At 54.5% G+C, this 68,422-nt stretch overlaps 1 protein-coding gene across 2 annotated transcripts; it reads right to left on the reverse strand.

Moving 5' to 3' along the window:
• Positions 1-16,025: 16,025 nt before the first annotated feature.
• LMO1 (LIM domain only 1) lies at positions 16,026-56,239 on the reverse strand. Of its 2 annotated transcripts, XM_048217450.2 has the most exons (5): positions 56,113-56,239; positions 51,414-51,673; positions 20,474-20,687; positions 17,840-17,965; positions 16,026-16,380 (listed from the first exon to the last, which is right to left on the reverse strand). In XM_048217450.2, exons 2-5 carry the CDS (start codon positions 51,436-51,438, stop codon positions 16,275-16,277), a joined length of 471 nt encoding a protein of 156 aa, XP_048073407.1. In that variant the 5' UTR covers positions 51,439-51,673; positions 56,113-56,239; the 3' UTR covers positions 16,026-16,274. The 2 variants fall into 2 exon arrangements, with proteins under 2 accessions (XP_048073407.1, XP_048073408.1); XM_048217451.2 differs by lacking the exon at positions 51,414-51,673.
• Positions 56,240-68,422: the final 12,183 nt, after the last annotated feature.

Here is a 68,422-nt window from a genome sequence, read left to right on the forward strand (position 1 = left end):
TGGGTCTGGAGTGCTCTGGGGGAACAGAACCCCAGCTTTGTCCACGTCAGCTGCTCTTTAATGAGTCCTTGCTCCAAATTCCACGCCGGGGCTGCCCGACTCCCTGGAGCCGGCGTCCGCCCATAATAAGTTGACCCGGAAGGTCCCACAGGCAAGTGGCTGATTGAATCAAACCCATTCCTCAGCAGAGGGTCTGGCGTGGGGGCGGGGTGCGTGCGCTGGGGTGGGGCTGGCGCAGGCAGCTCGGCAATATTGTCAGGCAGCATTTGGGAGCCCCCTTGGACCTCTCGGCCCCTTCAGCATTGTTAATGAAGCCAGGGGCAGGCAGAGGCTCCAGGAATATTAGTCGGGGCCCCCGGGTGGGCGTGTCTAAGGAAGGCTTGTGCCCAGGACCTGCCCCTGGCCACCAGGGGCTGCAGAGCTTTATTGGGATTTTTTATTAAGCCACCTCTTCGTGCCCTCATCCCTGTCCCTATCCTGCTGCTTGTGCTCAGAAAGAGGAGTTCTGAGGGCTTTTCTGGGCAGAGAGATGAATTAGGAAGGAGCCCTTGCATCCTCCCCCGTAGACACTGGCTGGGACCACACCATCTGCCCGTGTCCTTTGCTCTGGACTGGAATAAAAACCCCGTGGCCAGACTGACAGACCGTCCTGGGCATCCCCACCAGGAACAAAAGTGGAAGGGACACCAAAAGTCTGGCTAAGAGCTGGAGGTGGCCCTTGGAGTTGGGGCCGGGGGTCAGTCAGCCTCTGTCTGGACACCTCGAGGGGCGGGCAGCTCACAGCCACTGTGGCAGCTTTCATAACGAGAGGGGTCATCCTTATTGTGGGGTCTGCGGGCTCCTCTCCCCGACCCCCACCCTGAGTCTCCCTCTCCCCAGAAGAGCCACTCAGTTAATAACAGCAATAACCGTAATAGTATCAAAGAGGAGCTGAACTGCTCTGTGCCGCACACAGTACGAGGCCCCTGTCACACATCACCTCACTGAGTGATCCTGCTCTCCCTGTGAGGTACGTGCGAGTCTGAGGCCAGACACAGGACGTAACCGAAGCAAGGTCACCGGTGAGAGCAGCAGCACGAGACACGAAACCCCACTTTGCCAGACCTGAGCCCTTGCTCTTGACCTCTCTGCTCCACAGCCGGAAAACCGCGGCCCCGAGGCTGCTCTCCTGCGGGGGGAGACCCGCTCAGTGGCAACAGCGGCTCCTGGTCGCACGAGGTCTCTCTTCTCTCTCCCATTCTGAACCTTCCTCCTGAAGTCAAAGCCCAGCGGTGGTCTGGCCAGGGGAGAGCAGCGTGAGTCTGTCCCGTTCCATACTCTCTGAAGCCAGCCTGGCCGGCAATAGGGTCGTCAGCAAGGGGTCACCGCCTTCTCCACAACACTTCCTGTCCACCAAGGTTCACACTCACTGTTTTGAAAAGGAGCTGAAAAGATCACCTTCTCCAGTTATCTGAATTTTAGAAAAATTTGGTGTGATCTTCCCCAAGCAGGTTTCCTACAGCCCTGGAATCTGCTTAGGGACCCCTTTCCTGGGCTGCAGCCTGTCCTCAGGGAGTTAGAGGGATGTGAGTTGGAGGCCTCCAGCCTGGAGGCCAGTGGGGCTGCATAGACTGGCTGTACCCTTCTAGACCATTTGAACCGTGTTCTATTACTGTGACCTTGGCAGGACCCGCAGCACTGGCAACATCCCTTGCTGGGTGCCGCAGGACTGCAAGCCACATTGGACCCTTTTGGGAAATTTCTTCTAGTGTCTTCTTTTGTAAAGAGGAGTAGGGAGGAGACCTGCCCAAGGTCACCCAGCCACCCTGGGGGCAAGACCATGTCCTGTTCTCCTCTGCCCCTAGGGAAGGGCCACTGAATATTTGGGAATGGATCTGGGAGCCGAAGGTCACACTTGGCCCAGAGGACTAAGGTCACCTCCTGTCAGGAGTTTGATTCTGAGGCAGCGTCCACTGGCCCACTGGTCACCTTGGTCAGGTTGCCTGGGACCCTGCCCTCATTTCCATGTCCATGTTCTGGGAGTCAGTCTTGCTTAAAGCCCAGCCCTCAGCCCCCCGACCGTCTCTAACATGATGTTATCAAGCTCTCAACAGGAATCCTTTCCCCAGATGGGACAACTCAGGCTCCAGGGAGCAAATATCCCCCTGGAGCTGCAGGGTGCTGGCAGGGGTCTCACATTTCTGACTCACCACTCAGGCTCAGTGGCCTTGGGCAAATCACATTTCTCGGAACATCAGTTTCTTAGCTGTCAAGTACCAAAAATAGTAAGGCCAGTCCTCATTTCCTGAAGTTGCTGGGAGGATGGGCAAGAAGAGGCTCTGTGCTGCTCCGTCCGCAGTGCCCAGCACGATGCTGAGGCTTGTGAATGCCCCAGGACAAGTATGGGCTCCCACAAATAGTGGGTGCACTACAGAGAAAGGAATTTAAAACATGTATTTGGAAAAGCATCTATTACGGGCTGGCGGACTAGAGGCGACCTTTCAGCGGCAGTGACTGGAAGGGGGACTAGGGTTCCTAGGGTGCTGATGATATTCCTTTTCTTTGGGTTCTGCTGACATAGGTGTGCTTCTTTTGAAAAACCACGGGGCTAAGCATTAATGATTTGAGCTCTTTTGTTCACATTTCAATAAAAAGTGCACTCTAAAAAGGCCATGTTATGGACTAGAATTATGAAGATGTGTGTGAACTTTTGTGTGTGATGAAACATGAGGCTTAGACACAATTTGTGCCAACAGCAGAGCACACCCCTCCACGGCTCCTTCCTTCTGATAACCAGGGCCCTTCGGAGAGAAGGTGCGAGGCTCACACATGGTGTCACTTGGTGCATGGACAGGGGCTCCCAATGGCTAGACTAATAATGATGGTTTTAGGCTCCAGGCGGATGGGCTGGGGGTTATTCTAGGGCCTGGGCGAGCCTCCCAGTTGACACAGATAGGCTTTCATTTCTCCTGTAGGCAGGATGACCTGTGAGCCTCCGAGTAGCAAAAGACTCATGTCCTTTCTAAGAATGGAGAATGGGGGATGGGCAGCCTCAGGCTGGGGCCAGCAAAGGCCCTGTGGCAGCCTCTCCACTACGCCCAACTGTCTTACACAGGGTGACTTAGATCTTACTTGAGAAAAAGTATTTTAGCTACATAGATCCTGGGAGGGAGGGTGGGAGAGAGAGGGAGAGAGTCAAAAAGAGACAGAGAACAAACGAAGGAAAGAGAGAGAGGGAGAGACAAAGAGGAGACAGGGCAAGAGTCACAGGGGAGAGACAGAGAGCACTGACAGGGAAAGGTCTTTTCAGTGGATAAGGCTGGATATCAAAGCAACCAGCATGGGGCATCAGAACCCCTTTCATGTTTCCAAGGCAGGGGAGGGGAGCGAGAACAGCTTTGAAGGTTCCCCCTGCAGTCCCAGCCAGGCCATGCCTTGGAGCTAGGGCAGGATGCACTGCAGACACTACCTTCAAGAGCTTTCCAGAGCCCATCCTAGCTGATAACGTCAGCCTGAGGGAATGAGAACAGCAGCTTCCAGCTTTGTCTGCCTGCCAGTTGACCCCTTGGGACTCTGCCCTCGGACTTCTGCTAGGCTCTAGCCCATGCGCAGTGGATTCCCCATTGCTACTGGCCTGTGCATGGCTCCTCCCCTCGAGCAACAGCGTCAGGGAGGCGGTGAAAGGGGGGACTTGATGGGATTGAAAATACTGCTGCATATGGAGAGAATAGCCACCCCCACTCGCAGTTCAAGGCCCTCCTTTCTGGCCCTCGGGTGAAGGAAGTGCATGGGTCTGATGATATTCTCTTGAGAGGAAAATCAGGAAATTGGCCCTTGGACCCTCAGGCCTTGGGGAGCTGTCCATGTCCCCAAAGCCTTTCTGGGCAGTGATACCCAAAGGCAGGGCCAGCGCCCCATCTGAGGACAAAGGAGAAGGTCCTGCCTCTTCTCTGAGTGTCTTCTCCAGATCTAACACAGAGGATGGGGGTGTAAGCAGTTCTTCTATCGAGGGGTTCAGTTGAGCACCTGAAACCAATATGGGAAGCGGGAAGATGGTGGCATGAGATTTTATGCAACCCAAAAGTACCTTGTACCACACCAAGGAGGTACAAGCCTTCACCTTTGGAGTCCTTTGGAGAGGGTATTAGTAAAGATGCTTTGAGCTGCAAGTAACAGAAAGTTACTGCAAGTCCCAACTTAAAGGGGCTTGAAGAATAGGGACATCGGAAGTATGGCGGGCCCCAAGGATCAGCTACCAGCAGCGTAATGAAGCTGTCAAGGACATAGGAGTTTCCCATTCCTCCATTCTGTCTCTTCGGTGTCATTCTGCCTTCCTGGTCTCCTTTGTGGTCATAAGATGCTTCCGGTGACAAACAGGGCTATCTGTGTTCCTTATTCACATTTGAAAAGAAAGACAGAAAACCTCTCATCCAATCATAAATATAAGTCCTTAGTCTGATCAGGACAACTTGGATACCTCCTCATCCTGGACCAATAATGGTGCGGAGTGTACACACCCTTTCCAGCTAGACTGATCATCTGCAGAATGGAGGCTGGGACTTCACCAAATGCCCACCACAAAGGGTGTCTCAGGGAGATGCTCCCTCGTCTACATGAGAGAGATGTTCATGCTTTGACTCTATCTAGTTCAGTCTCTCAACCAGACATGCATTGCTTCCTCCTGGTGAGAGCTGAGAGAAATTCACCACTGCAGCAGGCTGACTCTCACCAGAGGAATGCATATGCCTCCCAGGACCCTGATTTTTATTTCTCTCCAATAATTATGATCCAGAATTATGGTGCTAAGGACGTGTTTGACTCATTTCCACCCCTGCTTTCACAGGACCCTTCATTCACAGAAAATGCCCCCCACCCACCCCAAATCATTTGGGACATTTGGCACCATTCTCAATTCCTCTCTCTATGAGCCCCAAATGTCTTCCCTGGTAATGGGGGATTGAGGAGGTGGCCACAGTCCATCTCAAATCATAAGACAGTCTTTGGCGATGTGTACACTTTTCCTTCGGCCATTATTCTCTGTGCCGGAAGAAGCCCTAGGAGCAGATCATGGGTGAAGGTCCTTGGAGGGGATCTGGGTTTTCTGAAAAGGGAAACAGCAGACCTTGGAAGCTATGGCAGGATGGCGCATTTCACCTCTGCATCCCCAGGACGGTTCTAGTATATGTTTTTGAGTGGATACAAAAATAATTTTAAAAAAAGCCCAGCAGGGACTCATGAAGAGGAAGTCATGCAAAACTCATTTCTCACCTGGGCAATTGGAACTGCAGGTGTCCCCACTTGGGTGTCTGCTCCCTCTGATTCCCCCTTTATATCACCCCAGAGTGATCTTTCAAAGAGTGCAGATCTGATCATTCCTTGTTCTACTTACAAAGCTCTGACATTTTCCTGTTCCTCAAGGATAAATGCCCATCTCCTCAGGCCGGCAGGAGAGCCCCCACCTGGACCCTGCTGCTCTCCTCCAGGACCTCTGCATCTATGTGAGGGCACACGGAACTTGGGGCCACGCTTCACCCAAGCTCCACCCTCTCCTGCTTCTGGGCCTTCCCCCACAGCACTGTCTGCTGTGCTCATTCTCCCTTGTTTGATGTTCAAGTGTCCTTCCCCAGAAACTTCCCCACCTCCTCTGCCTTCTTTCTGAAGCTGGTAGGACACCGATCACACTGACTTAAGGCTTTTTCACAGGCTGGCTCTTGACTCTCCTCCTTTCCGTGAGAGGTTTTTTAGGGCAGGGACTTTGCTTCATTTCTTTTGTGCCTCCCTGGCCTTACCCTGCATTAGACACTCAACATACAATGGATAGATAGAAAGGTGGGCGGAAGGAGGAACAGAAGGAGGTAAGGAGGGATGGTGGGAGGGAGGGATGAATGGAACCAATCCTACTTTTTTTCTGCTTAGGGCACCAGACAGCTATCAGGGATGCTTTGTGGTGTCCAGACTTTTGATAAATTCTTTCATAACCTCATCCATGCCTGTGATACTACTCAGCTGTTTGAAGAACCGCCCCCAAAGAGCACTAAACAACAGTAATCCGATGGGAGGTACCTAGTGACCAGCCACAGGGCTCTGCTTGGGCCATGTCACGCTCAATTTCTAGCCGACAGAGTGGTCATCTCTGCTTTGAATCCGCATTATTGGTAGAGATGGCATCGAAAAACGCTACTCCATGTGCTGAACTCCACCACCTGCAGAACCTTTCTGGTCTATCGGGCCTCGAGTTCTCCCCCCAAAAAGGGCACCCCTACCTCAATTATGTGCCCGATTCCCAAGACAGAGACCATCCAGTGTATCCATGCACTGAGCGACAAGCAAAGGAGCAGCACAGCTGGCCACCTGCTGCACCCAGAGCTCCCCGAGTACTGTCCCGCCCCTGGGCCTTTGCACTTGCTTTTTGTCTCGGCCAGAAGTATCCTTTCTCTGTGTCTCCACCCAGATGAATCCGAGGCCCAGCTCAAATAATTCTGCTTCCTGGGACCACCAAAAGCCTTTTTCCTTGGTACTCTTTCTTCACTGCAGGCTGTAACTGCCCTTACCAAGATAGAGCTTTGATAAATGGTGGCCAGTGAGGTTTCCTCAGTGCCTGCAGGAAAGGACATATTAAAAAGGGCCCAAGAGTTGGAAAATAGAGGACTCGTGTGCCACGTCCTGCTTGAGAACCTAGAAAAACTCTTTGTGTCGCACGTCAAGGCTTCACCTCTTCTGTTCAGCTTCCCATTTCCTGTCCCCCAGCTCAACTCCAAAGCCACTCCACTGCCAGTGTCCCCTCTCGTGTTCCAACCAGTCAAGATTCCAGACCTCCCCCTATACCTGTAAGGCCTCCCTCATCCCTCCAGCTATTCTCTCTGCAAGAAACAACCCAGTCTCTGCTTCCTCTCAGGTATTTTGTGCCACACGGGCTGCCCCTTCTTCAGAGTTCTCACAACATGCGATGCATCCATTCGTTCTCGCTACGTGCTGCTGTGTTGGCGTGGGTGCCTGAGCTACCGCAGAGCATCTCCCTGTCCCAAGATGTGGGACAGCTGACCTCAGTTCTCCATACCACCTACCTACACCACGATGTGTTTTATTTCCTCCCCTGTAAACTCTGTGCTCCCAGGGACACCGTGAAACACAATACAGCAAAGGAGGTGACGTGGATTTAATAAGCAGAAACATTTTCCAGTATGGGGAGTTGTCATTGGCCCTGTTGGGGTTAAGTTCCCAGAGGGTACAGACCTATGAGCTCAGGAATTTAGACTGTCCACAGGGAGCAAGGAGCCCTTGATAGCCTCCCTCTAGAGCCTCTTGAGGCCCAAGGGCATTATTTTGCTACTGATGAGCCGCAGGGGTAGGTGGAAACGTGAGTGTTCCCCTAGGGAATAAAGGCAACCAGAAGTATAATGGGGATCTGGTCATCACCCAGATGCGTTCAGGAGCCTGCAACCTACATCTACTGTGGGACTCTGGAATCTGTGCTTCTTCCTCTGTGTGGAGTTTTTATTCTTGCCTGTTTCCCTGCAAAAGATCAGAAGGCAAAGCTTGAAGGTGCACGGGACTGGTAGAGTGCAGGAAGTGGGGAGAGGAAGATGGTGCCTCATACTTCAAAGTGCTGCTGGTGCTGAGGGCCATCAGAGACAAGGGCAGTGGCAGAGGGTAGAGGTTGAGTCCTGCTTGGCCTGAGGATGGCCTGAGACTTGCACTGCAGAGGCCTTGGGGTCCCTAAGAGGGCAGATCATGCTCCTTTTCCCCCTTATATTCATTCCCACTTTAACAGGTTCTGGCTCTGGGCTAAACATAGGTGTGCCTCCACTGCTGGTGGGGGTGGGAAGAGAGCAGGTAGTGACAGCCCACTGCTACATGTCCCTGGGGAGGGACTCATGGGCTCCCAGAATGTGGGAGGGGAAGTGACGTAGCAAAGCCCCCAATGAACAGAGCCAGATGAAGTCTGGAGCTCAAGTTAGAGGCCCTAAGTTAAAGAAAAAATGTTAGGGCATCCCCCTATGTGATTTAAAATAAATATAATGGCTAAATTGAAAAATAAAATTATATTCTTGAAATGAAACAAGGTTACGTATATGCTGAAATTAAGACCACCCCTTTGTAGATAGTCTTTTTTTTTTTTTTTTTTTTTAAGTTTGTAGGTCCTAGACAGGGGGCAGAGGGAAAGACAAGGGTCACAATTAAGGTCACTGTTGGCATCATTTCTTGGAGTCAGAGGGACCTGAGCAGGGGCCTCCCTTTATAAAATCGAGCTGCTTTAGGAGATGGGGAGCTCCTGTGTTGCAGTTGTAGCCCACATCATAATACTTGGAGGTGCTTTCCACCCCTTTCACTCTGTGCATCTGAATATGAGCCCAAGGGCTCAGGCTCAAAAACTCCAGGACCATGGAGAGCTCCAGAGAGCTCTGTGGCCCTGACCTGGTTCCCCCTCCCACAGGACATGTTCAAGTCTTAGATGTGGGCGGGGAGCTCTTCCAGCACTGAGGCCCCAGGGGGGCTGACGGCCAGGACTGGTTTTTCTCCCTGCTCCTTAACACCCTCTCCAGCCGACTCTCCAGCCTGAGCCCGTCCTGCCCAGTCTCCACCAGGCTCAGCCTGCCCCAGCTCACTGGGATGTCTGGCTGGAGGGCTTTTCCACCTCCTCCCTTCCCAGCAACCTGGAAAGGCTTCTGTGAGGAGCCACTGTCTGTGGAGGACAAGGAGCAGGGTCCCTCTTCAGATGGGAAGTGTATAGTAATTAGTTTTAATAGGGAGGGAAGGGTTGCCCATTTCATTGCAGGGAAATAGGATTTTTAAGTCATTTAAAGGCTGTGTCAGCTCTAAGATGGCCTGTGGTGGGGCCTCGGAGGGGCTGGTAATTAGCTCTCTTGTCTCTAATGAAAGCAGAGGGACAGGAGGAGGGGTCATTTAATGAATGCAGGGATTAGCTTCCAAATAGGCCTGAAATAAGTAGGCAGGTGCAGGGGAGGGGGTAAAGGACAGGCCTGGGCCAGCTGGGCCCCAGGCTGAAGGGCAGCCAGCCCGTGGGAACTTAGAGAAGGGGTCCAGGGTCTCCTGAGTTCCATGGAACCAGTGCCCACCCAACCCTATTTTGTGCAAAGTGCCTTCACTCCTTCCTTGTGAGAGGCTAGGAGTGGATGATGGCCTGGTGTCTCCAGCCTAGAAGCAAGGGGCTCTACTGTCAGCCACATTCTGGAAATCCACAGCCCTGCATGAAAGCCCAGGGTAAAGTAGGGAAGAATCACAGGAGCCAAACGAAACAACCCTCCGTCCAAGGGGGCACCTCATGCATGGTATGCACTGTTGGCAGCAGACAGGGGTCCCTGCACCTCAGCCCTGGGATGCACAGCCATGAGAAACCCACTTGCCTTGGCTTCCCTCGGGATCCCTGGAAGCAGGAAGGCCCAGTAGCAGGCCTGAGGCTGAGCCTAAGCCTGGAGTGCCTCTCCCCTCAGAACAGGCCAGCAGGCTGAAGGCAGTGAGTCTGGAGAAAGGGAAAGGAGGACTGGTGATGCCAACCCATTGTCCCCTGGCCCTCTGGGCATTGCCAATTCCTGCTTTTATAGCAAATCCTCTTTTTCCCTGGTGCATAATCAGGATGGAATCCCCAGAACCCACGGACCCAGCCAACATATCCCAAGTTAGTGGCATCTTGGGGCAGGGAGACTGGCGATGGCAGCCAAGAACCCAAGTCCAATGTCTTGGTATTTTAAGAAATAATATTTCTTATTAACCTGGAAAACAAAGGGAGAGAAGCACTGAGCAGACGTCAGGGCTGAGCAGCACTGCTGTCCTCTAAGCACTGTGCGTCCGAGCGGGACCCTAGGGGGAATGAAGTTCTCAGGATGCAGGAGACACAGGTCTGGGCCAGCCTTAGGGCCAGAAGTCAAGGTCCCAACCCAGGCTGGCCTCAATGTGCCCCTGTCTATCACTTCCTATCTGGACCTCAATTTCCCCAAAGTGAGCCTATTAGAGAAGAAGGTTACTCTAAAGGTGAGCAGGAAAAGATCATTCTTTCCCATTCTATCTAAAGCAGGCCTCTTTCCAGGCTCTCTGCACTGTCATTAGCTTGTTTTCAATCTGTTTGTCTACTGTCGGTCTCCCCGACTAGACTGTCAAGCCCACATGGAGAAGGACCCTGCCTGCCTCGTCCACCTGGATTTCCATTCCTCAGCACCCACCACCAGCGCCGCACGCAGCAGGCTGGCTTCCTGACAGACTGAATGGTGACGCGCTGGGGCCTGCCTCACTGCTAGAACTCCAGCCTGGGTTGTATCACCGCCCCGGCCCGCGTGTCCTCTGATGACATCATCTGGACCCGCTCATCCCATCCAGTACTCCACACAGGCCAGGCCCTGCCCACAGGCTCAGTCAGGGTGTGCAACAAGGGACAGAAGTGCCCGAGTCACTTACTCTTCCTCTCTTGTCTCTCCCTCCTTACCCAAGGACCATGTTCTCAGCTGGGGGATGGGCCGTAGAGAGAAACAGGGACAAGGGGGCGTGTCTGCGGGCTTTGACAGGGTGCCATCTACCTGTGCACAGGCCCGTCTAGGGGTCAGTTTCACGTGGGGATTCCCCGATTGCAATCTGGACTCAGACCAGGCCTGAGTTCAGATCCAGTTCTATTACTTACTAGAATGAGACCTGGAGCCTCAGTTTCTTCAGCTGTAAAATGGGGATGATGATAATCATCTCACCTCCCTAACCGAGTTACTGAGCAGCTGAAAGGGGCTGGGTGTGTTTTTATTTAGGAAAGCCTGCTCGGTGGTCTGCCGGGCTGATTTCCCCCACAGTTCCAGGGTGCAGTGCCCCTTCCAGGGAGCAGCCTGTGGGGGGGTGGGGTGGGGAAGGGAAGAGGCTGCCATGGGGAGCCCAGGCCTCCTGCAGGAGGGCCCTGGGCCTCAGAACCAGCAGACCTAGTGCCGGCTGGGTCAAGCCCGTGCTCCACCGTGAGCCTGCTGCCATTGTGGCAGGTGCCACCCACGTGATGACTCATCTAAGGCTTGGCTCAGGCAGTCTTAGGAGGCACTGCCCACACCCCCTTGTAAAGATGAGGACTTGCCTCCTCTATAAGATAGGAGTGAAGTGAGCTGCTGAAGGCCGGGCAGCTGCCACGCACAGGAGCTATGTTTCTGAACCCACGTAATCTGGCTCCTGGCCACATGCCACTACCATGGCACGTGGCCCTTTGCCACCATAGCTGCCCTCAGCCCACGCCTCCCCAGCAGTTAGATTCTTCCCAGACCTGTTGCCCGTTCTCTCTTCCTGCTCTCCTGCCCCATCTCATCTCTTCCCATCTGTCTCCCCTTGCCTTCCTTCCCCCTCTCTTACTCCCTCTCATCTCTCCCTCTCCGTCCCTCTGTCTCAGGCAAGCGTGCCATCTCGGATCCCTAACCCGTGCTGGCACATCAGGAGGGAGGCAGGAGGAGGGGGTCCTGGGTCATTCGGAAGAGCCCTCGGACCCCCTGTGGGGAGAGCCCCATATCCCCCAAGGGCAGAAGGAGACCTGTTACAAGAGGTGTGGCCCAGAAACTGCCTCTGTCCCTTCGCACCTTCAGACTCTGAAAGACAAAACTGTACTTGCTGGAAACGTAGGAGACGCCAGGTCACAAGGGGGCTCCCACTCTGCTCGCAGAGCAGACTCAGGAGGTGACAGTGTACATCAAGGCCCAGGCAGGACCCCCGGACTGGCTCCTCTCTGGAATGTAGTCATACCCAGAGAAGGCAGGGGGCCGAAGGAGGAGACCCAACCCGGTGCCAGCGGCAGCCAAAGGGCTCCTGAGCCGCCTGAGAAGGCCACGAGGTCTGCAACACCCAGTGCTAGTGGGGTAGTCTGGAAACTGGGCTGCTGTGTGGAGCTGGGAGCGTGTGAGCTCAGAGAATTGAGGTCCAGGCGGCCCCCATGGGAAGCCTTGTGTAGGTGTGCAGCCTGGGGGGTCTAGAGAGGGAGAAATTGGTATTTGGGGGAACCCGCAGCATAGAGGATTTTCACCATGTTTCATAAAGGGAAAGGCTGGTGCCCCAGAATAAAAACCATTCGGGAGAGTCCAAAATATTTGAATCCAACTGTTCTCCACAGGAAATACGCTTTAAAAGCTCATCTCTCTCTCGGCGCTGCAGGTTTCCTTCCTCCCTGAAACCTGGCCCCAGCCCGTTTCTCTCTTCCTGCTACGGCAGTTGCACAGTAAAGCACCCTTTGCTCCACCCCGCGCCCTGATGGATGTCCTGAGCAGGACCTGCATTCCCCTTCCTAGGTCTGGCCCTGAGCCCCTGGAAAGGGTCTGGAGACAAGCGCCAGCAAGGGAGGTCCCTGTTCCACGAAGTAGGTGCAGGGGGTGAAAAGGAGAAGCCACAGAAAGAAGTGTGATGTGAAAGTCGTGTAAGCACCAGCCCCAGCCCAGAGGGGAGGGGTGGTGAGTGCTGGAGACCACTGGAGCCTGGGGGGGGGGGGGGGGGGCGGAGCTTAGCGTGGCCACAGGAGCCAGCAGGAACTCAGAGGTGCTAAGCTGGGGGCAGACCAATTGGTAGGAGGGGCTATTGCTGGGCGACAAATATGGCAGCAACGGGGGGGGGGGGGAGCTAAGGAACAATCTACTTGTAGTCCACTTACTCTTGGGAGTCTGAGAGATCTGGGATACCCCTCAACCCTACATCGGGGGGCAAGAGACTCCCACCCTTGTTGAGACAAGGTAGTACGAAAGTCTGTCCCAGGCCCAGGGATGAGGTTTGTTCAGGAGCTTCTGACTTACTAACACTCTGGAGCTGTGTGTATTTGTGTGTGTGTGTGTTTTATCTGATTATTTTCTCATAATTAAACCAGGCTGGACCAAGTATTCTTCTGGACCAACTGATCTTCACGGCAGCCCATCTTTAGTCATTCATTTTTAGGTAATTATAGTTTTAGAGGTAATGCACAGTTGCACAAAGCAACTTTCCCGAATCTACCCTCACTTGGTGGCAGCGTCCCTAGATGGGTGGTGTTGGGGAGCACTCCATGCCAGACATAGTCAGTCAGGCTGTGATGATCACTGACAGCTTTAAGGGAGGAAAGCAATGGTCTCCGCACAGAGATGAGACTTTCTGGGCAGGAATTTCATGCGGGTTCTGCCTTGGCTCCTGTGTCTCACGATGTGGGCACAGTCTCTGGGGCGAGGCCCAGGAGACGAGACGGGTCATGCAGCACTGTCGAGACTGGAACCAAATTTCTTTCCAAACTGACTATGTGGTCCAGCTTCAGGCTAAGGAGTGGGACATAAGCAGGGGCCATATTCCGTGGGTTCCAGGCCCCTTGTTAGGGTATCTCTGACACAGGCCACCAAGGAACGCAGACAGGAAAGACAGGGTCCCATGGGCTAGCTGGAGGAAGAGGGGACCATGCACGGCTACCATACGATGTCTGTCCGCACTGCCACCACCCACACGGCCCCGGGCTGAGGCTCGAGCTGCTGCAGCCTCCAGCTATCCATGCTCGGTTCTTCCTGTCTCCCCCTACCCTTGTCTACATGGTGCTGCAGCCCCAAGGAGAACCGGGTCAGAGCCATTCATGCCCTGTACTTCACCAAGTTTCCTATATGCCACGTGGCTGGGCGGGGGGCGGAGGAGTCAGGCTTTTCTTGGGAGCCCCTGGGGAGCTCCCAAGGTGCATAATCCCTCGCCGCAAGTAGCCACTGCAGCCCTGCCCTGGCTGCCCTGCTACAGGAAGAGCCCCGTCTCCTTTCTGCTTCCCCTGCCCTGCCGTTGGTTCCACACCAGCCGCATGTCTGCAAGGCCTGTGTGGCCTCTTCTTGGTGGCAGCCGTGGACCGCTGTGGGACTTCTGGGCAAAGGGTGTCTCACTCAGCACGTCATGACGTCCAGCATGGTGACCCCAGCTGTCGTAAGCACAGCACTTCACGGTATAGATCTCCGGCTCATGGTTGCTGCGGGAAATAGGTCATTCCCATGTCCCGGATAGGGACGATGACACAGCCGTAAGTGGGGCCATGGTGCTGGATCTGGCACGTTCCACCGCATGTTGAACTGAGGAAGCCCCCTGGCAAGGTCTGCGGTGGGCAGAGCGGGGCTGGGGTCCTCCTAGAAGGCCAGCTCTGCTCTCGGGGGCTTTCAGGGGCCGGCTGCCTGATGTTGAGTCTATCTCATTGTGAGTGAATTAATTGTTGTGCAACCTAGAGCGGTGAGACAAGTTAATTACATAATTACTGCAAAACGACATGTTATTTCATGGCTGCAATATGGGAACTCTGTTGGAAACAATTGTAATTGCCCAGAAACTGCATTCGGGTGGCTCCGTTATCTCTCGATAACCATGTAATTAACTTGTGTTACAACTTCATCTGCAGTAAACTCTGAAGTTAGGGGTTGGGGGCCTAGGGGCAGGCACAGCCCTCCTTGGCCCGAGGGCCCAGGGAGGGTCCGGCATGGGGGGCTCTGCTGCCGTTCAGGGAACTGATTCCCTTTTCCAAGCTGAGAGAGAAAATTCCTCACGGCAGACTCCAGCCCTCCAATTTAGGGACTCGGACTCGGTCCCCGCCTCACACGGCAGCACCCACTCCACTCCCCAGTTCCGCAGGCACACCAGACACCTCACACACAAACCCCACTGCGGCCGGGCCACCTGGCTCCTTGCCCCTCTTCTCTGTCACTCAGGCAGGTGCGGCTCCATCACAGAAGGGGGAAGCCCCACGGGTGAGAACCCCTAGTCCGAGATCCTTGGCCCTAGTGATCCCTGCCCACGGAGCGGGCCACTGGCCACAAAACCACAATGTGGGGAGGCAGCCTGCTCCCTGGGCCCCAAGGGCCCGGCCATGCTCCCATTTCACTCCAAGTGGGGGAGCAGGCCCGGGTCAGGGTGACATGCAGGTCCCCTTCCAGGAGCAGGCAGGACCAGAGGCAGTGGGTGGGCTCCATCAGCCCTGCCTGGGCTCTGGGCTGAGGCCAGGGTGAGAACAGTCCCCGGAGAAGGAGGAGCAAGTGGCCTGATGGTGGGGGCAGCCTGTCCGTACAGCCTTCCCCATCAGGCTTGATCCAAGGAGTCCCTATTTTTAATACCATTCAGTGATACGTCCGCCGTTCCAGCTCCGTGCTTGGTCCTGTGGTGGCAGGTGAGAGCAAGACGGCCCTCCTGCTGCCCTGGGTGAGCCCGCCGAGCCTGTGCATGGAAAACGCCCTGGGCGTCTGTCTGGCTGGCTGTCCCCACCCACTTCTGCCTACACACCCGTCCGCTTGTGGGTTGGTGTCTCCTGCCTGCCAGCATGAGTATCCGTCTGACTGTGTGTCCACTGGACGGGCTGTCTCTGACTCTCCGCGGTCGTCGCCAGTGGTCGTGGTCTGAGGAAGAGAACCGGCCCATCCCAGGTCTCCCTGCGGGGTTCGTCCTCACTGTGCTGGGCTCCACTTGTTTTCCTGGCTTTCTCCCTCATCCTCAAGGGCAGGGACTGTGTCCGATCCATGATTCATCCGCATGTCTGGTGCTTGCAGCATGGGGCTGAGACAGAGTGGATTAAGGTTTGCTGAATGAATGAATGAATGAATGCATGAATGAATGAAAGCCTCAGGCCTGCGTGGGCTGAATACAGGCCAACAGGATTGTTCTCGCTCACCCAGAAGAGCAGAAAGGTGGGCCCCAGGTCAGGCCCAAGCTGCAGGGAGGAGACAGCAAACGCTGTCCATCACCCTGAAAGGGAAGAGGGGTTTAAGAATGGTATTCCCATGGTAGAAGGAGCAGGATTCAGGGTCTTACTGTGGGGGGAGGTCAAGGCTGGGTTCCTGGCTGGTGGTCTCAGTGGAGGGAGGTCACACAGGAACCCAGGGAAGGGAGGGTTTCATCTTGCCTCTGTTTATCTTGGGGGCCAGGGTATATATTCTGCCAAGGGGAGGGGAGGACACCCCCGTTCCCACATCTGGCTGTGGGATACATGGGCTTGTCCCCTTCCCTCCAGCTTCTACCCCCTAAAGCCCAGCTGGAGCCCCATGCCCTGCTCCACGCCCGGCTCTGGAGGGGCCCCAGGTCTGTGTCAGTCAGGTGATCAACGCACAGTAACCTCCCCGGAAACATTCATAAGTTTAATCCACGCCAGTAATAAAATCGCATTACATTTCTCATAAAATAAATGTTCCCATTTATATACAGAAGACAGACTGTACAGGCCCAGCCCGGCCCCAGGAGGGGTCACACACAGACGGGCGGCAAGGAAGGGCCGTCCCTCCCATCGAGGACGGACGAGTTCTAACCGGCAGGAGAATGGCCGGCCGGGCGGGCGGGCGGGCAGGCGGACGGGCCTGGAGGCCAGGCGCCGGGCGTTACTGGACCTGGGACTCAAAGGTGCCGTTGAGCTGCCCCTCCTCGTAGTCCATCTGACACAAAATCATGTTGTTCTTCAGGAAGAATCTGTCTCCCACACAAAATCTGGAAAATCCAAGCAGGAGAGAGAGGCCATGGAGGGGTCCTAGTGGACGGTGGGGGCTCCAGACAGGCCCCAGCCCAGCCCAGGAGGTGGACCTGTGAGAACGGAGGTCCTGGAGAATTTGTTCCTTCAACTTTCCAGAAGGGATCCCCAACGTCTCATAGCTAACCCGGTCAGTCACCCTCAGCCAGGCGCTATAGTCTGGGGTGTAGGACAGACAGACAGACGAGTCTGGGCCACAGTCAGGTCTTCCCTGGAGGGGTGGGGTTGGTGGGAAGGTGTAGGAATAACCCACCCCAGCCCCGGAGAGGGAGAAAGAAAGAGAAGGGCAAAGAAACAGAAAAAGACCGAGAGAGGAGAGAGACGGGGAGGTAGAAATGGGGAAGGAGGAAGGGGTAAAATGGTTGATTTTTCTATCCTTCTGTTCCTTTCTCCGACTGAGGAGGATGACTCAGTGAACCTCTTCCTTTGAACAGAATCTGTAGGCTTCCTGGAGCCTCCTTCCAAGAGGAGGTGACCCTGTGCCACCACCTTCCCTCCCACCCAAAGAAGGCCTTGCTTTGCTACCCCCACCCTTCCAGTCCTTCTAAAGTATTGGAGGATTCAGCCCTTTCCCCAAAGATGCTCCGGGGTGGCTAGGCCTTTAGCCAGACCCCAGGGTCATAGGCCCAGTCCCAGCAGATCCCGATCCAACCACCAGGTGGCACTGCAACTTCACGGAGCCCTCTTAATGGAGGTTCCGTCCAAGCCCCCAGCGATCCCCTTCGGTGTTCCCTGCAGGTCCCTCCGGACCTCATCCTCTGGGGACACTTGCGTGAGCTCCTTCCTGACAGGGGGGCTCCTGAGAAAAGGGCTCGTCCTCTACAGCTAGGTCCCCAGACAGGGCTGAGGGGTTCTGACTCTTTCGGTCCCCGGGGCCTCCCCACGGGGCTAGGACACTGTGTAGGGATCAGAAAGTAGCTGGGCTGGAACCAGAATCACAGGAGTGAGCAGCCGTTCCCAGAAGGGAATGGCCTTCCAGGCACAGGAACACCGTCTCACTTAAAACGTACATACATGCACACACGTATGGCCGACAGGCAAGGGCCCAGGGTGTGTGTACAGACCCCTTGTACACGCGTTTTTAACTGTGTCTGCACTCATCCTCATCCGTCATGCACACACAGCACACACGTACCTGCCTCGTTCGTGCACACTGAGAAATGCACACGTGTGCACGACACAACATACACATGCAGTGAGCTCGTGCACGCGTGACCCAGCACAGTCGCACAAATCCGCACACGACAGCGCCGGAGGGCACGCACTCGGCTACAGGCTCAGGCATACACGGAACACACGCACGTGCATGCTCAAGACAGTGTGCCACACGCGTGTACACGCAGATCCCGCCTGTGCACGTGCACCCCAGCGCGCAGCCCGGCAGGCACCCGCAGGGGTCGGCTACGGTGCGGCTCTCACCTCTGGTTGCAGAGCTGGCAGGCGAAGCAGTCGAGGTGATAGACGTTGTCCCGGGCCCGCATCACCATCTCGAAGGCTGGGATCAGCTTGCTACAGGCAGCGCAGTTTCCTGTGGTGCCGAACAGCCTGCCGAGGGAAGGGTGCGGAGGGCTCAGGGGCTGCCGCGACCCAGGGCCCCACGGGTCCCTCCTCCTGCGGGCTCAGCAGCTGGGCCTGGGCCGGGGGGAGGGGGGGCACACAGGGCAGCTTCGCGACTCTGCTAAGAGATCGGGCTTCAGAGAAATCAGCCCCGCCACCCCGGGAGGGGAGAGTGGGGGCTCAGGGGTTGGAGGACACTGCCCATCCCTGGGCTGGGCTGACAGGGCCCCCCTCCCAGGCTCCCACGGGGATCGGGCTACTGGAACCCAGGGCCACTGAAGAACACTGCCCTGGGCCACGAGCGAGGGCTGCAGTCACAGAAGCACGAACTCAGGGGCAGTCTGCCGGCCCTCAGGCTGGTCCAGGGTCTCTCTGAGCCTCGGGTATTTTCACTGTAAAACGGAGACCAGAGTGCATCCTTCGCAGGCTTGTGGTGGAAACTTCGGTAAACTCAGTCACAGACCCCTTCGTGCACGCCTCTACAGAGCGTGTTTGCCACACGCCGGGCACCGTTCTGAGGGCTGTACTAGGATCAACCCATTTAATTCTGACAACACCCCTATGGGGTGGTCTTTTTCTGTAACCAACTCACTGGGTGACTTGCCCAAATCCCTTTTTCCTTTTCCTGGATCTCAGTTGATCCTTTTCCAACAGAGGGTGCTGAACTAGGTGATCCTGCTCAAAGATGCTTCTAAAATAGGACCGATGCCCAGCGTTCCAAGACATTTGACACGAGGCCTCTTGCACGCAGGCATTCCCTCCTCCTAGCTGCTGGCGGCAGAGCTCCCAGGATGGGGCGCTCACGTTCTCCCCATGCAGGCCGATCTCGGGCTGGGTGTGCCAACGGTCTGAGCCAGCCAGGCTCCTCCTTGCTTCTTTTCTGCACCCTGGCTGAGCAGGCCCCAAGTGAGGCAAGGGGGGATGAAAGGCGGGCGAGAGACCCTCTAATCCCTGATTTGTCCTGCTCAAGCCCAGGCGCCTGCTTGGCTCCATTATTCATCAGCCTCAGCTGCCTGGTGGCTCAGATTAAGGCAGACAAAGACTGGGCCACGACATCTGCCTGCCAAGGGGGGGGGCCTCACTGCCCCCAGTCCACTGCCTCCAGTGGCTGCAGAGGGGGCAGGCTGGGGACGGAGCGGCCCAAGGAAGCCCCACCCCCACCCCAGCCCACTGACCTACCTGGCCCCAAAGTCACTCCTTGGCCTCTGCCAGAGCCCAGAAAAATACACCTTCATGCTCCAGTAGCTGGCAGGGCTCAGAAGGCTTGCGGGTGCTTTGACTCTGCTGACAAGCCCACCGGCACTGTGCCCCCCGCCCCCTCCAGGTCCTGGGGACTCATCTGTCGGTGTGCCAACTCTCCCTAACCTGGGAGGTTCAGCCCCCAGGGGATGTCTGAAACCTTCCGACTTGGAGGGGAGTGTGGGGGCTCAGGGGTTGGAGGGACCTTCCAGGTCATCGAGGGAGCAGTCCCCAGAAATAGTCTTCCTTGGCCCCGCCTCCTGACCTCAGCCCCCTCCTCCGGCCCAGCGAGGAGCACTGAGTCACAGATCCTGGATTATTGCGCCACTTAAAAAACTTCCGGCTGAAGGCAGATGTTGAAAGAGAAGGTGCAGGCAGGTAAACCTTAGGCTCTTCCAGAAAGTAGGGGAGCCTCTGCTGATAACACTGCCCCCTACCACGGCCCAGACCTGAGCAGAGGGAGGCCCCCACGAAGCCCTTGCCCGACCTATTAATTAATGCAATGGGCCTTCCTTCCTCACAAGGCCCAGCCACCACCACCCAGCCAAATGTAGATGCTGGGTCTCAGCCAAGGCCCCCACTTTGCGGCCTCCTTCCAGCCTTGCTGATGTCATAAACGGCCTAAGGGAGGGTTAATTGGGGAAGACAGCCCCAGGGAATAGGATCCAGGCTGTGGGGGAGGGTGGGTTGGCGCTCCAAGGAATGCGAGCTGGAGAAGCTTTAGTTCATACTACTCACGGAAGGACAAACTGTGGCTTGGAGAAGGTCAGAAGCCAGAGGGTTCAGAGCTAGTTCAAACCCAGGGCTTTAAGCTCTGACATCAGTGGTCCTTCTCCCAGGGTCTGGCTACTTGACGGACGCCCCAGGCACCCACGTTGTCTAACGCCAGGAGACTTCACCAGGCAGGAGGGGCCCAGGGAAGTCAGAGCTTCCCCACCTGCTCCTGGAAGGCCTCTGCAGTGTCCCCTCCCAGATTCCAGGGACAGGGTGGGTCAGAAGGACCTGGCAAAAACGGGCAGAGCCAGGCTGGTGCCCTTGGGAAACTTCTCTCAGGTGCCCAATGGTTGCAAAGGCCGGATCAGGCCCTGTGCGGGGCACTGAGCTGAGCAGCTGACAGCGTGGCTCTGTCTTCGGGGCTCTGCGATGTCTGGGGGAGCAGGGCCGGGCCAGGATAGCCAGGGATGAGTACCAGGGCCTGGGTCTAGAGGCAGGGGCAGAGCGGTGCCGGCCCAGGAGGGGGGCCGGCGGGAGGCGCACCTCAGGTAGTCGCGTCGGCACAGGATGAGGTTGGCCTTGGTGTAGAGGGTGGAGCCCACCTCGCCCAGGCGGCAGTCACAGCACGCGCACTTGAGGCAGTCCTCGTGCCAGTACTTGTCCAGCGCCTTCAGCAGGTAGCGGTCCTTGATCTTGCGGTTGCAGCCCGCGCAGCCCTTCTGCTTGCCTTTGGGCTGGACGGAGAGCATCGGCACACCTGTGGATGGACAGACAACACAGATGGACACGGGATGGACTCTGTGGCTCCGGGCCTCAGGGCCCATCCCACTGCTTCCCCCTGTTGCCCCCTCCGGGGTTGGGGTTCCTCCGCAGCTCCCCGCCTGGCCCCGGGGTCCTGTCCTTTGAGCTGCCTGACACAGTCTGTTCCCCCGGCCTGCGAAGGTCCCTCCAGAAGCTGTAGGCAGACTGTGGAGCCCCGCATCTGCTAGATGCACGGCACACACGGAGCCCCAAGGCCCAGCCCCCCTGAGCTGCCCCCCCCCCCCCCGGCCACTGCCTCCTGCGCGGTCTGCTCGACGGGAGGCCTGAAACTGTCCTCATGCAGCCACCATCTGACTGGCTCCTCGGTGGCCCTACCAACTGAATCTCACCACGGGCTGGGGTCCACTGGAACACCCAGAGTGAGACCTCCTGACAGTTCGTGCCTTGGACCATTTTACCCTCAAAAGTCAGGCTACAGCCTCTTGGCTTACTCATGTAGAACTGTGGCGGCATCAGGAAGAAAGTGGGACACCCCATGACACTCCCAGTGGGGAGCAGGCACTCTGGGTCTCCTGGCAGGAGCGCCAGGGAGGCTGCGGGGCCGGTCTCCTTGGGGCTCTCCTCAGGAATGCTTCTAGCTAGATTCAAACTTCCTACCTGCCCTGGCCTGAGGGTGGGGTGGTTCTGAATCTCTGAATCCTTGCTCCTCCCACCAGGATAAGAGTCTCGGAGCCATGGGCCCCCTCCCAGGGCCCATGCATGCTTCCTAACATACAAGAAAAAATACAAAGGGCAGGAATTTCAGCATGCAGTTTACTGGAAGGAGAGGTGACCTCCCATCAGGCACGTGTGTGCACACAGGCATAGCATGTGCCCCTCTAGCCCCCAGCCTTGGGGCTACACCGAGTGACCGCAGGGAGCAACAGTTGAGGAGGAGGTGGGGACAGAAGTCATCCTGAGTCTGGACTTCCTGTGTGGAGCCCTGAGGCCTGAATGTGCTGAAGGCTGCCTGGGAAGAAATGCAGGAAGTCTCAGAGTCCAGGCCCTGGGGGCAGCTGGGGGTGCCTGAGAACCCCTCATGAAGACAGTGGGGTGGGGATGTGCCCTCCCTGACCAAGGCTCATGTGCATGGGGAGTCCTCTCTGGAGGGGACAGCCCACCCCTTCCTGCCTCCCTGGCTCTCCACCAAGCCCGTGAAGTCTGCCCTCCTCCTGACCCCATCCTCTCCAGGGGACCCCAGCGCTCTCTAGGGCTCTGGGTTCAGTTCCCACTCCCTGGTATCCCTCCTATCCCTGCCTCCTCCCACTGCCCTCAGCCCAGAGTCTGAGCGGCTTCCGTCCCTTTCCCTCTTCCTGACGTCTGACCTTTCCTCAGACTTCAGAAGGGAATCAGCCTCCAAGGGGCCTCAGTCTCAGAATCCACAGATGTCAGGTCAGAAGGGCCCTCAGAGCTCTTCCAGGAAAATGCTCCAAGGCAGGATGGGGAAACTGAGGCACAGAAGCTCTGAAGATAAGGTCCAGAGTAAGCCACTCATCATCCAGCTGGCCCCGGGGGTCATCCCCCTTCCCGTGCCTTGCTGCCTCTTCAGATCTCTCTTGGGGAGGGGACCCTCTAGGGCTCAGGAGCAGCAGGACAGGTGACGGCAGAGGCCCGGCAGCACAGGCCAGCAGTGGACTCTCCTCCTTCCTCCTTTCTCCAGTCCCCGCAGGGCCTGTTAGCCGGGATGCTTGCTGCCTAATTTCCTTAATGCAGCTCTAAAGGTTAATTGGTCTGAGAGAGATGAGGCTGAAGGTGACTATGTCCTCAGGCCTGCCTGTGTCTCCTCCGGCAGGGTGCAGTCTGGTCACAGAGCTCTAAGGAGGCCATGGAAGCCAGCTGGGGAGCGGGCATCCCTGAGAGCTAAGGGGGCTCTGAAGGGTTCCTTCCAAGGCCGGGCCTACAGGGAGGAACCAGGTGTGGGCAAACAGGGGAGTGGTCAGGAGAGCTGGATGTGAGTCTGTGGGTCCCAGGGTGGGACTATCGTCCCTGGGTGCCATGGAGGGAGCACCCAGCCGGCACGGCTCCAGGTGCACACGCACAGCTTGGAAAACCTCAGGCCCGGCCTCTAGGATAGCCCCGCCAAGGCTGGTTTTCCCCTTGCGTACTGCGTACTGCGCGGGCCGCAGGCCTGAGCCCCCCATCCCCGCCCTCAGGGCTCTACCCTTGTGCTGTCACTAGCAGGAGGTGTGTGAGGAACTAGAATACCCACACGCCGGGGATGCACCCAGACCCACTAAGTTATACAACGAAGTGAGGAAGGGCCCCAGCGCTAGAAGTGTCTGTCCTGCTCCGTCTTCCGTCTGGTATGGCTTCTGGACAGGCTGGCCCTCTAAGCGCAGGCCCTGGCACGCCTAGCCGCCAAGCCCTCAGAGCTGTGATCTGTAGCACTAGCTGGAAGGGCCTGGAACCTACAGGACCCAGGGAGGCCGTGAGGAGCGCAGCCACACACTAGCCCAGGTCCCCTGCATCCTGCCTGTGTCCGGGCTGGCTCTGGCACACAGCCGGGCTCGGGAAGTCCTGGGAACTCTGCTTCCTGGGCCCCGGAGAACTCTTAAGAAGCCACAAGGCTTCTGCCAGTGTCTGATGTCCACAGAGGCACAGACCTCGGGGGCCAGCGTGGCTAAGGGGCTCCCGGAGCATACGGGGACCTCAGGTTTTCTCTGTCTGGAAAGGCTGAGGTCCTGGGAGAAGTCTGACTCACCCCTCCCTTCTTTACTGAGCACCCACGCTGTGTCTGCTCTCTCACTGGGCCCATTCAGGAGACCTGAAAACACTCCTGGAAAGGCAAGGTTTAAACGGGGCATCTCTGGTCTCCTGTTCCCCAGATGGAGTAAGACGATCCTCAGAGGGTCAGGGCTCGCCCTCCCCGCTGCCCTGCCTCCCCAGCCCCCACCCAGCCCGGCAGTCAGCCCCGCAGACACCTCTTCCCTCCCTCCCTCCCCTGCCTGGCTCTGGGAGCTGAGCCTCGGGCCGTGCACTTTCCATTAAGGAGATAGCATCCCTTTGCTGAAGTCCATTTGGGATCCATTTTAGTGTTATCTAAAAATCAAATCTACATGGTAATCCTTTTAATGTACTCCTGACTTTAGAAAAAAAACAGCTTTGCACTCCTTCAGGAAAGGTTTTAAAGCATTACCCAGTAATTACTACTCACCCATGAAAACACTGATACTTTACAACGGACGGTGTTTGAGCCTGCCGCACGCGTGGGCACACGCTCAGACACACATGGGACCCAGCAAAATAAACCGGTTCACGTAGCCTGTGTGTTCCCCCTCAAACTCGGTGTGGGGGGAGATGCCATTCGAGGGGAGAGAGGGCAAACCCCTAGCCCGCCTCTATGCCGGGCAGGCTGATGGGAGAAGCAGGCAGCCTCCCAGTCTGACTCATCTGGCTGCCAGACACTTGCTCTCAGCTCTGTAATCTGGGGAAAAGCCAGACAGTCCCAGTGACCGGGAGGGACTGCCAGAGGTCATTCAGCTCTTCCTGCTCCCACCCTCCAGCCAGGAGAGAAGCCCTCGTCTTCACTTGGACCCCACCCCCACCCCCCACCACAGGGGGTCTGCCAGGCCAGACTCAAGTCCTCAGCAATCCCTGCCCAGCTATCTCAGGCCAAGCTGCCCCCTATATCGGGCATGTGAACTTCCCCAAACTGCCAAGCCCACCGGCTCCCAGTCCCCCTGATGCCTCCCTCTGGCTTAGACAGCAGGCTGAGCCCAGCTGGGAAGCACTTCCGTTGTCTCCCAAAATCTCCTCCAAAGCCAGTCCTCCACCATAGAATGCCCACCTCACCCAGCCCCGGGTCACTCCAAGCTATGCCCTGCGCCACTGTGGCCACCACTGGCACCTCCAGCTGGCATCTGAGGGCCCCTCCCACATGCCAGCTTGTCCCGCTTGGCCCTGCGGGATCTGGTCCCTGCAGAATCCTGGAATAATTATCCCTCTCCGTCCTGCAAGTGGACCTGGTCTGCTTCCATCCCAGCACCTTCCCTCCACCACGGCTCCAGGAAGAAATGGCCTGTCCTACCCATCCCCCTCTCCACCCAAACTCAGAGTCAGCAGTGGGGGTGAGGCGCAGGGCATAGAGCTTGAACGGACAGAGCCTGCTTTCCAGCCTGAGCGCTGTCCCAAGGAGCTGGAGGACCTGAGCAAATCCCTCATCTTTCCGACTTGCTTCTGTGAAACGGGAGCCAAAAACGTCTTTTTCCACACAGATGACGGTAAGGACAGAACAAGGTCATGCATAGGAAGCCACAGCAGTCTGGCTTCCAGGGCGGACGGACGGACCCAGGAACTGGGGAATATTATTAATATGCATCCTGGGATGCCTTCCCCCTGTTCTGACCCTTGTTCCCTTTTTGCTTTAACTTTTTATCTTGACACAATTTCAAACCTTCAGAGAAGTTGCAAAATAGAAAGAATTCCTGTACACCTTTTGCCTAGATTCCCTAAATAGGACCATTTTACCATATTTGCTTTATCCTTCTCTGTACATCCACCTATAATTTTTTTCCTGACTCACTTGCGAGTTGGGTTCAGACATGAAGGCTTATGCTTCGAAACACTTTGCTGTGCATTTCCTAAAAGCAAGGGCATTCTCTCACAGAGCCACAGTACAACTAACAAAACCAGGAAACTAGCACCGAGCTAACACTCTTAGATAATGCTATTGTAATTGGTCAGATCTGACCGATTCCCCCAATCATATCTTGTATGGCAAAAGAACATTCTGGATCGTGCGTTGCGTTCACTTGTCAAGTTTAGTCTACTTAAATCTGGAAGAACTCCTAAGCCTCTCTTTGTGTTTCAAGATACTAGCATTTTCGAAGAATACAGGCCGTTTAGAGGGTATCCTTCAATTTGTGTTTGTGACACCTTTGACGGTGTGACTTTAATTCCTCTGTGCTTCAGCTTCCTTTGTTGTAAAACGAGTATGAAAACAGTGCACATCTCACAGGGTTGCCATGAGGAATAAGGGGTACATGTACGTGAAGTGCTTAGGACTGACGTGGGGCCCGGCAGTCAAAAGTCAGCTCTGAGTAGTGTCGCCCCACCCGGCATTAGTCGCAGCTCCATCTCAGGTCCCTCAAATGGTGACGACCACTTACGTTGAAGCAAATACATCATTTGAATGTGCCGCCCTGGTGAAAGTCACATAGGCACCGGCGAGGGTCCAGCGTTACCCAGAGGACAGTCCCGCGGTCGCAGCAGACATGCGTAGAAGGAAACAGCCCCGCCCGTCTGACGGGCAAGCAGGTGAGAAGGCATCACTGTGGCAGCTCACGGCAGGCTCCTCGGGGGCCACCGGCAGGTGTCACCTTGGCATTTCTCGCCATGTCTGTATGTGTCTCAGTAGTGCTTCAAAACCTGTCTCCACACACCACAGCACGGCCACCCAGGGCAGTTCTGGGGCTCCCCTGCCTCGCCAGGGGCACGCCTTCTCCTGGTGCCTCTGGAAGGGAAGCTGAGCTCGCCCGGGGCTAAGGGCAACTTGCCGGGAGACAAGGCTGACTGTGCTAGCGGGGCTCAGGTTCTCAGCGCTTGGCTCACAGCCGCCTCGTGAGATAGCTACCATTGTTATTCCCATTTTACGCATGGGACAACTGAGACCCAAGGAAGGTTCCGACCTGTCAGGGGTCACACCGTTAGTACGGGACAGAGCTGGGATTTGAATCCTGGCAGTCTGCCTTCGGGGCCCAAGCACTGGCTTCACCTGCCCTGCTGTCAGGCTGCGTGCTGTGGACCTCTGAGGTGCTCGCGGACCCAGAAGGGAGGCGTTACATGTCTGCAAGTATGCACAGCAGCACACGGATACTTGTGCGTGGACACGTGATCACACGCATGTACGCTGGCTCCACGAGAGGTGGGGCTGTGTTGATTCTCCCCACGGTGGTTTTATTCCACAGCCCAGCAACGCTGGCATCCAGCAGGTGCTCGGTATGTTCTGCGGAAACACACATGCATGCATCCGAGCACACGCATGATGGGCGTGCTCACGTATCCCACACACCCACGCACAAGCAGTCACGGGCACCTGTACTGCCTTTTACAAAACCTTTCCAAAAAGTAGATTGTAGCTCAAAATCGAGCTCTCGTTTGAGCAAAACCCACGAGTAAGAGGCCTGGTACCCTGTTCTCAAGGGCACCTTCCCAAGGAAATGGAGGAGCGAGAGCCCCTGGGTTTTACCCGCAGAGGAGCCACGGGAGCGCTGGTGATTCTCCAGAAAGGCAGTCCCGCACTTGGCACGCACCCTCTCGCCAGCTACCGGGGGAGTGGGGGTGGGGTGGGGTCTGCGGTCTTTGGGAATCTGGGTCACGGTCAACCTGCAAGGTGCTTGTGTGCCCACCTGGGCCCGGACCCGGGCCTAGAACGGTGGAGTAGGGTCCCAAACAGAGCCAGCCAGCGGCCCCCCCACGGCATCAATCCTGTTTAATAAGGAAATTTGAAAGTGTAATCTAATTCTGCTAGAATCTCCTTAAATCTCGTTTTCTCAGAAGTAACTTCATTTCGCACGGACACATCCAGCCTTGTGAGAAGGCCTCCATTTCACACCAGTTTTATCTCCACAATTTCTCGTCTCACTGCACTCCTATCCCAGAGCCTTGCCATGCGGCAGGCGAGGCCTGAACTAATAGCATTTCCTACTCATTTGGAATCAAAAGCCAACGAGAACAACTGTTGCAACGCGTGGCTACAGCCACCTACAGCACGCTCATTACCACCCCTCCGCGCACCCCTTTGCAGGTGGCGTGCTCATTGCGTGACATGAGGGAGAGGAGTCGGGCTCCCGTGGCCTCCAACTCCCCATGGGGCCAGGGGAGGGATGCTGGGGGTGGTGGCCGGCTCACTGGAGGACTGGCCCCTCTAGTTCCGGCATTGCCCCGCAAGGGGGTCTGGGAGAAGAGGCAGGCGGTGTAGACGCGAAGACTGTGGGTCCTGCAGACAGACAGCCTTGGCTTGAATTCTGGCTCCATCACTTCCCAGCTCTGCCTCAATTTCCCTACCTGCTAAAGAAGGACAGTCCACTTTGAAGAATTATTCTGGGGCTTAAATTAAAGGATGTGAAGTACAATGTGTGGACATGAAGTACAGTGTTTGATAGAGTGGCTTAAAAAAATCAGCTAAGGGGCGCCGGGGGGGGTTCAGTCAGTTAAGCGTCTGCCTTCCGCTCGGTCACGATCCCAGGGGCCAGGGATCGAGCCCCGCATCGGGCTCCCTGCTCAGCGGGGAGTCTGCCTCTCCCTCTGCCTGCCGCTCCCCCTGCTGTGGGCACTCGCGCTCATTCTCTCTCTCTCTCTGACACATAAATAAATCTTTAAAAACATCAGCTAAGAAAAATGATCTAGGTGTTATGATCCAACAATTCTCTTCCTAGGTATACCCCCACCAGAAATGACAGCTTATGCCCACCAGAGGGGACGTACAAGGATGTCCAGAGCCGTTTTCTCTGTGACAGCCCCAACCTGCAAACAGTGCCCATCAGCAGTAAAACGGATAATACACTACTGTACACAATGGACTGACACACAGCCACGAAAAAGACGGAATCACGGATACACATAACAACACGGATGAACCAGACAGCATGATGTTGAACGAAAGAAGCCAGACACAAAAGGGATATACCGTATAATTCTATTTATATGTATTTATACGTATTTGCCAAACAGGCAAAACCGATCTGCAGTGAGAAATGTCAGAATAACAGTGTGTATTATCACCTGGCAGGAGGTGTGAGGAAGCCTGGAGAGGAACTGGAAACGCCCCGGTCTTGACCTGGGTGGTGGTTAAAGGGGTGAACGTAAACGCAGAAGCTCGCTGGACTGAACTTTGAGACTTGTGCATTTTACTGATATATGTTACACCGTCAAGAAAAAAATAAAGAACTGAGGTGGACACCCCTTGGCCGGGACTTCGGACACTTCCTCATGAAACCCACCACTTACTCAGCACTCGCTGCGCCTGTGATCTCAGGGACTCCTCATCTTCACTCTGACATCCTAATGATGACCCCCGTTCACCAGACGAGGAAGCGGAGGTCTAGGGAGGTTCAAGCCCTTACCCAAGGTCCCACAGCTAGGAGGCTGCGGGGCAGGGACTGAAGCCCCGCCGGACCGACTCCAGAGTTCAGGTTCTCGTCCAGCGCACACCCTATGGCTTCTCTGCACAGACTCGTTGAGGAAGGCTCACCAGGGCGGCATCTGGGTGGCCTAGACGCCAGAATGATCCTGGGGTGGGAGCCGGGGGGCACGCCGAGAGCAGCGCCTGGGTTAAGAGCAGGAGAAATGATGGCCCAGGCAGGGCACAGTCCCCATGCTCTGGTGAGTCCCAGGCCACTTCTGCTCCCTTGCTGGTCCTGCAGAAGCTATAGCTGCTGTGGGACCTCGGAGGGGCTTCGAGGCGGGGCCAGAAAGGGAACAGGGACCAGAAGGGCCATGTAGAGGAGACCTAAGATGTCTGCATCACAGCCTTGAGAGGGACAAAGAAGCCTTGTGATGGCACAGGTCCTCAGGTGGGTGGGCTGAGCTGTGAGGGGAGGGCTGGGGGCCCCAGGCCCAGAACCCAGTTGCTGGGGGGCCCTCAATCAACAGCCAGGGGCTGGTGTGTGAACAAGGTTAGGGGGGAGGGAGGGGGACCTAGAGAGGGGCCCAGCTCAGAGTGAGAAACTGAAAGGAGGTCCAGCAATAATTGCCTTCTCTAAAGTGTTAAGTCCCTCCCCGTTTCCACAGCCCACCACAGTAGGGCAGGTGGAAGCACCAGCTGGGGCTGTCCCCATACACCTGTGGCCACTACAGTCACGTTTAACTGCATGACAATAGCCTCTAGTGCCTCCTCTGTGCGGCAACTCTCATCTTCCTGATGACCTGGAGGTCAGAGAAATCACGGCAACCCGCGGGAGGGCAAGCCTGAGAGGGGCCAAGCGGGTCAGGAGCCAGGCCGCCGCCCCACCCCCTCCCGCTCTAGCTCCTTGCTGGAGGCAGTATGGCCTCATCTTTTTCCAAAACAATGAGGAAAGTAAACTTCTGCTGGGACCCAATCTGGTCCCCCACAAAAGAAGACAGTTCTAAAGACCTTTGTGGGGTACATCAGAGCAGGACAGGCCTCTGCCCCCCGTGCCCCCCAGAGGAGCCTTTCCCTACGAGGGTGTATTTTTGCAGCATGTTTTGGGGGATCAGACCTCCTTAGGAATGGTACGTCCTAACGCCTGACCCTGCAGTGACCTTCTAGTATCTGGAGGTGAAGGGGCTGCGGAGTTTCCCCGCACACCTCACAGGCCCTCGCTGTTGAGGGGAGCCAAGCCCAGCACAGCCTGGTGTCTGGTGATGACTTCAGGGGACCCGGTCTAGACCTTGCAGGGGCCTACAGGAGGCCCTGGGCCAGGTGCAATCTCCTGCCCCGACACACAGTGTGCGGCCGTTCTTTAGGGAGGGGGCCTTAGAAAGGTCCGAAGCTGTGTGTGCTCTTTGGAGTCTGTCATGGGAATGACGCCTCAGTTAACTGCACAGTTCGCAGCAGGGTGAGTGCAGGCATTCTCTGGTTGTTCTGTAGGGTCCCAGACATGCCTCAAAAGCAGGAGGCCCAAAACGGCACCCTATCTCTCCTCCCTGAAACCCGGCCCGGGCACCTGTACCCCAGGCTTCCCCTCATCACACCAACACCGTCCTCCCCCCAGATGCTCAGGCCAGCGACTGAGTCACCCTCAGATCTTCCACCATCTCCACTCCCTCTCCCCTGCTGATTCCCACTTCCCAGCCTGCCTCTCCTCTCCATTTCCAGAGCCATCACCATCTTTCACCACACTATCAGCATAGCTCCCTACCAGCCTCTCATGTCGACCATCTACAATCCATTCTTCGCACAGCAGCTACAGAAATCTTTCAAAACAAAGTAGGTCAGGTCACTGCTCAGCTTGAAACCCTTCCGTAACTTCCAGTGGGCTGAGAATAACATCCACCCTCTTCAACAAGCCTATGATATCCTCATGCGGTCTGGCCCCTGCCTCCACCTCCCATACTGTGCGCCAGCCACATTCCAGATCTCCCTCCTGCCTCAGGGCCTTTGCACATGCTGTTTCCCCCCCTCTCCCCAGAATACCCTTCTCTGCCTCTTCATGTAGCTGGTTCCTTCTCATTCTTGGGCTTCAGCTTAAATGTCACCTTCTCAGAGAGGCTCTCCTTGACCACCTCATTTCCTTACTGAAATGACTCCCTGGTCATTTCCTTCTGAGTTTTTAAACACAATTTGTAACTGTTTTACTTTTTTTTTTGTGATTGTACTTAAGACAAATGATCGGTCTCTCTCAAAAGAATGAAAGCCTCACAAAGGCCTATTTTGGGAGTCCTGTCTTGCTCACCACTGTGTCTCCAGCACTGAGCCCTATAGCAATCACTTTTTAACTATCAGTTCAGTTAATGAATAAAGAGACTGAGCAGAATCTATCCAGATATTACTGGTAAAGAGTCTCCCGGCCAGAGGGGGCTGATGCAGACAGGCAGGCTCCCCAGAGATGCGAGCCTTCATTGGGCTTGTTGCTGCCCCCTGCCACACACCACTGGGCCTCTGCAGCTGCGTGGCTCCATAGCAGATCTGACTGTGGCAGTGCCCGGGTCATGCCTTCCTCAGTGTGGAATTCTGAGAGGCCCAGCCCAGGGCTCCAACTGAGAAACTACAGCTCTTTTGCAAATAGAAGCCCTCTACCCCCTAGATCAAGGGGCATTAATCCTCTTCTTCAAGCCCTACAGATCTCTGAGGAATGAAGTGCCCCTCTGAATGTCCCTTTGCACATAAATACTCCATCCCAAGCCTCAGGGAGGGGAGGAAGAGCCCCAAAGTTCAGTCACCTGTGTGATCTCAGCGGCTCAGTCTTTCCCTTTGTGCCTGTGGCCTGGACACCCCTCATCCCCTGGCACAGACCTAGCCTCCCCTACCCCCCACCTGCGGGTCCTTTTGGCTTAGGGATGTGACCACTCTGCCCTCCCAGCCAAGTCTGAGCCTCTGGGGGCCCGTGGGAAGAAAAAGGCCCCGAAGGTTACTACAGAAGAACCCCGGGCTCAAGCCTTTCCCATCTGTAGCCTCCACCAAGCCCTACCCTCTCCTGGGCTGCTGGAGCAAGCCCCCAGGTCCCTTGGCAGGATGCTGCTTGGAGCTGCACAGCTGTGGGGAATCAGCAGGGAAGCGTCTGGAAGCTGTGCTCCCCAGACAGCAACTCAGCTGCTCCCTGGGCACCCGCAAAGCCCACGTCACCCATCTAATGAAACAGGGCTCCCAAGGGGCCTGCGATCTCCGCAGAGGAGGAGAAGGGCATGGACTCTCAGACGAGTCTCAATTTCACAGCATCAGGGACGTGAGCACCAACGCGCTGAACCAGAAAACGAGAGTCTGGCAGGAGCTGCAGACACACCGTGAGCGCCAGGGGATCAGAGATTAGGGCCCTTCAAAATCAATTTTGAATTCAAACTTTTAAATGTGTTCTCCAGACACAAGGAGGGGACCCTCCAGGCAGGCTCAGCCTAGCCAGATGCTGGGTTCTGCTTCCTTCTCGAAGCATCCAGAACTTATCTGCTAGCCAGCGGGCTGGTTGAGAGAAGGGAGGACGAGGGGGCTAGGAGGGAGGCGCCAGTGCCCCGCCCCCAGGGGTCACAAGGACGGGAGCCTCTTTGGTTCTTGCTGACCCAGCACTAGCTCTGGGGGCTGCCCGAGGCTTCCTGTTGAGACGCTGGGGGCTGCTCCACTGTCCTTTGCAGACCTGGATGAGAGAAGCTGAAGGCAAGGCCTGTGTGAGCCAGATCCCTGTGCACCTCCCAACCTGGCTGCGGAGGCTCCTAGGGCACCAGGGGATGAAGCCATTTAGAAGAAGACCTTGGGAGTCGGACAGGCAGGGTTTGCATCTTAGACCAGCCACAGGATCCCAGAGGCTTCTTGGTTCAGAAGTGGATTTCCCTTCCAGAAACCGGTGGGAGAAAGCTTGCTGTGAGTGCGAGTGTCTTGGAGAGCAGGCCCTTGAAGTCAGAGTCGTCTGCAGCCCCCAGCGCAAAGGAAAAGAAAGTACCCTGCGTGTGAGTGGGTCGGGCAGGCTGGCTGCCGGGAAAGGCAGGGCGGCCGCTGGAGGCCGCGTCACCCAGGGCTGGTGTCTGCCACCAGGGAGCTGACAATCGCGCTGTCACTGGACGGACCATGTGTGGAGTGCGGAGTACTGTTCTGGGCCTGGCACGGTGAGATGGACAAGGACACACAGGGCAGCAGGCCTCATCAGGCAGGTGAGCAGGCCAGACGGCTCAGCCAAACCCTGGGAAAGGCCCCGAGGCCCATAGCAGGAAGGCCTTGTAGGCTCGGGCCAGCAGCGGATGCTCCTGGCAGCTTCAGCTGTGGTCCCCCTGCTCCTGCCTGGGTCCCTGCTCAGCCATGTTTGTTCCTCCAGACATACGGTCGGCCCAGCACTGACGTCCTCCCCATCTCTGGGTGGAGAAGCAGGTCCATGACAAGCCTCTCTGCCCCCAATGACCTCACAACCCCTGCTCCCCAGTTCTCCAAATCTCAGGCCACTGCTTCTTTAAGCCATGCTCCTGAGACGTAAACACAAGTGACTGTGAACTACTCTTCAGCTGAGAGGCGACAGAAGGGGTGGCCGAAGCCTCGAAGCCTTGGGCCCACAGACACCTCCCGGGGAGCTTCTTTTGGAATGAGGAGCACAGGGAAAGGGCTGGGGTCGCGGGACCACATGTGGGAGAGGAGGCCGGGGCTCCCCACCCCTCCCGCCCCCTAGCTTGGGAGTGGGCTGCCAGCTCTGCAAGGGAATTACAACATGGGCCTGGGTAATGCTCCTTTTAGTTACAGCATAAACTGCAGCAATAAAGCGTACCTGGGGAATGTTTAGAGAAAGCACTAATGATTTCTTCCCCAGTGGTTAATAAATTCACTTCCAGATCAATTTGTTCGCGATAGAGCCCGGCGAGCGGAACCCGCGCGGCGGGCACAGCCGAGTGTGTCTTTTTCAGTATAAATGATTTATTACGATGATTAGCGGCACATAAACAATTTAAAATACAACGCTAATTAGTTTGGGGAAGAAAGGAGGGGAAAAGCCACCCTGCCTCTCTCCCCATTATGTTCTACTTCCCTAAGTGTGTACTTTTTAATTAAATCCAAATGTCACAATAAATTTAAAGTGTTTTATTACCACTCGGGGTAAGTAAGGCAGTCATGCAAGCCCCCTCTCAGGCATCTATGGGCCCGGCTGGGGGAGAGGATTGGGGGCACAAGCAGGGCCTGTCTACACACTCTCCCCGAGGCGGGAGCTCTTTCCTGAGTCTCTGGAAATCCCTCCTGGTTTCTGGCAGCCCCAGGCTGGGGAACACAGGGCTGCCCGGGAGACGGCCCACCCATCGCCTTCCTGGCCAGCCCAGGTGATGTCTCCTCCTTAGCGTCGGTCCTAACTCCCCCACCCCACTTCTCCACGGCCCAGCAACACTCTGTACCCTCTCCAAGCTCTCCACCTGTGCTAAGTGTGTAGGTAACACCTTCCGTTTTCCTGGTGGCACGCCTGCCCCTTCATACACAGCATCTCAGCACATTCCCCCGTGCGAGGAGTAGCAATGATGGATCCAATTTTATGGATGGGGAAATCGAGGCTCACAGAGGGGGAGCGACAGCCAAAGACACGCAGCTACAAAGTGGACTTTTGCCCAGTCCTTATTCCTATAGCACCGTTCTACCTCCGAGCTCTTCCCGGGCCACGTCTGCACCCCAATTTCCCAGAGCCCAGGATGGGGCATAAAACGTGGTGGCGGCTGAGGCAGGCCTCTCTGGAGCGTAGAGCCCTGCCTCCCCCAGAGACAGATTTGAGGCAGGAGTTCAGGCAAGGGACCTGGACTCTGATGAGCCCCAGATTCAAGGTCAGGCTCTGCCATCGACCCACAATGTAACCTCAGTCAGGCCCTTTAGCCTCTCTGAGCTTCGCCTTCCCCATCAGCAAAACGGGAACATGACACCCAACGCACAGGTCTAAGGAACCAAAGCAGCTAACGCCAGCAGGGTGCTTTGCCATCCCTGACTTGCTACGGAAATAATAAGCACTAACAAAGGCCCTTACGGTGAGCAGGGATCCATGAGCACCCCATGTCACAGATCAGAAACCTGAAGCCAGCAGGGGAAAGGACTTGCCCACAGTTCCCCCAAACCTTAGCAGCCCAGGAGGGGCTCAGCCCAGCAAGAAAGCCCAGACAGCCAAGGATTTCTGTCTGAAATACTCTGGCACTTCTTATTTGAAATGAAAAACAAATACCCCTCAACACAGAGTTCCCACATGACCCGGCGGTTCTACTCCTAAGTATATACCCAAGAAAAAGTAAAAACGTGCCCACATACAGGTCTTGTACGTGAATGCTGACACCAGCATCACTCACAACGGCCGACGCACGGTAACTAAAATGTGATACATACATACATACGGTGGGGTAGTATTTGGTCATAAAAGGGAAGTACTGATTCATGCTACAACACGGATGAACCTTGAAAACGTCAGGCTAGGGGAAAAGTCAGCCACAAATGCCACATGTTGTATGATTTCACTTATATGAAAAGTTCAGAACGGGCAAATGCATAGAGACAAAACAGATTCGTGGTTGCCACGGAGTCATGGGGAGGGACTGCTAATGGGTGAAGGTTCTTCTCAGGCTACTGGAAATGTTCTTGAATTAGGTAGTGCGGATGGTTGCACAACTGTGACTACACTGAATTATACATATTAAACAGGTTAATTTTGTGGCATGCAAACTGTATCTCAATAACGCTGCTGTAAAGCAAAGCAGAACAAATACCCCTTTGAGAACAGGAGGAACCAGTTGATAAAAAGTCCTAGGGCCAGGGGAGGGTGCCTGACCTCACCAGCAGGCCAGGCCCTGCTTCCCCCATCTCCTGTTGGCTGCTCCCCAGAGCACCCCCTTGCCTCCTTTCCTCACCCCTCATCCAGAAATCTGGCTGAACCCACGCTCCCAGCCCTGCTTCCCAGGAAACTCAGACGCCACTGGATCCACCACTCTCCTCCGATCTGTCTGCTTCCACCACTGCGTTCGTGTTCTGTCTCTTGTTGCAATTTCTGCCTCTTCGGAGGCCTACGCGCTACGCACAAAACTGCGCATGCCCGTGGGGGAGGGTGCCTCTCTCGGACCTTGAGCTGGTCCCACATGGGGTACCAGGAGTGAGGCTAGGTGCATGATGTGAGTAAGGTCACAGTGAGGCCCTCCAGGCCCCCCGGCCCAGGCTCAGTTAAGGAGTGCTGCCCTCTCCTACGGCCCCCTGGGACAGGGGTGTGCAGGCTTGGATCCAGGCCATGGAGGCCAGGGAGGAACTCGGCGAGGCTACCTCTGGGTGAAACGAATACCCCTGGAGAGAGCACACGCAGTGCCCAGCCCCAGCCCGGCTTCCTCTGCAGCTAATCTGAGAGGGTGACTCAAGATGAAGCATCCTGGCCAATAGGGGGCGCCAGGCCGGGATGTGACCCGCACACCCAGCCACCCTGAGTCTGGAGGGATGACCAAGGTTAGGCTGAAGGTTTGGGCACCTCAGGCCTCATCTCAGCACACAGACCAGCCCCAAGGAGAGGACAGCTCTGGTCACTAGAGGAGGATGTCTGTGCCATGGGGCGAGAGGACAGAAGCCCATGTTCTAGGCATGAGGTTGGTTCCATGAGTCTTCATGGCTTCATCATGGGCTGCTGTCTCAGGGAAACGATCCCCCAGCTTCTCCAAACTTCTCCAAAGTCCTACAGGTCCTGCGGCTGAGGGGACCCCTCAGGGGTAAGGGGTGGCAGCCACCCTTCCCTTCATGCAGCCACCATGTTCTCACCAGCTCCTCAGGTGGGCACAGTGCTGTCCAGCTGGCGAAACACATGGAAACATTTTCTCCCGTTTGACCTCTGTGCGAGGACAAGGAGGCCGCTCGGGGCCCTAGCTTCCATGTGAGGAAGCAGGCTTGGGGAGGACACACAGTGTGGCCCAGGGTCACACAGCAGGGGGTGGAAGAGCAGGACTTGCCCGAGATCTCACTGCCAGAGCAAGGCAGAGCAGGACTGGAACCCAAAGCCCATGCTGATTACCTCCCGCCCAAGTCCAAAGAAAGCCACCTGTGCGGTAAGTTGTCGCCCCCTCCTGCAGCTGCTGTTTCTCTTAGAGAATTTGAGAGATTTCAAATCTGCCTGTGCTTGGGCTGATGCTCTGGGGGTTTCTCTCCTCTCGGGGGAGGGAATCCAAAGCCGCTGCCCTTAAGAGAAGGCAGAGCTCCTGGGAGTGTGGGCCCTGGAGAGAAGAGGGTGTGGCCCGAGCAGGACGGAGGCGGCCGGGTGGGTTTCGAGGCCCTGGGCAGCCAGGCAGGGGCAGGGCCACCCACAGATGCTCCTGGGGGTCAGCTCACTGCAGAGGCAAGACCTTAGACTCATTTGCACCACACGGAGGTGCCCTCGGACACAAAGATTCTGTTCTTCTCAGGGCCCATCTTCGCTATACATATAATTAGGGGGCAGACTGTATTAGACACAGATAAGATATAAATAGTTAGCTCTTTCCCAGAATCAGGAGCTTTCATGGAAGCTAGTCTGAGAAAGAAAACTGGCCCAGAGCTAGGAAGGCCAAGAAACTCTTTAAGGACAGATCACATGAAACAAAGGGATTAGGAACTGGCCCACGGGTGGCTGGGCAGGTCTGGACTGGCCGTTTCCCTGCCCAGGTGTGCTCCTGCCTGCCTCAGGCCCATGGGCTTCAGATCATTCCTTTGGAGCCTGGAAAGCCAGGATCTCGGTCCGGTCATGGGGCAGCAACAGAAGAGGAAGGGGAGGGTCAGGGGAAGCCTCAGGCCAAAGCTGGGCAGAGCAAGCAAGGGCCTCTGGGATGGAGGTAGGTGAGGCCAGATTTGCAGCCTGGACCTTCGGTTCTGCCTTGCCTGGGGCTCAACTCTGGAAGTTCAGGCCCTGCTTTATCAGCTAAGAGGCTGCTTTCCCTAGGCTTCAGCTGCCTCCTCTCTGAACACCCAGACCCCCATCCGCACCCTGTCCCCTCACATGCCCAGACCGCAGGCTCACCAGAAAACTGAAGGAAGGAAGGAAGGAAGGAAGGAAGGAAGGAAGGAAGGAAGGAAGGAAGGAAGGAAGGAAGGAAGGAGCAGGGAGCAGTCTGAGGCTGGAGGGGTGGGGAGCGGACACCCTGGAAAGCTCAAAAGGAAGAATGCTCCCCCTCGCATCATGTGCTGTTTTGGCTGCCCCTAATGCTATCTCCTCTGGTTTGTTTTCCCCAGAATAGCTGTGGGATGATATATCTGGTCTTTGTCTCTGGTTCCTGGCACAGAGCTCCTAACACCCTTGGAGCTTCCGGAGTGATAGGGCTATATCTTTTGTGATTCATCGGGAGCCCCTTCTGAGCACACCTGCATTTGTGGTCCTGAAATGACTTACTGTGAGGCCCCCAGCTAGCCTCGGGATGGGGCTGGTCACCAGAAAGACGGAGAAATAGGAGGGTTGGAACTTCCAGCCCTGTGCACTGACAGACCTCTGGGAAAGACTGGGAGGGGGCTGGAGATTAAGCTTTATAAAAACTCTTGAACAAGACTTGATGAGCTCTGGGTTGGTGAATGCATCCAGGTGCCAGGAGGGTGGCGCACCCCAGGTCCCCAGGGACAGAAGCTCCTGGGCTTGGGAACCACCCGGCCAGACCTCGCCCTATCTACCTCTTCATCTGGATCCTACACAGTGAACTGGTCAATGTAAGAAAATGTTTCCCTGAGCTCTGTGAACCTTCCTAGCAAATTCTCTAACCTGAGGAGGGGATCGTGGGAACCCCGATTTATAGCAGGCTGGTCAGAAGTACAGATGACAACTGGGATTTGTGATTGGCCTCTGAAGTGGGGGCAGTCTCATGGGACTGAGCCCTTAACCTGCAGGAGCTAACGCAAGACAGTGTTGGAATTGAGTTAAATTGTAGGACACCCAGTCTGCGTCCACTGCGAATTGGAGAACTGCTGGGTGGTGCTGGAAAACATGCCAGAGAAATACAAATAGTCTTAATTAAGCGTAAGTCTGGGGCACCTGGGTGGCTCAGTGGGTTAAGCAGCTGCCTTGGGCTCAGGTCATGAGCTCAGGGTCCTGGGATTGAGCCCCATATCAGGCTCCCTGCTCAGTGGGGAGTCTGCTTCTCCCCCTCCCTCTGCTGCTTCCCCTGCTTGTACTCTCTCTCTCTCAAATAAATAAATAAATAAATAAATAAAATCTTAAAAAGTAAGTGTAAGTCTGTCCTCCCTTTGGGACAAAACAATCCTTGTGATCCTCTCTGCTCCCCTCCCAACCTCCTTTGCCTATTCATTCATTCACTCACTATTGACTTAACAAATAATTGCTAAGCATCTACGACTAGCAACTAGCCCCTAAGCCGTATATTTTAATAAGAATTATACCATTGATGGCTTTGTCAAAAAAGTAGTTCTTAATAAGCTTCATTAAGTCAGTTTGATTCCTTGATCAATTTTCTATCCACTAGTGTTAAACTAAGATTTTTATTTGCCCCTTCCCCAACTATATTTTACTACAATTCCTTCCCCCAAGACACTTAAAACAAAATTAAAAAAAAAAAATCCTTATTGGAATTATTTTCATTGGGATCGATTATTTTTAAATTTAAAGTCAGTATTTCGTTCGTGATCAGTTTTTGGCTCATATTAAATCTTATGAACTAGAGCTTTTGACACCGTTGAGATTTCTTTTGTGATAATTATTTCTACTGAAAAAATATCTCCTGAGCCAACTTTGGCAGATCTAAATTTTCTCAGGAAGATTTGATTCCTCCGTCAATTTTTAGTCAATAACATATTTTGCCAGGTGCAGTCTTAACTGTTGCCAGTTTTGCTTTAATTATTTCAACCAATTTTGATTTTTTTTCCTGGATCATATTTTTTATTTTTGCATTTTCAATAATATTAATGAGCTGTTATTCTCACACACAGGCAATTTCAGCACCGATCTGATCAAGCGTTCTGAAGATCAAAGAACAGTGTGAAAACATCCATGAGGCAGAAAGGCAGGTCACGCTCCAAGTCTGCGCTGAGTACCAGGTCAGAACCTGGCACCTGAGGGAGAGCTGCCCCCTGCCCTCTGTTCCTCCAGAGCCCCAGCCCCTGCCAAGCCACCTCACTGATGGGAAAGAGCTCCTGGCTGGAGTGAGAGCAGCTGCCTGCAAGAAACAGCTTCTGACTGACAGGCAAAGAGAGGGGGTACAGCCCTGGCATCCCATCGTGGGCTGGAGGCAGCCTCTACTGGGCTTCAGACTTTTCTACTCAGAAAGTATCTCCAAGACATTCAGCTGAGAGAGGACGTAGATGCTTCTTGGCGCCTTAGTTTCCCTGCCATAGAAGGGGGGTAACTAACCAGGGTCCTTGCAAGCCTGAGGCCGTGACTTCCGGTTCACTGGCCTCCAGGCTCTGGGCCTGCTTCGGGGGTCCCGTCTACCTTAGTTGAGGTTCTGGGAACAGCTGGAAATGAAACGGCTCGCCTGGAGTCAAATGTGGCAAGGCCAAGTATGGAAGGCCGGAGGCCACAGATGTTCTCACCTGGGATCTCTACTTCTCTGGCCCCAGGACACCAAGGAAAGACAAAGAAACCCTGTCAGGGAGGTTTTTCTCCTGGCCTTGGCCTCGATACACACCTTCCCCACAGACATGTGTCCACACACGGTACCACCAGGCGGCAAGCAGCCAGCAAGCCCTGCGACGCGAGCGGCGAAGCGCAGACCCAGAGAGCAGACGGGGCCTGCCCAGGGACAGACTGGGATTGGGGGGCAGAGCCAGGCTGTGGATGCAGGAGTTCTGGCTCCCAGCCCTGGGCTCCACCCACAGGAGAGCCTCCTTCAGTCCTGCTCCCATGTGAAGAACTGCTCAAGTGGCCTCTGCCCAGGCCGCCTGGAAGATGCTGGCTCCGCCTGGCCGGGCCACAGCTGGGGAGGGGTTGAGGGCCTCAGTCCAACAGCCGCAGGAAGACTGGCTCAGGGAGGAACCAGCCTCCCTCCCTCTCAGGGTCACCACTGAGTGAGAAGAGATGCCCTTCGGTAGCAGACAGCTGTGCTGCTGGCTCCCATGCTCCGCAAACCTACCACCTGTGAAACAAGGAATCCAGCAATTTCCATCCCCGGCCCTGGCCCCTGCGTGTGCCTACAGTCAGGGCTATTGCCTCTCACCACCGGGGCCAGGGAGGCCTGGAGTGCCTCTACCACTACCTCACTACCCCCCAGGCCCGTGGCAGGCGGAGGCCTGGTTCTCATATGAACTCTGCCAGATACCGACCTGCTGGGCTGTCCTAGGCAAGTGTTCTCCCTCTCTGAGCACAACCTATTCCTCTGCAAAATGGGGCCAGCGTTTGATCTCCCAGCCTCCCAAGGGGCTGTGAGGATTAAATGAAAGGCTTTGAGCCCCCCTGGCCTTCTGTGGTGTGAGGCAGAGGCAATGGGCCTCCTGGGGACAGAGCTGACGTTTCATTGTCTCTAGGGGCAGCTAAACTGCTGGCCACCTGCGGCCAGAGTTTGCTGACCTCTGACAGTAGGCAATATCTAAGACCGTCCCCAATGATCCCGTTTTCTGGAGTTCGGGCCCTTGTAAAATCCCCTACTTCCTGCAGTTCGAACTGGACCTAGTGACTGGTTCCCAAGGAAGAAAACACAGCCACAGTGATGGAATGTCACGTCTGTGATTAGATGTGTCACATCTTACCAAAGACTGGGACTTCCTGCTTGCTAACAGACACTCTCTCAATGGCTTTAAGGAAACAATCTGCCATGATGGAGAGGCCCCCGTGGCACGAAATGAGGGCTGTCCCTGATCCCCAGTCAGCGAGAATGGAAGCCCTCAGTCCAACAGCCCGAGGAGGAACTGAATCCTGCCAACAGCCAAATGAGTGAACTGGGAAGCTCAATCCCCACATGAATCTTGACAGGAGACCACGGCCCCAGCCAACACCTCAATTATCATCTGTAAAAAAACCCTGAGCTAGAGGACCCAGCTAAGCTGTACCTGGACTCCTGACCCACGGACACGGTGAGGTTAACAAGCGGGTGTTGTTTTAAGGTACACAATTGTGAAATAACTTGTTACGCAGCAAGGGGTAGCAAATACATTACCTCGTTGGCACACCACACAGGACAGGGGCCTCTCCTCAGGCCAGAGAGAGGGCGCCCCACACACCCATCTCAGCCCTAGAACCCATATTTTTGCGAGTTTCCCTCTGGAGTCCAGTCCTTGCTGTGGGATAGTGTGAGGAGCCCAGAGGACAGATCGCTCCAGCTCGCGGCTGGGTGGGCCTGAAAGGGGGCGGAGCTGACCCACCTCCGGAAGCCAAGGCCTAGGTGCTTTCCAAAGAGCAATCCTGCCAGGGCTCCGAACCCCGTGCGTATCTGGAGCAGAGTAAGTATGTCCAAGTACAACCACTTCTACTTTCTCCTCTGCTCCTCACTAAACCTGACGAAGGTTAGGGAGCTGACCAACCATCTACAAGACCATAGGAACTTGGCCTACCGAAGGCTCAACAGACCTAAAAAGCGGTCGTGATCACACCCATGTGACCGGTCAGAACTACTATTACAATTTACTATTCCAAATTACTCAGTGGCATAGGTGGGATTCGAACCCGGGCTGTCTGACTCATAGCCCCCGCGAGTTCCACTTGCTTTACAAATGGGGAAGCGGAGAAACAGAGATCAAGCATCTGGATGGCACCCGAGGCCGCCCCCACGCAATCCTTCCCAGACACCAGGGATGAGGAATTGGAGTTTTTAAAGATTCAGGGAGGGGAGAGACAGGACAAAGCAGGTGTCAGCCATGGGCCGTAGGAGCCCGGGCCAGAGCGGCTCCCTCTTACATGGCAAGGACGGGTCTCCCTCCCCTCTCCGTCAAGTCATCATACCAACTGGTGAGGCTGAATTATTAAAACTCCCTTCTGGGGTACCACGCGGGTTTTTCTCCACTGAGACTCTGAGCAGAGGGGCGGCTGCTCCCGCCACACAATATTAAAATGTCAGGAGTTTAAGGCCCGCGCTGGTTGAGTCATAAGTTATCAGCACCCAGTGAGGGCCGACAGAATGCCTCCCTTAAATTATTAAGCAGAAAGCGTCAGACTGTAATATTTTGCTAAACCAAAGTACAGACACAGACAAAGATGTCATTTCAATATTTGAAACCAGCAAGTTTAATTTAAAATAAGAGCAAACCAATAAGCTCAGAACATAGTGGCGTATGAGAGGAAAATTATACTGTGAGAGGAAAAAAAGTGGAAGGACTTAAGAAATTTATAAAAGTAATCTCCAAGTGGAAATTAGAAATCAAGGCCTAGAAACAGAATAACACAAAAGAAATATTACTGTCCACTTTCTAAATCAATATAACACTGCTCCACGCCGGAATTACCATGGTAACTCAAGTAAAAAGAATCAAGCAATTCTTATTATTTCAAAATAAAATCACAGCCTGAAGCCTGGGTTTTATTACAACCACTGATAGATCGCTGGCTTGTATTTATCTGAAATATTGCTTTTCAATCAGCTGGTTTATGAATGTACACAGGCCTCTCACCAGCCCACTTACCGCCCCGTTTTGAGGCGAGGGGCTAACCAATGAATTGATTCCTGCCTGGCTGCATCTGCATACAGACCCAGGCTTGAGTCAGCTCCGGTAAGCGCCGAGCTTCTCACCCCTTCCACCCGTCCAGCCCAGCGGCATCGCACAACCCAGAGCAGAAGCTGGAGGAGACGGTGGGGGCTGACCTCATTGTGGTTCCCCTGCAGGCTTGCCCTCCCATGGCAGCCCCGGAAAAACTGCCCTGACCGCCAGCCTCCCTCCCCTTGTCCCCAGGCATCCTCTGGCTGGCTCCACCCCCTCTCCCTTGAACCCTCCCCGAGTGTCCTTCTCCCCCACCTCCCAGTCAGCCAGCTGGAACAGGGAGGCGGCCCAGCACACTCTGCAGTGAGATGGCCTGAACTCCGGCACCTCCAAGTGTGGGACCTGCGACCAAGTACACAGCCTCTTTGTAGAGCAGTTTTCTCATCTGTGAAATGAGGATAATACGTGTGGCTTTTCCCTAGGGTGGTTCAGGGTATTCAATGAGATCATACGTGGAGGAAGCTTTGGTGGAATGAGTACAGAAATGGCCCCAATTCTCTACCCCTCCTGCTGGTAGCCAGGCACGCCCTTTGCAATGTGACTTTCCACCTCCTCCCTTCAAGAGCAGAATCTGACCACCGCCACCCTGCCCCCAAACTCGAGCTGGCCTTGTGATTTATTCTGGCCTACAGAATGTGGCAGAAGTGAAAACCTCCCAGAGCCAAACCCAGGCCTCAGGAAACTCTGTGTACTTCCGCTCTCCCTCCTGACCAGTCTCTACCATGAGAACAGGCTAGAAGAGCTTGCTGGACGATGAGGGACGCTTGTACCCTCAGCGTCCAGGAGATCAGCCGTCTGCCAGGCATGAAGAGTCCAGCTGAGACTCGAGAAACCGCTCAGCCAAGCCAAGCCTAAAGCACTGACCTACAGATTCAAGAGCAAAACGGCTGCTGTTGTTCCGAGCCTCCGGGTTTGGGGGTGGCTGGTTAGGCAGCAATCACTTACTGATACACGGGCAGAGCATAACGCCTCACTTTTAAGTTAGGGTTCAGTGACACCATAGCACGTGTGTTTATACGAGCCCTAAAGACTGAGAGGCTAAGGCCAAAGAGATCCCACGGTTATCCGTGCAGAGAGCAAGGTCACTGCACAGAGACGTGAGGCTTCCTGGTTGATCAAGTGTACGTGGACATTAGGCGCCAGTTAGGTATTGCTCCCATTACAGAGATGTGAAAACTGAGGCCCAGTCAGCTGTCTGGAGTCACACAGCAGTCAGCTGGGGCTAGCACCTGGGTCTCCTGAATCAGGCCAGCAGGATGTCCCTGAAGACAGTGGGCCACTCAAGGAAGTTCAGCTGGGAAGAGGCAGGAGGCAGGAGCTAGTGACCCAATCTGACCCAGCGGGGCTGCACTCTGGGGCATCTGCCCCTGCAACCTGGACCGGCCTGCTCACTCTTCTCACACCACCTGCTTTTCATCTGCCCCAAGTTGTGTCGGCCACTGTGGACGCCTGCCTTGGACAAAACTCAAAATGAATACGCTCCAACAAGAGACCAGGTTATTGCTAGATAGGGGGGATGTGACTCTGAACATGGCCTGGAAAGGTCTGTAAGAGGCTTTGGCCACCCGTGGGCTCCTGCAAGGCCAACTACAGGGGAAAGGGCATGCCAGGCAAGGGGGACACTGCGAGCGAGAGCACCCCCCGGGCAAAAGCACGGTGGCAGACGCGGGGTCTGTCTGGAACACAGTGTGGCAGCAGGTCTCAGGCACAATGTCAGGGCAGCGCAGGTTGGGGCCCTGGCTGTAGTGAGAACCAGGAGAAGGATGCCAGGTGGGGTGGGGATGCCAGGTGGTGGCAGAACAGGAGGAGGTGGGGCCGGAGCCCCAGATGAATGCAGTCCAGTTGTGTGCTGATAAACACTTCACAACTGGCTCCGCCACGGTCCCTGGTGTTAATACCCCACCATGGCTGATTTCCCGCTACCGGTGTGAGGCCACTGAACTCAAGAGCTGGGAAGAGATGGGCAAGATCGCTCTCGTAGGCCAGTGCAAGTCGACTCCACTGGTGTGGTCCTATCCCGAGTGCAGGCCTGCCAGGCAAACTCATCGAGCAGCACCGTGAAGAGTGAAGCCTGAGGGGGAGGATGCCCTCCGTGCCTCAGTGTCCCTCCACTACACGCAGAGCGGACAGGATGGGCTACGTGCCACATGCGCCTCTGGGGCTGCGCTGGTCCGCGAAGCCCCGGCCCCAGGTTAGTGCCCAACAGCACCTGCCAGGAGGACTTCCATTTGAGGACAGAACGGTGTCCTGTGGGGTGTCAGCAGGCTGGCTAGGGCCACCACCCGGACGCTCAGGCACCTGGCATCAGGACAGGTGACGTCCCTCCAATCAGACTTTTCTACCACCCAGCCTCATCGTGCCTTGGGGCAAGGATCAAAGGTCACGGAAGGCGGGCAGAGAACCTAGAAAGATGCTGCAGCTCTGGGTTCCCTACATAAGCCCGGGCAACTCTCCTGCCCACTTTCGGCCTCGACTGCCCCCTGTAGACGGAAGGGCTTGCAGAGAGTGGTCTCGGAGGCTCTTCTTACAAAGCCACCTGCCTTGGGGATCTGGCCAGTGGTTAGCAGTGAAGTCAGCCTGCCTCTTGGACAGCAGTGATCAATGGTCATGACGGATACACTGGAAGAGGGACAGTGAGTGAACAGGGCAGTGAACAAGGCACCTCACTGGGCACCAGATTATTTGATCATAGTGTAGTTGTGTGGACAACAATGTCACCTCACAGGCAGGAGGTTTCCTGGTCTATCAAGTGTATACATGGACATTATCTCGTTCCATCCTCGTTAACCACCCAGCCAGTTAGATGTGCTTGTTCTCATCGGAGAGATGAGATGGGAGAGAGGCAGAGCAACCCGAGCTTTGGGTGGGCACGGAGCACAAACCCGCAGCAGACATGGCGGGCCTGCAGAGCTTAGCAGGATGGCAAGGTGGCAGCCAGCCCGCCGGTTCCGGGCACGCTGGGTACCGATGCCCTTCTCTCCACCTTCCTCCCTACCTCCTTCCACTCTGCCAGCACTCCTGATCAGGGGCTCCTCTGGGCCCTGGAGGTGGACCTGAACAACAGCCTTGGCCTACTGGCTACTTGGGGGCAGCGCTGCCCTGGGTGTTTGCAGCTCTGGAGGGGGCCCACATTTGCTGAGACCCCAGCATGGCTTGGGTCATGCCCCCAGGAGGCTCCCCAGCTCTGTCTTCTGCTCAGAGAAGGCCCGCCCTGTCCAACCACGGCCACTTCCCAACTCCGGCAGCCGTGCTCCCGCAGCCCACCGTGCCGAGGCCGAACCTCGTGTTCCTCTGCCCGTGACCGCAGAGGGGCAGCCGCCAGTGCTCGCGGGCAATCATCCACCTGTGCCAAGGGAGAGAGACCAAAATAGCTCTCTTCTCGGTCCTGCTCACAAATGGGGCCTGCTGGGAGGCTCCTTAAATGGAAGTGGGTGGGGCGGCCTCCAGGTCTGACTTTGGGACACAGGCTGGGGTGGGGAATCAACTCTCTGAGGGATGAGAGGCAGGCCCCGGCTCTAGGAGAATGCACATTTCCATGTGCTAAAAGCATCTTTGTGGGACATGTTCAGAAAGAGAGAGACAGTAAGACAGAAAGGCAGCCACAGAGGCCAAGCGAGTGGCCATGTCAGCGCCAAGCCCCGGCACACAAAGGGTGAAGCTTTTAGGCAAGCGGCGGCCAGTGATCTCAGCTTCCCCCAGTCCTAATGCTCCTGAAAGGCTCTCTCCCACTCCCTGTAATTGGGCATCAGTAGTTAATGCAGTATTGACTGCATTACACGCTCCCGTGCCTCCCCTCACTAATGCCAATTGCCTCACCTTGTACAGTCACCGGCTTGCTTAGCCAATAGCCGTTAAAAGCAATCCAAATCATGAATCATATGGGAAACTTTTAGCAAGACACTGCCATCCAAGGAGACAATTTACAGTTGAGTTAATCTGGGTACATTAGCGAGACATGGATTCTGGACGACAGACCAATTTATGTTGTTTCCCTGTCCCCCGCCCCCCCTTAGTGCTCCGTGTGGGCAAAGGAACGGAAGAGCGGGGAACAGAGAGGAGCACCTGCTTCTTTACCCAAGGCTCTGGGAGCGGGTGAGGGAGACCCGTCTTTATAGGCTCTCTGCCCGCCTGAACTGGGGCAGGAAAGGTGTCCACACTGCTCCAGATTTGTGGAGGCTTGCTTCCAGCAGCGAGGAGGTAGCTGTGGCTGGACACTCTCCACTTCTAGGCCCCGGGCAAGTGTCAGGCCTGTTCCCCACCCTACCAGCCTCACAAGGTCTTACACATCCTCAGCAGGCAGCGTGGCCTGCTGGGCTCTGCCTTCCTGCCGACCCGCTGGGGTCTCTGGCGTGGAAAAGCATCAGGGCACACTCCCTGCCTCCATCTCTGGGGCCAGGAAGGGTCCCCGCCACACTCTGCCAGGAGAGACCCCAAGGCCTCTTCGCACTCCGGGGCATGACGGGATGGCCCAGGAGGTCCTGCTGACGGCTGAGCAAAAGCTGGTCAGTCCCCAAGAATAGCCAAGAGCCCGCCCTGGCACATCAACCAGGTCCACCGTGGAGGCCACGCTCACAGCAGTCATTAACAATTGAAGACTCGCTGTCTGGCCCTCCTCAGGCCAGCTCCACCCTCCTTAGGCAATTTTACTTATTCAAACGCTCTAAAAATCATGTCTGGTGTTTAGCTCTGCAACCCGCCTGCTGTTTCCCGTGGTCACCCTAGTCTTTCTACGGGGCCTCCATGGAGGCAGCTTACCTGCCTTTCTCCAGCCTGCACCTGGGGACATGCCAGCACCCCCAAGAGGGTGCCCACAGCGTCCTCTCCTGCCCAGTCCCCCACCACCCAAGGCTCTCCCTGTTCTTGGGGCTGCCTGGACCCTCTGCTCCCTGCCTCCGAGTACTCAAGAGCCTCTTCTCCAATGGCCCGAGGGCTAATCTGGTTCCAGGGCTCAGAGCAGTAGCTCCCTTTGCTCCCCAGAGACCACGAGCCTCCCCAGAAAGGCCCCCGGCCTAGAGCCAGCTCAAGCACGGGTGCCAGGGAAAGAAGGGCTCTTTCTCCGGGTAAGTTGGAGCAGGGCTTCCTTTGCTGACAGGCAGGCCCGACGGCATTTAGAAAGCCCAGACCCTGAGTTCCAGTAAAGTGGAGATGGCTAGGCCAAGAGCAAGCGTCCAAATGAAAGCAATTAATCTTAAAACCAGAAGTTTAACCATTTGCAAAACAGATCTTTCCTCTCTGTGGTGGCCCTTCACTGCTCGACCTAATGGATTACTTTATTAATAATGCACTGTGCTTAAAAGCAAAAAAAAAAAAAAAATTTTTTTTCTGACGATTCAATACTTCAGAAAGTCTCTTAAACCCGTTGCTACGGCAAAGCGATTGATATTTTATTATCTTTCAGAAGTGCAACATGAAAGCCCTGCAGCCCAGCAGAGCAAGAGCTTTGGTCCTCGGCAGCTGGCAGACCTCACTTCAACCAGAGGAGCCCCGGCCTCTTCCGACAAGATGCTGTCAGGTGGAGAAAAGGCATTGGGGGTGGTTAATAAGAGCCCCGAGTCCCTGCTGCAGCCAGACAAAGGGTGCAGTGCTGCATCCCTGAGGGACATGCTTCTTGGGGGCCCTGGGAGGCAAGGCTGCCACCTAGCCCAGAGGGCCACCCGCTGAAAGGGCATACGTGCCAGGAAGAAATTAGGCAGCAGGCTCGGAGGGACAGGTGAGTCGATTCAGAGCCTTTCCCCTTCCCCAGTGGAAGGTGCCACCTTAAGGGGTCCCTGCAATTAGGGGAGGCCAGGCTCTAATAGGGAGCGGAGGGCAGACGTATGAGCAGAAAGACTGCTTTTGGAGGACACCTCTGGACTGGGCAGGACAAGAATCAAATGGCTCCTCAGGGCCCCAGCTGTCTACCTTCCTGGTGCTCTGGGCCCCAGAGCTCAGTGGCACGAACTGTAGAGGGCACCATATTGTTCAGACTGAGCTAAGTGGGGGACTGAGGGGCATCACGAGCTCTCCTCTGCAGATCTGGTGGAGACTAGGGGAAACACGCATGCCCAGTGCGGCTGCGGTGCAGGGCTGTCTGGAGGCTGGAGACTGGTTAAAATGACCTCCAGATATCTATTCCTATTCAGGGCTCATCTGAAAATCCTGAGTATCACAGAGCTCAAAGGAACTCTGGGGTGCCTGCTCAGAGCACTACCTAGGTGGCAGTGGTGGGGTCATCTTGTCACATGAGACCCATCTCCCTGCCTGAGGTCTCCCACATATAGGGCCTGGGTTTCCTCCATTTCTGGCTTGAGCCTGGTGAACGAGCACGCCAAATAACCACGGCTGAAGACGTACCCTGAGGTCCACATCTCCCTGTTGGGAGCGTACCTCCATACACCAGGACCTTCTGCACTGGCTTCTGCAAGCCCCCATTTTACCAAAAGGGAAAGTGAGGGCTAGCTCTGTTCATGACTGTTCTGGAGAATCCGGGGAACTCATGACAAGATGCCTCTTCCCTCCTGGTCTGGCCTGACCAGGTCCTTCTCCGTGTCATTTTATACAGACCTGCAGAAGCCTAGCCCTCTGACAGCCCCCACAGAGATCCTGGAGAGAGGGCCCTGAAGAGCTATCAGCATACTAGAGATGAAGGTCGCACCCCAGCCAGCCCCTCGCAAATGCATTCCTTTGGCCGGAAGTACTTAGCTGCCCCTTTCCTCTCCTAGGGTATACACACTGAGAAAGAGCCTTCAAGGCTCCCCCACATGCTACCCCCAGGCCAGACACTTGAAATGCCCCTCCCTGACGAGGTCTCAGGGGTGGTGGGGAGGCCAGGAGCACCAGCATGTGGTAGCAGCAAAGTGCACATCCTGCGTGACCTTGAACAAGTCACTTAACGTGGAATTCTTCAGCAAGTGACCATGTCAGTAACCTCACTGACCCAGTGGGCAGAAGACACAGGCCCAGGGGAGGCTCACTAGAAGGGCAGAGAATGGCCACCACGGTCAATCCAAGAGGATTCCCGGTCACACTGCAAACCCATCTCCTTGGTTCCTTACCGGTAGAAATCAGGTGACAGCATGGGTGCAAACAATTACACCCCCATCTCCCTATAACCCAACACACCAGGCAACCCTCACCCACAGGGCAGGAGCGCCTGGGCCAGCCAGGGAACAGCTACTGTTTGGCCTCTGGGGGTCTGCATTTGGGTCACGGGGCACCCACTTGGCTTTACCCTTGAGTGGGCTGCGTTCCCCAGACTCTCCTAAGCACTCCAGCACCCTTACTGCAGGGCACTCCCAGTCAGGAAGGCTTTGGGGTCCATGGGACCACCTGCTAGAGGCTTGCAGCAACCTTGGGCCCCTGTGTTCTGACCTCTGGGGCGCACCGAGGCTCCTGACCAGGTCAGGTTCATGCCACTCTCCAGGGCCTCGCCTGCACCAGTGCTACTGGCCACTGGCGGGACACTTTCTTCCTCTGGGCCAAACTCCCGCCTGCACGCTCAGAGGACGGGAGACAGTGGGCCGCCACAGGAGGCGTCTGTCTCCCCGAGGGGCCCGCCGGCCCTCCCCTCGCCCGCCGGGCACCCCAGGGACAGCACGGTCCTCCCGCGCGCCCGCCGGCCGCAAGCCCTGGCGTGCGATTCTCCCGAAGCCCCTGATTTGCTTGGCGCTCCTGGCCTCTCGGGTTACCCGGGCGGCGCTAGGGAGATGGCTGCGGTGAGAGGAGCCGCCGCAACGACGAGACGCCGAGCGCCACTGCGCCGAGATCCGAGGGGACCGGAGCCTGCACGCGGCCCGCACAGCAGCACGCGGCCGGCGCACCGCCCTCCCGCCCTCCGGCTCACTCACCCCTCCCCCGGCCCCACCTGGCCGCCCCCGCCCCCGGCCCGGCCCCCGGCCCGGCCCCCGGCGCGCCGCCCGCCTGGCACAGCCCCGCGTGTGTGCGCCCGCGTCCCGGCGTGAGCTCCCACGCGCCGCGGCGGGGGCCGAGGGGGTGCGGGGTGTCGCCCCCCCGCCCGCCACCTACCGTCCTCCTTGTCCAGCACCATCATCTCGGGCGCTCCGTGTCCAGCCGCAGCTCGGCTCGGCCGGGAGAAGGGCGCCGACTCCGGGCGCGCTTCGGCGGGGCGGCCGGTCCTCGGGCAGCGAGCGGGCTCTAATTACCCGCTTGTCCGGCTCTTAACCTAGATTGCACTCAGCTAGAATTACATTCAGGAGCGAAGCACTTCGCAGATACAAAAGCAGTCTCACCTACTTTTGTGCCTCAGAATTGCAAGGAACTACGAACTGCAATTTAGAGAGAGAGGGGGAGAGGGAGAGAGAAGGGGGAAGAGAGGATCAGAGCCGTTTCTTTGATTCTCACCTTCTAAATGGCTCAATTTGCCCAGTATAATCTGTCTTAATGTAATTGCATTTGATAGCTCATAACCCTGGCTCTGGCAACGACACAGCTTTCAGCCTCATAAAGTGTTTTCCCCTCGGATTTAATCTGAATCTCAATCTAAAATTATATTCAAAGAGATGGGGGAATCTCGGCGGCCGTCTCCCGCTGCCTTTCTCCCTCAATGTATGAGGTTTGCACTCCTGCTACTGAATAAATGCACACATTTCCCGAGGCCCCCCTCCCTCCCGGGTTAATGGGGAGTGGAGACGCGCGGCTGCCCGGCTCCGCAGCGCCACCTGGAGGCCGCTCGGCCCTAGCTCGGCTCTAGGTTCTGCGCAGCACCCAGGGTCCTCATTCCAGATATTTGTCCGGTGAACCACCCTTGTCTTCCACTCCCACCCCTTCAGCCTTAGTTTCTGACCCCCCTCCCATCCGGGTGATCTTTCTCTGATCTCGTACCCTCCCTTCCTAGCAGCTCTGCCGGAGGCTTCTGGTTACCTCCTGGATTGTTTGGCAAAGTTAACCCTCTGCAGGGTACAAACTCACTTTTAAGTCTTCCAGCATCACCCTTAACCCAGCAACGCCCCCCTCCCCAAGAGCATCCTAATTCCATAGGGAGCGAGATCCTGTCTCAGCTTCTCTCTGAGCAAGCACGGCATGGCCTTGAAGGTTTTTCTCGTTCCAAAACTATTTATTGAGCATGTATTATTCTAAGGCACTGGCGATACTGCAGTGAACAAAAGATTCCTGCTATTTCCGAGCTGAAAATTCTTGCTCTATAACTCAGGAGGCAGGAAGGAAGAAAGTGTCCATCTCCTCTCCTCCTGAACCCTACTTCTCCCCAAGAGCCTTGGGGCTAGTGCCCAGGCTGCCTACTCTAGGAAAGCCACTCTTAAATACCAAGAGCTTTTTTTTTTTTTCTCTTGACAGTACCATGTTCCAAGAGGGGAGGGAAATATTAATGGATTTTCTATAGGCCAAGGAGGGCTTCAAAAAGACGTTTAAGAGGTTCATTCCTGGCAGACACTTCTGAGGACTACACCTAGGCAAGGAGAAGGCAAAGACCACCAGTTGGGATTTCATCCCATCTCTGCCTATTACCAATGGTGGACCTTAACAAATCACTTTGTCTGGGCCTCGGTTTCCCTGGTTTGTGAAGTGGGAGACCTGTTCCGCTATCCAAGGTTGCTGCGGGGATCAGATGAGCTAATATATGTGAATGTGCCTTATAAACTGTGGCACCCTGACAATGGGCGGACTTACTGAGTATACAAGAGAACTGGAGGCCAGGCTGTGCCCCTGAAGCCCCGGGAGGCCCCAAAGCAGGGTGCATGACAGGGGCGGGAATGGGTGAGTGGGGCTGCCGCCCATCTTCCTCTAGCCTAAGTGGGGAAGTCAGGCTTTGAGAAAACAGGAGACAGGCTGCTTCTAATGAGATGCCTCGTCCGCAGCTCAGAGGGTTTCGCTTTCCCCTTCATCTTGAATACTTAATCCTAATAGTCCTTGAGTATATTTGATGTTAAATATGTCATTTTGCTCAGCCTCACTGTCCCTCAGGACTGCGAGCTTGGTCTCTCCCCTGCCACTGCAGCCAGAGCTATACCCCAAGGGTCTGAGGGAAGCTTTGGCACTGCTGCCACAGGCACATGTCGTACCAGCCCCTCACCCCAGCCTGACTGGGGGCCAGACAGTGTCACAGGCAATGGGCCTGACATGCTGGCGAGGGGTAGCTTCTGGCTGCCGATGTCTCTGTGCTACCTGGAGCCATCCACTCCACGAGGGCTGTGGCTTTACTCTCAAGTCCCAGGGCCGTGCCTCCTCCCTTTCAAGGGTCTGGCCCTGACCCACAAACCAGGACTGACTAGCTGCAGACACTTTCCCACTCGCTTGTTCATGTGCTAGGCTTGGAGCTCTGTCCCAACACCAGCTCCCCCAAGCCTCCAAGGTACCCAATTAGCAGCCACCCCACCAGCATCCCCCTGGGGAGTCGGGAGCCCTGTGCCCTACCTCAGGGATGGGAGCAGGCCTGGGGTGCTGAGCCAGGGGCTGAAGAAGCATGTAGGGTATGTCAGCAGGGGATTCCTGCTGTATGTGAAGGGCTGCTTGTGTCCACAGGCAGCTCTTTCTGCACCCCCAGTTGTGACCACCGAGCTCCCACAGTCATCTGGAAAGGGGCCTCTACAGAGGCCTTCACTTTATAGATCTACCAAGCAAGCCTCGGAAGGTTTCGGTGACTGGAGCTCTTAGCCAGGAAGGGGCCTGCCGGATGGACAGAACCAGACATAAGCCTCACCCATCCAGCAGCCACCGTCTCAGCTCATGGGGAATTGCTGGGCAGGCAAGTAACTCCTGGGGGCAGGCCTACCCCCACCCAAGCTGCCTCCAGGTCCAGGGGCAAACCCGCAATACCAGGGTGGAATCCTCGGATCCCCTGGGGCTGGGGGAGGTAGTTTGCACCCAACACAGTCCACAGGTGATGAACACGTACTCTCAAATCAACATTGCCAAGAGTGCTCCAGAATGTCCTTGAACTGCCTCTGGGGACAGCAAAGGGAGACCAGCTGATCAGCCCCCAGGTTATGGTGGGGAGAAAGGGGTTGCTACTGGCTGCCTTTCAAAGTTTTGGGCAGGTCTTAGCAGTTTGTCCCTGCACCTGGCAGGAAAGTCCTGAGGAAGGAAGGGTTCCTGCACTGGCTTTGGGAAGTGTGAGGGGGGAGACTCTCTGCCTCAGGGCCTGGGCAGACCAGATATTCCAGAACTCAGTGGAGGCTGTCAGATGTGCCTCAGCCTGAGGGCCCTGCTTCCAACACAGTGTAGCTGTCTCCAAGATGGGGTTACAAGCTGGCTTCACAGGTGACGCTCATAGAGGTATTTGGAGTGACAAGGGCCCCTTCCCCGTGGCCACCACAGCTGACAGGACTGAGTGACCCTACAGATTTTGCGGTACAATCGGGAGGCCTGCTGGCCAAGTTCAGTGCCCTGCTCTGCCCCCTACTAACACAAAAGCAGCCTAAACACAGGAATTTGCAATCAGCTAGAGTGCAGAAGTACACAGTTGACAAACTTTCCTCCTTTGGTTTCTGGAAGCCCTTCTAGGAAGCTGCAGTTACCACCTGTTAGGCCTGGTGGAGGCCTAAACTAAACCTGCTCCCGAGAAAGCAAGTCTCTCCCACCCTCCTGATGAAGGCCAAGCCACCCTGCACAACAGCTCTCAGAAGGTTGTGAATGTAGGCTGACCAACTGCCTTGGTTTGTTCCAGGACTGAGGGACTCCCCAGGAGGCAGGACTTCAGTGCTAAAACCAGACAGTTCCGGGCAAACCAAGACAGTTGATGACCACAGTGGGAGATGGTAGGCTGGGAGCAGGGACTAGTGGGGCCAGAGGGAAAGGCCAGGAAGCCAGACCTCCCTGCACACCAGCAGCTGCCTCCCAACCTCAAATTTCCCAGCCTCCTGCTCAGGGCTTCGTCACCCAGGCACTAAAGAACTGCCTTAGGCCCTGGGGATGGTCCCACGGGGACAGCCTGGCTGTGCCTTCTCTTGAGGACTGGTAGTTACGGTGGGAAAGCTGTGAGTTGGACTCAGGGGTGGATCCAGATTTTTTTAGAGGCAAGCTTACTTATGCAATTTAGGGGTTCGGGGTGCTCTTTAAGAAAAGGAATCCAAGCCTGCTAACACAAAATGACCACCGAAGGACTATGAAGCTTAAACTTCATTAGCTTCAAGGTAAATCGGCCCCGATATTCTGGATACAGGGCCCTACCCTAGCCAGCAGGGAACCTCCCAACACACTTGGCTGGGGGAACCCTGCCAGGGGTGAAGCAATGTCACCCATCCCGCAGCTGTGAAGTTCCAGATCTCAGGGACCCCAGGACCGTGCCGGTTTGCCCGCAGGTTCCCTGGGTATCCCCGTGGGGGAGCCGCTCCGCAGTCGGGTGCGGAAGGGGGGACGCGCAGACACCCAGGGAGCCTGGGAGACTCGGGGGCTGCGGGCACTGCGGGGAAGCCCGAGGCGCCGGTCGCAGAGGCGCTCTCTGTGTCTGCGAGACGGCAAGAGCCAGAGAGAAAGTTCCCGGCCGGAGCGTGCGGGGCCGGCAGGCTCGCGGCGGCCCGGGTGACTTCCCGACCCCGCCGAGGAACCGCGGGGCTGAGCCAGGCACCCCGGCACGCACCCCCGCGCGCACCCCCGCGCGCACACCCCGCGCCGCGCTTCCGGGAAGCGGCCGAGCGGCCCGAGCCTGCCGAGGCCCGCGCGGGGGACGCTGCGGCCGCGAGGCGAGCGGGGTGGCCTCGGCAGGGCCCGCGCCATCGTCCCCCGCGCCCCCCCCACCGCGGGCACCTACCGTCCTCCTGGTCCAACACCATGGTCCCCCGGCGGCGCCAGCCCGGCACGGGCCGAGGACGCGGAGGGGCGCGCGGCTCGGACTCCGCCGCCGCCCGCCTGCGCTGCTCCCGCCGGCCCCGCGCGGGCTCCGCGCCCGGCGAGCGGCGGCCGGGGACGGGGGCGGGCGGACCGGCGCCGGCAGCTCAGCCCGCGGGCAGGGAGCGCGGGAGGGCGGGCGCGTCCCGGGGGCGGGGGCGAGGGTGGGGGCGGGGGCGCGTCCGTCCGCCGCGGGGTCGCCGGAGCCGCGCGAGCAGCCGCCGCCCGGGGCCGGGGCCGGGGCCGGGGCCGGGGCAGGGACCGGGACCGGGGCCGGGGCCGCCTCCGCCGCGCGCGCGTTCTCCGTCCGCGCGGGCCGCGCTAGCCTCTGCCGAGTGCAGCCTGCGTTTCCCAGGGCCCCTCAGTTCCCCTCAGTTCCCCTGTTAATTAAATCAATTCATTATGCTCAGATCTGATTAGCGGCCCTTCCCCCCTTTGAATCAATTATTCAATACACAAACATAATTGCTTGGGCCAGAGGTGCTCGCCATTAGCTTATTTAACTCCAAGGACACTAATTACCCGCAGGGCACGGGAACTTTTCTCATTAATTCTGACAAAACACAAAAGCACAGCCAGAGTGTGTGCGTTGAGCGACTGCGTGCGTGTGTGTGTGACCGCATGCCGGAGTGGGGGCAGTGTGGGGTGGTGAGCCGCCGTGGGAGCCGAGGACGGGCGTGGGGGTTGGCGGCATGTGTGAGTCTGCGGCCGCGCGCGTGGGACTGGGGGATCCGTGCGTGTGACTGTGAGTGCCTCGGGCCGGGCGTGGCCCTGGGTCTGGAGACTGCTGGCCAGGGTTTGGACCCAGCGCGGGAGTGGTGAGATTGTGAGTGCCCCTGTACGTGGCTGTGTGGATTTGACTCCGTGGCTGCTGCGGTGGGCGCCCCATCCCCTTTCCTTTTCCCTAACTGCCCCAGCATTGCCGGTTGCACCTTCAAGCCTACGGGCTAAGTGCAGAACACAGAAGAGAAACGTGAGGATCCTGAAGGGGTGGGGGTGTTTCTGCACTGGCCGGGCTGTGCTTCCCCCTCCCCAGCCACTCCTGCTCCCCCAGCCCACCCCCTTTTTAAACCCCAGGTTCCCATGCTTCCCTTCCCTGGCCCATCTCGGTACTGCCTCCCACCCCACCCCACCCCACCCCACCCCCAGCTTTTATCCCACAACCCTGCCCGCCCCTGCCTCTACCCCTATTTCCACAGGTGCGTGCGGCCCAGGCACACCCCCACCCAACTCCGCCCACCCTCTGCCTAGTTCTTCCCTCCCGTCTGCCGGGCTGAACCGAGGGTGTGTCCGTGGTTGACCAACTTAAGTCCCAGGAAATCTCTATTGAGAGCGAGTATGAGAGCCCACAGAGGCAGGGACACAGAGGGTAATTGATTCCCCCAAATTAGGTTTCTGCTTTCTAAAGACCAGGATTGTTCCTGTTCTCAATGTGCGCAGAGGTATTGAAGATTTCCTTTTTGTTTCCTCAGGCAATGAATGAGCTTAATCCATTTGGCTTTATAAATCAGGAAACTAATATTCGCTCCTTCCATAGCAGCTTTTTAAAAAATTTAATTGGTGGTGGGGAGGGGCACAGTTTGTCACCCTTACACTGTCCCCAAGCCACCACTTAGCAAAACACATTCTGACTGGAGGGGTGGAGAGGCAGCTTGGGGGGGGGGAGGCTCATCCGAATTCTCCCCGCCCTCCTCCGTTCTTGCACTTGGACCCACACAGTATCTGGAAAAGTTTGTGAAATGACTGAATGATCCTCAATTTGGTGAAGAAAAGCAGAGCGTAGAGGTGCTCTTCAGAATGACCTTCCAAGTCCGCTACTCGCAGTCCCCCACTGGCACTGAACGGAAGCACACCGCACCCAGGGGTGGCAACTCGTCGCCCTCGCCGTCCTGCACAAGCCGCTAGAGACATCTTCCTGTTGTCAGGACCTGACCCTGCCACTCTCCTTCTCAAAAGCCTTCCATGGCTCTCCATTGTCCTCATGACAAAACCCTAACTACTTATCCTATCATTTCAGGTCCTTCGCAAGATCTGAAGAAGCCTTTGGGACCACCACTTCCCTTTATTTCCACTGATCTCTACTGACCTCCAGCAACCACCTTCACACTCCAGCCCGCGCTCTGGACTGCTTTCCTAGCACTGAACATGTCCTGCGGGCAGGTGCCGGCCCCAGGGACTGCTCTCAGGGAATCCCTCTGCGTAGGAAGCCCTTGCCCACTTCTCAGACTCCTCCGAGGAAACAGCTCCTCCCTGTTCTTCTAGGCGGGTGTCTCTGCATGAAGGCTGGGTTGCTGAGGGTGTGTGGATTGTTTACTTGAGGCCTGGGGGATGAGATCAGTCCCCGAGGGGAGTGTTTGCCTGGAGAGGGAGGAGAGATACGGTATCAAGAGTCTACACTGGGTCACTGGAGAGAATGGGAGCTGCAGAGGCAGGGGAAGGAACTCTGCTTTCCCCAACTTTAGAGACAGGAATGGTAGCTCAGAAAGAGAAACATTTGGGCATCATCTTTTTCCAGGATCTCAGATGGCGTGGGACCAGAACCCAGGAACATGCTTTCTTGTTCGGCCCAGTTTTTGAATCTCCATACTGTTTAGTTCTCTGTGTAGCTAGGCATGGCCACTGTCTACATCAGTGCCAGCTGTTCCCTACACGAGGGCTGAAACTCTGCCCCCTCTCTGCTTTCTAGACCATGGGCCTGGGGTAGGCTGCACCCACTCAGAGGAAACACCTTTTTCTAACTTGTGCAAAGGCCCCATGAGGACTAGCATGGCCCTGCAATTGAGAATCTCTGCTTCGCCTGAGTTCACACTCAGAGAGGTCAGCCTGAGAGGTTCCCCAGCCACCCCTGTGCCCACCCCCCCTCACCCCCACCAAGGATCTGGTGAGCTCTTAGGAGACCCTTCTCCTAGTTTGCATAGAGAAAAAGAGAATTCAGAGAGCTTAACCATCACGGAGTAGTCAGGAACACTGAAACAGAAACCCAGCCCCAAGCCCCGGTGAAAGACACTGAACTCAGTCCACAGCTGAGATTCGGACATGGACAGACCTACCCTAAAGACCAAGGTCCCTAACAGGGGCCATGTTGGAGGAGAGAAAGTGAGGTTCCTGGGAGGGGACTGGACTGAACCACAAGGCCTGGAGTTCGGTGGGGCAATAGTACCAGGTACACTGCTAAGCTGGGCCCAACCAGCACCCCAGGAAGAGGAGAGCGGTGGTACAAACGAGGAACTGAGTCACTCTGGGCCCGTGGCTCTGCGATGGGATCCCCCTGTGAAGGAGCTGGTCACTAGGAGCAGGAAGTATCTCCAAGCTGGGGCAAAAAGGATAGAGCAGCTAGGGGCAGCAGTTCGGCGGCCCTGGCAGCACACGTGCACGGAGCGGAGGGCAAGATGCAGAAGCATCAGAGAGCAGCTGTAATTCCACAGGAAGCATCTATACCTCATGCCTGTCAACCCCACCTCCCAACGCTGGAATTGTTAGAGAGAAAGTGACTTTTTCCAGAACTCAAAATCTCAGGGTGCCCAGAGGGTACTTGGGTTACACGTGCAGGCTTTCCCAGAAGGTCTCACAACTTTTTGGAAAGGAGGCTCCTGAAGAGGAGAATCAAAGGATCAGATTTGGGGGCTAATTATTGTAAATGTGTGAGACCTGATACTCGGTATTTGTATGGCTTTTACGTTTCAACCTGTCTTAGCTACGTGATGGGCATGAAGGGAAAGGCTGTGTGAGCAAGAATGAGCGAGAACAACGAGAGGGGAGTAGCCCCCTCTGGCAGCTTCACCCGGTGGCCCTGGAGCTCAGCAGGAGCCACAAAGGGCCCTGCATCAAGGTCATCAAGCAGAGCAAAGGCTTTGCTTCCACTGCCCCTCCCTGCCTGGAGGGCCTCTTGATCTCCCATGCTCCTGAACTTCTATTTCCCTGTCATCTCCCCAACCCCCTGGTCCTCCTGCCCCATTCCAGTTTCAGCAGATGACAGCACCTCCTACCTGACTCAGACGAGAGAAGGTATTAGACAGGAAGCCCCTCCCCTTCCTGCCTCCAGCCTATGCTCCTCCTTTGACCGACAGCAACTGCAACAGAGCCCTGGTCACATGCACCTTCTCTCCCGAGGCAGTGGCAAACGTGGCCTCCCTCCTCCCTGGGCCCTATTCCTCAGCAGGTGCCGTGGCCTACCCGCCACCACCTGTCAAGGTGTCCTGTGGGCTCTTCCTGTTCCCTTCGATCTCCCCTTTGTGCCCGACCTTTCACCATAGCGGGCAAACAAGCTCTGGTGTCTCATCCACAACAAGCCAAGTCCCCGGGCTACACATCATTCTTGAGATACTTTGCCACCCATCCCCTTGTCTTGTCTGACTTCCTTACCTCCCATTCTCCCTGCACCCACTCCTATCTGGTCTCTACCAGGCTTGCCAAGGTCGCCAGTGACTTTGATATCACGAAGGGATTATTTTCAGCCTCACTTGACCCACCCTGCAAGCATTTAATAATGCATTTGATTCCTTCCTTCTCGAACGAACATGATTTTCCCTAGACTGAGATGCTGTTTGAGCATCATCCCCCGGTGGACGTTGCCTTTCGTCTTAACTACTGCTGGCTCTCCTCTTTCATCCACTCTTTAGCTGTTGGCATTCCTCAGGACTGGGTCCTGGGCCGTCTTAGAACGCCGTCGCCTGGGGTGCCATCCTTGGCTGCCGGCGTGTGTGACCTTCACCCAGGATCTCTGCTTTGAGGTCCACTCCAGTATTTCCAAATGCTCCCTTGACATCTCCACGTAGATGTCTCAAAGGCATCTTAAATTTTAAAATCCAAAGTTGAACTCTTGATATTTCTTCCAAAATCTTTCTTCATCTTGTTTCAGTAAACTGGCCACTCCGTTCTTAATACCAGAATTTCAATCAAGCCAACAAAAGTAAAAGGAAAAGAAAAGGAACGGAAAGAAAAGCTCAGTATATCAGATTGTCCACTAACTGCACCCCTATCAAAGACAGATCGTCTGAACGAGCTGACTAATACAATGCAGCCAAATGCTGTTTACAAGAAATACTCCCGAACAAGGTGATGAAGCGGAGTGAAGAGAAAGCCAATGGGCAAAGATGTCCTAAACAAATGCAAGCAGAGAGGGGGCGGGAACAGCAGCATTAATGTCAAATAAGGCTAACTTCCAGGCCCCAAGCATGAGGTGCTTGGAAATGAAGAAATACTCTCTTAAAATTACTAGTGGATCAAAAATGAGATCAAAACTGAAATTGCAAGTTACCTAGTAATGAAAAAGAGAACACAAGTGGCATGCAGGACTTCTGGGACACAGCTGTACTTAGAGGAAAAAATATAGCCCTAAATGCTTTTAATATTAAGCAAACTAACAAAGGACTACAGCAATCTTGGTATTTAATCTAAGAAATCAGAAGGAGAACAAACTAAGCCAAAAGAATGTAGAAGGATACTAATAAAGTCAAAATCAGAAATTAATTCAATAGAAAATAAACAATCTTGGAAAAAAATAATTAAAAGAAAAATTACAACCCAAACTTGATTCCTTGAAACGACCCACAAAATAAGCAAAACTGGTTGGGGTGGGGGGAGACAAACATATACAATATTACTCAGCCATAAAAAAGAATGAAATCTTGCCATTTACAACAATGTGGTTGGAGCTAGAGAGTGTTCTGGTACAAGAAATAACTCAGAGAAAGACAGATACCATATGATTTCATTCATATGTGGGATTTAAGAAACAAAACAGTCGAGCACAGGGGGAAAAAAAGAGAGAGAGGCAAACCAGGAAACAGACTCTTAACTATAGAGAACAAACTGATGGTTCCCAGAGGGGAGGTGGGTGGGGGGATGGGTGAAACAGGTGATGGGGATTACGGAGCACACTTGTGTGATGAGCACCGGATGTTGCATGGAAGTGTTGAATCACTATATTGTACACCTGAAACTAATATTATGCTGTATGTTAACTGACTGGAATTTAAATAAAAACTTTAAAAAAGAAAAGCGATACATCACAGGTACAGAAAAGATTAAAGAATTATAACAATAACATGTGTAAGCCTATGAAAATACATGTGAACCAAGAGGAAGTGGATGGTTTCCAGGCAAAGGAGAAAATTAATAAAATTGAGTGAAGTTGAAATTCTGAATAGGCCAATAAACAGAAGAGATTTAAAAAGAAATGAAAACTCTGCCATTAAAATATCACAAGACACCATATGATCCAGCAATTCCACTTCTGGGCATATACCCAAAAGAACTGAAAGCAAGCTTTCAAAGAGATGTTTGTACACCCATGTTCATGGCAGCATTATTCTCAAAAGCATAAAAGGTAGAAGCAACTCAGGTGTCTTTCCATGGGTGAATGAATAATCAAAATATGTGTGTGTGTGTGTGTGTGTGTGTGTGTGTGTATAAAATGAGATATTATTCAACCTTAAAAAGGAAGGGAATTCTGACACCTGCTACAACGTGGATGAACCATGAGGCTAATAACCTGAGTGGAATAAGCCAGTCCCAAGAAGATGAAAACTGCATGATTCTGCTTATACGAGGTACCTAGAATAGTCAGCTTCATAAAGACCAAACCACCATTCCCAGGGACTGGGGGAGGGAGAAGTGGGGAGTTTTTGTTGAATGGGTGTAGAGTTTCAGTTTGACAAGGTGAGAAGAATTCTGGAGATTGTTTGCACAACAATGCCAATGTGCTCACCACCACTGAACTTTACACTTAAAAATGGGTAAGCCGGTAAATTTTATGTTATGTGCATTTCACCATAATTAGAAATAAAATACAAAATATCACAAGGCACGGAATATATTGAAAGTTTTATATACTCTTTAAAAACAGATGATTTTTAATGTTATTTAAACTATTCCAGACAAGAGAAAAAGTTGGAAATCTTCCTAGTTTATTTTATGAGCTAGCATTTTCTTGATTCCCAAACCTTATAAAAATTGAATTAAAAAAAAACAGAAAAAATATCAGCAGTTTAAGTGCAAAATCTGGTATAAGATGTTAGCTAACTGGATGTGGGAAAAGCAGCAAAAGAATAATACACCATATGAGAGAGAGCTTACTTTTTAACCCTGAGAACATCATTCAGCATCAGAAAATCTATCAATATAAGGCACGAAATAATAAATAAAGGGAATAAAATACAGTTATAGTAATGGATGCTAAAAATCACTTGATAAAATTCAGCAGTTATTGCTAATCATATATTAAAACAGAAATAGAAGAAAACTACTTCAATTTGATAGACTGTTTACCAAAACCCAGTAGTAAATATATAAACAATGACATTTAAAAGCTATTTCCAGAAATTGTAAACCAGATGGGGTGCTCATTATCATCACTATTATTCAACATATTTTAGAAATTCTAACCAATTCAATAAGACAAGAAAATGAACTAATCAGAATAAGGAGCTGGTTTAAAAAAGGATGAAAATATGTTTGTTTACAAATAATGTGATTATATATCGAGAAAATCCAATAAAATTTAGGTCGAAAGCTTTTAGGTTAATTAGATCATGGGGAAAGTAGCTAAATACAAGGTAAATGGAAATATATATTTTTTCCCTAAATGCAATGAGGTATTAGAAATAGAAATGAAGAAACAGATCATCTGCAATCGTGACAAAACTATAAAATATTCACAAATAATTTTAAAACAAGAACCACCATCACAAAGTTAAAGATCTTCTTTGAAGAAAGCCATGAAACCATATTGAAGCACCTATAACAAGATCTGAACATATCGCCAGATTTCAAAGACTTAATCTCATAAACAGTGAATCCTTTCAAAGTTAATGTATAGATTTAGTGCAATTTCTCTTAGAATCCCAAATAAAAAACGTTTTTTTAGAATTGCTGAAAATTCCAATTTGAAAAACATTTGAAAAATAAATATCTGAGGCTAGTTAAGAACACATGAAAAGCAAGACTAGTTGGAGAGAACTTGCTTTATTGGATAATAAATCACACTACAAAGCTACGATGATCTAAGCAGTAGGGGGTAAACCAGGGAGAGATAAGTAGATCAGAGGGACAGAGAGCCAATATGTAGGTCCAAATGTTGAAAGGACTTCAATATATAGAAGTTGCATTTCAATTCACCAGAGAAAAAGATTAATAAATGGTACTGCCATCTAAACAGACATTTCTCTAAGGAATATATACAAATAAGCCAATAAGCACCTGAAAAGATATTCAGTACCATTGGAAATACATCAAATCACAGTAAGATAGCAGTTCATACCCACTAAGGAGCTAGAATCAGAAAGTCAGATAATGGGGCCCCTGGGTGGCTCAGTCGGTTAAGCATCTGCCTTCGGCTCAGGTCATGATCTCAGGGTCCTGGGATCAAGTCCCATGTTGGGGCTTCTCCCTCCCTTCTGCCCCTTCCCCCCATTCATGTTCTCTCTCTCTCTCTCAGATAAATAAACAAAATCTTAAAAAAAAAAAAAAGGAAGGCAGATAATAACAAATGTTGGTGAAGATGTGGAGAAATCAGAACTCATACACTGTGGGTGGGAATGTGAAATGGAGCAGCCACTTTGGAAAACAGCTTGCTGTCTCCTCAAAAGTGAAACACAGAACCACCATATGACTATGACCATCAATTCCATTCCTAAGTATATAGCCAAGAGAATGGAAAACACACACCTATACAAACGCCCGCGCAGTAAGGTTTATGGCAGTATTATTTATAATAGCCAAAAGGGGGGGAACAAATGTCCACCAACTGGCAAATGGATATTATCCAAACATAGGAAGGAATGGGGTAGTGATACATGCCACAAAACGGATGAACCTTGAAAGCATTGTGCTGAACGAAAGAAGGCAGCCACAAACGTTCATACGAAATGCCGAGAATAGGCAAGTCTATAGAGACAGAAAGCAGATGAATGGGTGCCAGGGGCTGGGAGTTGTAGGGGGTGACAGCTAAAGGGTTTGGGGTTTCTTCTGGAGGTCATTAGAGTGATCTGAAATTGTGCTGAATCACCTGTGAGTAGACTAACGTGTTGAATGGGTGAATTTTATGGTATGTGAATTACACCTCGACAAAGTCGTCTTAAAAAATGGTGCTGCCATACTGGTCATCCATCTGGAAGAAACAGAAGGGGTCCCTACCCCCCAAATATAAAGATTATGTTCCAAATGAGTTAGAGATTTTAACATAAAAGTGAAACAATGCAAATATTAGAAATGTTAGGGGGAAAATTGAATAGATTTGAATAATATGAATGAATTTGGTGGATACCTGTAAGAGTAGCAAAAGAAGACATACTTGATTTGATTTTTAAAAATTCAATGGCAAGAGATACCATAAACAAAGAAAAAAGACAAATGATATAGCAGAAAAATATTTGCAAAATATGTAACAGTGAAAGGGAAAACATGCAAAGAATATGTAAAGAATTTCTCTATGTTGTAAAGAAAAAGACAATGCCCAAGAGAAAAATGGATAAAGGGTATGAATAGGCCATTCTGGGAGGAGGAAATCTAAATGGCCAGTAAAGTGTTTTCCCTCATTATTAGTTGGGAAAATGCAATTTTTTAAAAAGATTTTATTTATTTATTTGTCAGAAAAAGAGAGAGAGAGAGAGCACAAGCAGGGGGAGTGACAGGCAGATGGAGAAGCAGGCTCCCCGCTGAGCAAGGAGTCCGATGCAGGACTCGATCCCGGGACCCTGGGATCATGACCTGAGCTGAAGGCAGGTGCTTTGCTGACTGAGCCACCCAAGCATCCCAAGGGAAAACACAAATTAAGCAAGATTAGTTTTCATTACCTTAATTCATCAGATTGGCAAAAAGTTTTTAAAAGGGTCAGGTCTGCTAAAAATTTGAGAAAATGGCTAATTTCATTTGTTGCTGAGCAAGTAATCTGGCACTATCTATTACAATTCGGAGCAAGTTACCTGGCACCATCTATTAAAATTAAAAATGCACATGCCTTTTGACCCAGAAACCCTCCATCTGGAAATGTATTCTATGGGGGGAAAATCACCTGTCGAGAAGGATAACCCTATAATTTCTGCCTTGCTTGTGGTGGCAGAAAATGAAGCTCTCTGAATCTCTCTATCCATCAGTGGCTGACTACATTGTCATACAACCTCGTGGAGAATATCCCGCAGCTGTTAAAACATGCGTTAGAGCTACAGCTACTGACTCGCACAGGATCTGTGCTGCACTGTTAAGTGAGAAAAGTAGGTTGCGGTAGCAAAAGGAATATCACCCCATTTAAAAGGAAACCTCTTTCTGTTCAAATGGACGTGAAGAAAAGATGTGCCCGGCTGCCCCTGTTCAGGCTGTCAGCATGGTGACCTTAGCAGGTGAGAATGGAAGGTGGGAATTAAGTGGAAAACATTACCTTTCTTTATTATACACGTTCAGACTCTTTTCATTAATCTGTGATTTAACAAAATTTGGGGGGCGCCTGGGTGGCACAGCGGTTAAGCGTCCGCCTTCGGCTCAGGGCGTGATCCCGGCGTTATGGGATCGAGCCCCACATCAGGCTCCTCCGCTGGGAGCCTGCTTCTTCCTCTCCCACTCCCCCTGCTTGTGTTCCCTCTCTCGCTGGCTGTCTCTATCTCTGTCGAATAAATAAATAAAATCTTTAAAAAAAAAAAAAAACAAACAAAATTTGGAAACAAGTCAGAGTCCTTTTTGGCCCTCCCTCCAGTCTCACGGTTCCTGCTACTGCCCTCGTCAGAGTGATCATTATCTTTGCACGCTGCTTCAAGAGCTTCTTGGCCTCCCTGCATCTGCCCTGAGTCCCACTAATCCAGCCTCCGTACTCCAGATGCAGCCAGGAGATATTCTGAAAATGCAAATCAGATTTTGTCAACCCACCCTCCAACATGTAATGGTTTCCCGGTGCTCTCCGCAGAAAGCCCCCATTCTTGGTCCGTCCCTTGGCTCTGCATGCATGGGCTTTCCCGAAGCATCTCCCATTGCTGACACCCACCACTTGCTCCCACACTGCCGCAGATTGCCCTTGACATTGTCTGAACCAACACCTGCCTCAGAGCCTGCAGATGGACTGTTTCTTCTACATGGAATATTCTTCCTCTCCTCTTCATTTGAGCCTCTTCTCGCTCACCTCTTAGATCTGGGATTTAATGTCATTTCTCTTCTCAGGGTGGCCTCTCCCTCAAGACTAGGCTAGACCTCCCTGTTACAGCCTGACACAGTTCTCTGTGCATTTCCTGCAGTGCTCTTATCACAATGATCTAGTTAATTACATAGTTATTTGTATAATTATTTGTGTGACGGGGATAAGAGAAAAACTATTAAGCTGTAAGTGTTTGCATCTTCTCCTCCAGCCCCTGCTTTGGGAGAAAAATGGGTCAGACAAGAAGGCTTCTGGGGTCTAACCGAACTCGGAGATTCTGAACTTGCTCTTGCTCTCCTCACCCCACCATCCTCTCCCCACCTCCCAGTTGGGAGAATTTGCCCAGCTCAAGTATCTCCCTATACTCTTATTTATCTAGGCAACTAGCTTGTTCTGAGAATTGGTGATGACCAAGGCCTCGGAGATGCTGGTGAGCTTGCAGGCTTCCCCACCGAGCTAGAGCGAGGCACGGCTGGAGTAGGCTCTCCTAGTCTCCAAATGGCTTTACTTCTGCACCTCCCACCCTGCAGAGACTCTCACCGAATGAACTCCCCAAGCCCAAGGTCCCTCTGAGGTTACACACACTCCAGCAAAGCTCTAGTTTGACCTGTGGCTTCAGAATCTCAATCAGAATCCTCATTCTGCATGATGAGGGGTCACCTGTGCCCTCTCCCGCCTACCGATCACCTGTCCACTGAAGCCTGGGGACCTGGAGAGATCCCGGGATGGGTCTCAGAGGCCAGAGGTTCCCACGTGCTTTCTAGGCTGCTGGTGGTTCAGGAGCTTCATGGACTCTGACCGATTAGCCCGTGGGGCTGAGAACTGTGACTCACTCCCAGAGAACAGACTATTTCCCAACAAGCTCACCAGAGTGAACACACCCACACACAGGTGGTCCCCTTGGAGCTACGACCGCATGTCCCAACAGCACACACATCTCACAAGCAGTCGCGGTTGCTACAGGCTGGGGCTGAGGTAGGTGGCCCTGGTGGGGGAGCCCTCCTGGTCTGTTCCCCCCAGTCTCCAGTTGGGTCCTTCTGTCTCACCCCTGCCTCTACACCAAAGAGGCCAAAAGGGTTCCTCCTCACTCAGTGCCCGACCTGTCTGAGAGATC

The sequence above is a fragment of the Ursus arctos genome, unplaced genomic scaffold (genome assembly GCF_023065955.2).
Source record: "Ursus arctos isolate Adak ecotype North America unplaced genomic scaffold, UrsArc2.0 scaffold_22, whole genome shotgun sequence".
In the NCBI taxonomy this organism is placed as follows: domain Eukaryota; kingdom Metazoa; phylum Chordata; class Mammalia; order Carnivora; family Ursidae; genus Ursus; species Ursus arctos.

What these genes read in the sequence shown, in the direction of transcription:
- LMO1 (XM_048217450.2), bottom strand. Translation starts at nt 51,438, where the DNA reads ATGATGGTGCTGGACAAGGAGGACG. An exon ending in GGTGCTGGACAAGGAGGACG is followed by an intron (nt 20,688 to 51,413) that starts GTAGGTGGCGGG and finishes GTCCATCCACAG; the next exon opens with GTGTGCCGATGCTCTCCGTC. An exon ending in TGCCAGCTCTGCAACCAGAG is followed by an intron (nt 16,381 to 17,839) that starts GTGAGAGCCGCA and finishes TGGATTTTCCAG; the next exon opens with ATTTTGTGTGGGAGACAGAT.